General features: G+C 44.3%; 1 protein-coding gene across 3 annotated transcripts; it reads left to right on the top strand.

Annotated features, from left to right (window-relative positions):
- Positions 1–7,812: 7,812 nt before the first annotated feature.
- MFNG (MFNG O-fucosylpeptide 3-beta-N-acetylglucosaminyltransferase) lies at positions 7,813–34,238 on the top strand. 3 transcript variants are annotated; one of them, XM_033162918.1, is made up of 8 exons: positions 7,813–8,053; positions 15,384–15,432; positions 22,264–22,366; positions 23,119–23,272; positions 23,579–23,664; positions 31,671–31,836; positions 33,518–33,603; positions 34,102–34,238. In XM_033162918.1, exons 1-8 carry the CDS (start codon positions 7,955–7,957, stop codon positions 34,166–34,168), a joined length of 810 nt encoding a protein of 269 aa, XP_033018809.1. In that variant the 5' UTR covers positions 7,813–7,954; the 3' UTR covers positions 34,169–34,238. The 3 variants fall into 3 exon arrangements, with proteins under 3 accessions (XP_033018809.1, XP_033018808.1, XP_033018810.1); XM_033162917.1 differs by lacking the exon at positions 7,813–8,053 and adding an exon at positions 10,755–11,138; XM_033162919.1 differs by lacking the exons at positions 7,813–8,053; positions 15,384–15,432 and adding an exon at positions 17,111–17,168.
- The last annotated feature ends 27,600 nt before the right edge of the window (positions 34,239–61,838 follow it).

Genomic DNA, 61,838 nt, shown 5'->3' with positions numbered 1-61,838 from the left:
CTGCCTTCAAGTGTCTTCTAAAAGTCAGATAGTTGTTTATTTCCTTGACATCTGATGGGAGGGCATTCCACAGGGCGGGTGCCACTACTGAGAAGGCCCTTTGCCTGGTTCCCTGTAACTTGGCTTCTCGCAGGGAGGGAACCGCCAGAAGCTGTCGGAGCTGGACCTCAGTGTCCAGGCTGAACGATAGGGGTGGAAACGCTCCTTCAGGTATACTGGGCCAAGGCCATTTAGGGCTTTAAAGGTCAGCACCAACACTTTGAATTGTGCTCAGAATTGTGCACAATTCTTGAATTGTGTCTCTTTGCAGTTCACTTGCTGCCTCTTGTGTGGCTAAAGGCACAAACTCTGTAAGTAGGAATCTGCCTTATACCAAGTCTGCAGTATTGTCTGCACTGACTGGTGGTGGTTCTATAGAGTTTCAGGCAGGGGTCACTTCCAGCCTTACCTGGAGAAGCTGAAGATTGAACCTGGGATCTTCTGCTTGCAAAGCAGATACTTTACCAGTGACCCATGGCCCCTTCTAGGGAAAGAGTGGCTGTCGTTTCAGTTCCTGGGAAACTTCCTGTTCCTCTTTGATTCATTCCCCCTCAGTCCCCAGGTTGTCAGCAGAGAAACAGCTGTAGTGCTTTGTCAGAAACAAAGGGCCTGGCTCCACAAGGGCCTCCAGAAACTCAGCTGTTGCACTTACTCAACAGAAGCTGTCTTCACTTAAATCTCATGAGCTGGGGTTGCCAACAGGGTGTCCTCCAACTAGAGCTCCCATCATCCCTGACCATTGGCTGTTCTGCCCTGGACTGATGGGGAGTTGGAGTCCAATAACACCATGTTGGCTGCCAGTTGATGTAGGATGACATGCTAAGATCACTTGATTTTGAACTCTTCCATCTTATCCCTTCCCCATGGACATTGGGCCAAGAATGGGGTGGAGCGGAAGAGGGTGAAGCACAGGAAATGAAATGCACGGAGGGGAGAGTTAAGAGCTACCATGCAGAAGTCAGCCCCAGCTGGCTTTTGGTACATAATGGAGCTCTTGGCTTACCTTCTGAGTTGTGTTCTGGAAAGGATGTGACTTTGAGAGAGAGGGAGGAGGTGGTCTGCTCCCAGAGCTTGTCTTCTGTTGCTTCTAGGGGCCCACTGACATTTGCAAGATGCCACAAAAGTATGGCAAGGGTTTGTAAAGGAGGGCTGTGGAAAGTTGGTATATAGCAGCTCCTTAGACTCTTCCTGAGTCAAACCATTGGCCCTTTTAGCTCAATGCTGTCTACACTGGCTGGCAGTGGCTCTCCAAGCTTCACCAGCACCTTGTTCCTGGCCTGAAGAAACTCAGACATTTTTTAATTTTATTTTTTGCAGCCATATCCCACTGTAGGAGTCACACCCCACACTGCTTCTCTTCCCTGTGTTTGTTTCGGAACCTGTTTCTGACGCCCACAATTTCTTCTGGGGGCCCACTTGCGGTGGCTATTTCTGCATTTGTACTTTACCAGTTCCTTTTGCGCCAGCGGCCTGGTTCCCTGTGTGGGTAGAGCTGGGTTAAAGGAGTCTTGGGTAAATATTAACCCTGCAAGTTAATTTGGCCTGCCGCAGAGCAAGGGCAGCTACAGGCTGGTTAGCAGAGCAATGCCATTTGCCTCCTCAGGCAGCTATTCTAAGGGTAGTAAATACCTTGTAGAAGTCATGTAAAGAGTCATTAATGCACCCGCATTTGGGCAGGTGCAAAGGGGTGTGTGTGTTCTGTAAAGCTATAAAACAAAAGGAGGAGGTTATTTCTCAAGAGCATCAACAAAAACACCACCAAAAGATGAAAAACGGCAGCAAGGATAAGATAAGCATTAACACAGTCCTATGCATGACTTGTTGTAAGGCATCTTTCTATATTCCTAATCATAATTCATCTCAGTTACAGGCCATCACAGTTTCTCCGAATTCTCGATTTAGACTCGAACCCAATGATATGGGTGTTCTGAGAACAGGGATTAGATTTATGTTTGGACTGCGGACTGTGACTTTCTAACACTCTTGTACAGACGGGCTTTTCAGGCTTATAGCCAGTCTGTTTCATAGGTTCAAGAACTCTGATATATTGGGATACAAATTGGAGAGGAAGGAGGAAAACGTTGCTTGCCTGCTGCTAGTGTTGGACACATCTGACCTTGGCTGTTTTGGATTCCCTCATTTTCAACGCCTTGGTTGGCAGATTGAGAGGAGCACTTATTTTTTTATTTTGTTCATTTGTTTAAAATATAAATATCCCTCTTTTTTTTAATTAGGTGGCTAAGAAATAGTAGTACAAATAAAAACGTCGGTAAAAACATTTCAGCGTTGAGTAAAAATGCAGGCTGGATAAGGAACAAATGAACCTATTGGATTATAAAACAAATCCTTTAAAAGCCCAGTGGAAAAGGAAACATCTTTTAAAAGTCGGCAGGATTGGACTGTGGGAAAACTAGTGCCGGAATGTCAGGAATATAGAAGAAAGGGTCTAGCTTTTTCCAACTGAGCTTAGCACCTGTAGCAAAGGGGCTTTATGTGTGTCCTCTTCCGCAGCTGTTGAAGGGTAGGGAGGCTCCTGCAGTGCCCCCAGGTATTATAGAGCCTTTTCAAGTCAAAAGCCAACATGTTGAATAGGTAACTTGTGCAACTGATCAGGCTGAACACACTCACATGTGTCATTCACCTTGTGAGGAGTCGGGCTCTGACATGCTGCACAAATTGGCCCTGCCAGACAGTCTCCAAGGGTTGCTCCATGAAAAGTGCCTCCTGGCAGCCCATCCTTAAAGACACAGAAACATGAATGATGGTAGCCAGAGCCTTAGTGGGCGGGTTGGAAGGATATTAACTGAAGCTGTGCGAGAGAGAGAGGAGGCCAGATGATTTTGTGCCGGGAGAGTAATATAATAATAATTTATTAAGCACCTAAACAACTAGGTGCTGCACAATCAATGAAAAACAATACAACAAATGGCTCTGCCAACAGGCTTAGTGTCTGTAAATCAAATGTAGGGCAGACATGGTAAATTATCGTCAGAGTAACACTGATAGCAGACTTGAGCAGGCTGCTGGCCTCAAGCCAGTCTCAAAGCAGAATAACAGCTGCAAATTCCCACTGGAGGCAGCAGGGACACCCCACCATTTTGTCTGGGTCCAAATCTTAGGAGGGTTGAGGGCTACCATGTATGGTTATCTACATCACTCTGGGAGTCTCCTGTCACACTGGGCGCTCCAGGGACCTGTCAATGTTTCTCTTTAGCTGCTTTGGGTCAGAAAACTGCATGCGAAACAAATGAGGGGACGAAGTGACTCCCCTGCAAAGAAAGGTTGCGGCATTCGAGACAATTTAGTTAGCAGAAAAGGAAGTAAGAGATGACACAATAAAATTATGAATGGCATGGAGAAATCGGTGGAGGAACATATTCCTTATTTATTTATTTGGCTTTTCAAATTAAAATTTTACAGAGATATATCAAACATAAATCATAAAAACAAGATTCCAAGGAATCTCCTGGACTTCCATTCTCCCATAGTAAACATTTCCTGCCTCATCTTTTATGATGATCCAAATCTTTTAAATCTCCATTGTGTCCAGAATTCACCCTTAAACTACAAGTGATATTCCAATCCTACTAACAATTTTAACTGTCTTTAAGATAAGTTATAAATTTTCCCCATTCCTTATTAAAATTTTGGTCTTCCTGATTTCTGACTTTTCCGCTCATTTTACCCATTTCAGCATCGTCCATCAACTTCATTCTTCTGTGATAGGAACTTTATCTTCTTTCCATCTCTGGGCCAATAACATCTGTGCAGCCATCAGCAGCCTATGGGAACATCACTAGCAGGGTTATCTGAAGATTTGTAAGATGAAATTACTACCTATTCAGGATGAGTAATGTACCGGTAATAACTTAGGTAATGATGTAACAAGAATAGGAAAAACGAAATAAAAAATAAAAAAATCCTTCCAGTAGCACCTAGAGACCAACTAAGTTAGTTCTTGATATGAGCTTTCGTGTGCATGCACACTTCTTCAGATACCAAAAGAATAACAAAAGAATAGGAAAGGAAGTGAAATGCAAAGATGCAAAATTTAAGTTTGTAAACCATTAGGCGGGAGGGAGGGAGGGAGGGAAGTCGTTAGGCTCAGTTGAGCCAAAGAGATTTAATAAGAAGATACGATGTTACGCAATGTGATTATATGTAAAACTAATAAAATTATTATATAAAAAAATGACATCTGTGCAGCCATGGTATGCGACCATGGCAAATTTTCTTCTCATATAACACTAGAACCTGTGGACATCCAACGAAGTTGAATGTTAAGAGCATTCAGGAAAATGCTTCTTCACACAGTGCATAGTCAGACTATGGAACTCACTGCTACAGGAGGCAGTGATGCCACCAACTTGGACGGCTTCAAAGGAGGACTGGACAGATTATTGGAGAAGGCTATCAATGGGTACTAGCCATGATGGCTGTGCTCCACTTCCACAGACGGAGGGAGTAATGCTTTTGAGTACCAGTTGCCGACAACCGCAGGAGGGGAGAGTGCTATTGTGTTTGAGCCCTGCTTGTGGGTTTCCCACAGGCGTCTGGTTGGCCACTTTGAGAACACCGGTTCTTCCCATGCTCTCATGTCAGTTGAACGCCTCCAAGGATTTGCTTCTCTGGGGTTGCCAGTTTGACCCATGCATAGTGCTGGAGCTTCGCAAATGTGAAGTTTATCAGGCCACGGCGGTTCCAACGAGTGCCTATCACCTTCGCATCTCGGGGCCTAAGGCACGTTGTTCCCAATAAGTCAGTGAAAGAACATGCTGATGTTCAAAGGGAATATAAAATAATATATACATTTATATATTAAAATACCAGGGGAGCACCAAAGAAATGGAAAGCTGCCTGGAGTTCTTTGAAAAATCTGTGGCAGATAGAATACTGTGCCTTTCTGAAGAGCTCAGCTATGGCTAAAACGAAAGGGTTCAAGTATTCTTTCACTATACATTTTAGTTATTAATTTTATATCCCATTCTTCCTTACAAAAGAAGCCCAGGACATCTGTGATAATGCAATGCAATTACAAATATTTTAAAAAACATTTTAAAACAAATTAAACGTCTAAAAAACACATAACTCTCACAGCCAGTAATTTCAAGGTTGCCAAGAACAGTGTTTTTCAGCTATCAAATGCCTGGGTCAACAGAAATATCTTAAATGCATCCTAAAAGTTAATAATGAGGGCATTTCAGAAATGGGGATCTGCCGAGAAGGTCCTGCCATGGGTCAAATGGGCTGTATCCTGCAATTATGGGGTACTCTGCTGGGACTTTGCTGGGACTATGCTGATTATGGGGTACTCTGCTGGGACTTTGGATGGGGGGGAGGGGTTGGAAATAGGAGCAGTGTATAATCTTTGAACAACAGCAACAAAAGAGAAAATAAAATCCTATTGGAGAAAAAGTAAACACTGTCAGGAATATGATGTGGAGTGAGCCTGGGACTAGGAGTCGGGACCAAACAGAAATCAAGATCAAAGAGCCAACCAGGACCAACAAAACTGGGTTTGCCACAGTTCATGCAGCCTCTGTCAGACAAGCAAATCACTGCTGAGACAGGAATATGTTTTACACTCCTTCCTGTCCAGGAGAAGGCAATCTGAAAGGCTGTTCTTCAATGAAAGGCTTCAGTTACGCATTTCACCACACGGGGCAGTGGTCAGCAGTTCCTAACACCGTTCCCAAAATGCTGAATTCTGCAACCTATATAAATTATGCAAATAGAGCAGATTTGCATAATTTCACTTGTTTTGCACAATTGTTTATCATCTATTATGTTTATTCTTTTGAATAATTTATTCCGTCTGCGGTGTTTTGTTTTTCAAAAATAGAATTAATCAAGGGAAGAGGAAAAAATATTGGCCAGACAAGCTAATGCTCCATTTTCAACCACTGGACATCTTATTCATCTGCTCCTTTGACTTCCAAGAGTTCAGCAGACTTCGTCTAACACTTTCAAATATACATTCAAAGCAATAAGACCTAGATACCTGCTCCCCCCCCAAAAAAAATGTAAGCTAAGACCTTCAGGAAGCTGCATGAGCCACCTACAAACAATTTTTGGTGCACTTGTGTATTTCTGTGGAACTGTTAGCATCCACAAAGCTGTTAAATATGGGTCTCCTAGATGAAGGAATCGGATTGGATGGTTAACTCCATCTGCAACTGAACTTGGGGAGGGGTAGCTCGGCTTGGTGTATGCAGCAGTACTCACTTAAGCAGCTATTGATTGCTGAATCGTAAAAGTGACTGCAAGTAACAGCACTACATTATGAGCACTGGGAGTACGTTGGGAAATATAGCTTCATAAGCTGGAAGGTGGCCACGTGTCCTGTCTTAAAGAGGACAGTCCTCTGTTTGAAGGGCTGCCCGAGTCCAGCCCGTCTGGTTTAAAGAAAAAGAAGAAGAAGAAAGAAGAGAGGCAGGGGCCTCGAAGATGCTCTTCCAGTTTGCAATTGGACAGCAGACTGAACAGGCACACAGGTTATGCAGGCATTCCTCATCCCGTTAAGATGTATTTCCATTTAAATCATAGTAACCCTACATTTCCATTTCTTCATATGAAATAGCATATGCAGATCCGAGTCCTCTGAGTGGGCGTGGATGGAGTGTGGTAGGCAAGGGGCCACCCCAGTGTGGCCTGGCTTGGCCTCCTCTCTGTGGGCTTCGGGGGGGGCTGTCCTGCCAAGGGCCGCATCGGCCAGCCAGGCTCCACCCTGCGCAGGTGGGCAGGCAGGCAGCACAGTGTGGGCTCTGGTGGGGGGGGTCACTCCGGTGGTGTCTGCAGTGAAGTCTGGGCTGACATGGCGGACTCCGTTCACCCTCCTTGCCCCGCCCCTGCCTGGCACACACACCTGGGGCACCGGCAAACCAACCTACGCCACTGAGTAGACGATCCTTGTGGTCCCTTCCAACTCTATGATTCTAAGAATTGGGGTTCCTTACGGAATATTCTGTCACTGATTGTTATGCTGTATAGTTTATTTTATTTCAGATTGTGTTTTTAGCATTTGTATTTAAAAGTTTTTGTGTGTGTGATTGCTGTTAGCCACCCTGGGCTCTTGTGGGAGCAAGAATGGTGTGTCCGGAAATAATAATAATAATAATAATAATAATCACAATCATAATCCAATTTGTATTCTCTAGCAAAAACCTAGTAATTAAAACAACAACCCTGTTGCCAACAGCCTGTCTGTGATATCTGAATGACCCATTTTCATAATTTAGAATCCCCCATCCGGCCATCTCAAAGCACCCTAAGGCAAGAATCTCACAAGATGTGAGCTAACGCACCATCCCAACAGGTGGTCTGGGGGAACACGGACCAGAATTGATAGATTGGTAAGCTTGCATGGCTGGGCACTATTGCAGCTGGGGAAGCTGGAAGGGATTTGAAAGCTGGAAGGGAATCTAAAAATCTAGGACAAAAAGACTAGATGTGCATATCTTCCCTTCAAGATGCCATTGATAATATTCTAAAAGGCAACATGTTTTAATTAGGTCACTGCTCATCAAAGCATGTAACAAAGAGAAGAATGTGCATAAAATCCAGAGCAGCACGATCTACTTGGAATGAATGACTGTCCCTTATGGGAAGGTCTTTAGGAACAGAGATGTGGGTGGGGGGAAGGGGGAAATTATCAGTTTCACTTCTCAAAAGTAGGGAGCAGGTCAGCTTCCAGCAGCCAGCCTATAAAGGCAAGCATGTAAAAATAGAAATGTACAGTGTGTGTGTGTGTGTGTGTGCACGCAAATGTGTCTGAGTTTAACTCACATGAGCATTTTTTCATTCCTTGCCAAACTAGGATCGCCAGATGCTCTGGTTTTCTGTTCCTTATTGCAGGAAAATCATTCACAGCAGCAGAAAATGTGGCCGGTGAACAGCTCCTGTATTGTTATTCAAAATGCTACAAATTCCACAAAGCGCAGACCATATGACTCTTTTTTTAAAATCGTGGTCCTGGCAGCCTACTGCAAAGGATCCTTATCGGCTGAAACTACCTGTGAGTATTGAAAGCAGCAAGCCCTTGGACTCTGCATTTGCAGCATCAGCAGTGAGTCAAAGATGGTTTGGCAATCTTCAGACTCCAGGTTTAATGGCCTTGGCATCCCTCCATCTGTGGATGGCAGAGTGCATCGCTGCACGTAAGAACCATCCTCATCATGAATTTAAAGCATTCTTGCACCCCCACCCCCACCCCCCGAATCCTGGGTCAAAGATCTTTCTCTCCATGGTTGCGGTTTGGCTGTGGAGTCAGGGAAGTCTCCATCCCAATGCACAAACATGGCCCTTTGCCTGATATGTTCCAGTACCTTTCACAGAAGACCATCGAAACATGCTAGTAGCAGGGCTTCTTTTCAGCTGAAACTCACCAGAACTCAGTTCTGGCACCTCTCAGGTGGGCGCTATTGCCATGATAAGAGAACAAGGGGGGCATTCCTGGTGAGTTCTTCTGGCACCTCTTTTTCTAGAAAAGTAGCACTGACTAGTAGCATCTATTCTCAAACCAAGAATTGTGCTCTGACCCAGCATCCCCTTCCATCGCTATTGCACACTGTAGAAGACTGAAACAAAAACGAAATACATTAGAGCTAGTTTGCTACATTTCAAGAGGCAAGTTTGCTACCTTGACTCTTGTTTGTAAGAACTAAGCCTTCCTTCTCCCCCTAGATGTTTTTAATGTATGCCTAAGCATGGATGCGGGGTAAGGGGGGAGAGACAGACGTTTGCAAAGATTATCATACAGCTGTTCTTGCCAGGGATAGCAGTGGCTGCATGCACACCGTGTATTTAATTTGAAAATTGCTTAATTTGGTTGTGTACTTTTTGATGTTTTTATTGTTCATGACTACTTTTGTTATGTTTGTAAATATGTACTTTTTCATGTTGAAACCTGCCTTGTGCATGGTTTTAGCTATGAAAATGTGGCATGCAAATAAAATGATGTATGTATGTATACAAACTGCGGGAGGCAGTGGAGGATAGGGGTGCCTGGCGTGCTCTGGTCCGTGGGGTCATGAAGAGTCGGACACGACTGAACGACTGAACAACAACAAAAATGTATATATTTAAAGCATATCGCTTTTTCCAATGAATCCTGGGAATGGTCGTTTACACCTCAGCGAGCTACAGTTCACAGCACCCTTAAACTACAGGTCCCAGGATTTTCTGAGAGAAAGCCATGTACTCAAAATGTGCCTTATAAGTACAATGTGCAGTGCTGGATTTACGCATAAGCTAAACAAGCTATAGCTTGGGGCCCCACTCTCTTGGCCCCCCCCCAAAAAAAAATTTAAAGGAAAAAACCTGGATGTACATTTCCAAAATATAAGATAAAAAACAAATAAAATAAAACCTACATACAGCAACAGTGTTTTGTGTTGCGTAGGCTCCTATGATGTAAGTAATGGGCCCCGCCTGCTAGCCTGCTCCCTAAAATCACATATAAAGGACCCCATTACCTTCAGTAGCTTAGGGCCTCATCAAACCTAAATCCTGCCCTGACAATGTGCACCCCTTGTGTTGCTGCCCCTTAATATTTGAGATGTACCAGGAATTATTCCTGATATTTAAACTAACATATTCTGGTTTCTGTCCTCTCAAGCAAACTCAGCCCAGCTCTGTAATGCAAAGAGCAAAGGAATTGCTCCTTTTTACCCCCTTAATTGCTTGCAACCCACAGGTTATCAGGTGTGAAGGGAAACTAATTTCCACCAGGTGATCTTGGCTTGCGCACCCTTATTTACTAGTGAGCCAGCCTGAGAAATCAATGTTTGCAATATGCGTGCCATTTCCTTTACTGAGAAGATAAATCCTCCATTGGGAAGGGGGTGCTTTTCACTGCCTGACAAAGCCGGTCAAAAGGGCAGCAGCTGGGAGGGCAGGCAGGCGGCTGTTCAGATGGGAAGATTTCCCCGGAGACACACGGGACCTGCCTAGCCATGAACCCATAAAAGCCGTGTACCCATAAAAGGGACTGGGCGGAGTTTGCCTCCTTGCAGCCAAAAAATGGAGCTGGGAGAGGGAGGGCAGCAGACAGCTGGTGGGACTGGAGAAAGGCAGTTTCCTTTGCAGCCCTGGCTCTAGCCTGTAATTGCTGGGAGACAAAAAGGAGGCAATCAAAAAAAGGAAAAACCTGCCTTGCCTTTTAGGTTAGAAGCTCTGTGTTCTAGCTGGGAAAGAGAGGCTATTATTTGGGCATCTTCGCTCTGGAAAAGTGGGCACTTTCTTCCCTGCCCTTGGGATGGGCATTTGTCCACAGAGTCTTGACTTGACAGCTGAAGCTCATCCTGTGTGACTTCAGATGGTACCCAGCCTTTTTGGTTAACTAGGCTCAGGTGACAGGGGTCCTCCTCTTACCTCCTACCTAAAAGCCTCTGTCACCTGCCCTCTTTGATATCTGGAAAATCAGGTCTCCCTAGATCCCATGCCTCTGCCCTCCAGGCTTCCTCATCCCTTGAGGTGTGAGTGGGGGAGAAAAGAGTGAGGCAGACCTCTTTGGTAATTTCTGCTTTCCTGGAGAGCCACATAATCTCGCTCACTGGCCCCTGACTCTTGCATTCCCAGGGTATTTATTTGACAGGCCTTGGCCTATCTCCTTGATCTATGCCATTCTCAGCTTTGTGGGAAAGCACACAGGCTAGAGCAGGATTTGCACTTCAAGCACTGGCACAGGAAGAGGGGCTTTGAACCTTGCTCATCTCCTCCCTGCCAGATCGAAAGCCATGGGCCGGCGTCTCCTCCAGGCCTCCTCTGGAGTTGTTCTCTTTCTCGTGAGCATGGTGCTCCTTTCCACGAGGCGTTACGGCATCCAGGAAGCGGTTGGCAACCAGAGACTTTCAGGAGGGATATCTGGCAGATGGGCATGGAGGGAGATGATGCTGGCGGGTGTGGCAGACTGGAGAAACAGGAGGGAGACTGAGCATGGAAAACAACTCCAGGGCCACGATGACGGTATGGCACATTCTGCTGCTGGGAGAAGCCTCTTGCTGGAAGAGCTTTTTATCGCTGTCAAGACAACCCAGAAGTTCCACCAGTCCAGGATGGGATTGCTGCTGGAGACCTGGATCTCCCGGGTCAAAGGACAGGTTGGTACGAGGGTGAGAGGGAGGGTTGAATGGACCCCTGACACCAGAATGCCTAAGGGAATAACCTGTGTGTGATTCTCATATGCACTCAAGCACACGCATTGCCTAGAACCAAACGATGCCTTAAGCCAGGACTGGTCATTTGGAAGCCTCAGGGCTGGAAACGTCCCCAGATGTGATTTGATTTAGCCCCAAGCCCTGGTGTTGCCTGCCTTTAATCAAAGCATAGTAAAAAAGAAAAAAAATAAGAAAAGTGCCTGCTGTTGCACTTACAAAAAAAGAGTATGTTTTTACAATGAAGCTGCCTTATACCAGATTCTAGTCTTTCCACCGTCCATTATGCTGATGGCCATCTGTCTCATCCATCATTTTATTTTACCCAAGAAAAGTAACACCAGTGAGAACTTCAAAGCAAGCCGAAGGAGCAAGCCGCATAGATTTGGAGGAGACTGATAATGGGGGAGGGAGGAATGCAGAGCAGAGCATGGCAGTGTTTTTCCCTCTCTGCTAAGCTTCACTTCTCTAGTTCACTGTTGGGGGGTGACTGAGGATGATGTGCCCTGTTCTGTAGGGCTGTGCACTGGACACAGCCAAATCCTGAGTCCTGAATCGAATCAGGCTAGTTTGGATCAACACATATTGGGTTGAGGTAGCCCCTGGTCACTCTGGGTTGGATCAGGTCCAGCTGAAGCAATCTGGGGCTGTCAAAAGGGCTGCAGGATCTGGTGGTGGCAAGAGGGTGGGAAGGAGATATCTATTGGGTTTTAAACCTTAAATGGACACTGTGCAAGGTCCTCAGATTGGTTCAGAGTCTGGTGCCGAGTTGAGTTGGTCTCAGGTTGGACTGGTGCCTCTTCAAAGTGCCCAACTGAGCCCCAAATTGGATCAGGGAGAGGCATGCACAGCCCAACTGTTCTAATTATGCTTATTTTGTGTGGGAAAGATGGTCCCTGCACTAGCTCCCCAATGCCTCAGGGCTTTTTAAGCTGCCTTAGGAAGCTGCCTTAAGCTTGCTTAGGAGCTTCTCCACATGTTAAAGGTGTATTGGCAAAACATATTTGGCGAGGCAGATTTCATACTGTTTTCACTCATGAGGAAGGTGGAATTGGTTGACTCTGAGGCAGACAAAGGATTGCATTCTTGTAATGTGTGAAACAGGCCTAGGAATTCATACATTCGTTTCTGTATGAGTATATACTGTGCTTTTTTTCTTTAAAAATTTGTTTAGGGGTACTTTCATTTTCCTACTCATATTGAAATACTGCCCCTCAATGAGGCCAAACTTAGATTCACAAAATGTTTAGGGGTATGCATACCCCTGCGTCCCCCAGAAAAAAAGCACTGAGTATTTATATCTCTGTCACACACATACACAAAGCAAAACGTTGAGGACCTTGCAAAATGTACGCCGATAGTTTGCCATCACACCAGCACCGAATGCTCGTTCAGGGGCGGACAGTTCTGGTTGACATATCATTTAGAAATTCACGTCTCCAATTGGTGATTTAAGAAGCGAATGTGCCATTTTCAGCCCTGCTATATTCCCAGCAAATGTGTTTTTCCTCCCCTCCCTCGTATTTTTTGTTGCGGTTGCTCCTTTTCTTTATCACTGTCCCTCAGCTCCTTCATTCTTCCAGAGACAAGAGTCCCACAATAAAACCCAGGCTGGATTTGTGAAAAGGCCTCGCCACCGCCAGGCCCAGGGGAGTCCCACGTGCCTGGGCGACTGTCTGAATGACTTTGCCCATATTTCAGTACATAATGCAAGTACACTGTTTAACCAGCCTGCAGGCAGCTGGTGGGGAGATTGTTTAAGGCTTGTGTCTCTCTCTTTCAGTCCCCTTGGCTTCTTGAAAGCCCATTTTCCGCTTGAGAGGAGGTATTCTTTGCTGGACGCGATCCCCACTCTGCCCTTGGGATGGAAGAACATGCCACATGATGTTGTCGGGAGGGCCTGGGAGGGACTGCGGGGAAGAGGAGGAGGAGGAGGAGAGTAGGGAAAACAGCAGAGAGCTTATAGGTCTTTTACACACGAACAGATGTTCTTTTCTGAATTCAACTTTCCTTTCACTACAAAGCTTCTGTTTAATCTGCTGTCAGATATCTTGCAAACATCACAGCAGGATTCTCGGGGGACAAACCTGAGCCTATTTGATGGTCACCCCTTGGGCTCATGAGTTACTTAGGGACGCTGGATCAGACCAGGTTCTCTAGCCCCAGGCTGGTGACTAAAAGCTCAGTGTGAGCTGGCTCAGCACAATGAAACCTATATATTGAAAGCATCTGTTCTACAACAATGACTCATACCTATATCAGATATTATTGGGGCTCCAGAGCCCTAGCAGAACCCCCTGGTGCTACAGTAGGCGCTTGCACATTGCCCCCCCCCCAGGAAATACACCCCCTCTCCAAAATAGGCCAAAAGAGAACATACATTTGCAAAAACAAAACAAAAACCCACCCAAGCAAATTTATATCCATAGATAAAAATCTAGAAGGACTATAAGTTAAATTGAGCAAGGAATACTGCTATGAGTATGTGCATGCCTGTTTGGTTTGCTGTATAGTTTCCAACTGTTTCCCCCCCTCACTCATTTGTTATTGAATTTTAATAAGGACAAACAGGTGACAGGAAAAAAGAAATGAAGGGAAAAATAAATACAGTTAAGTTGTCACAATTGCCAATAAAGAAATGCAGGAAAAAGTCAGTGCAATAATAAAACGTATCAAAAGGAAAAGGATGCGTAGCCTATAATTGCAATGAGTTCTGCAGTTTAAATCAAAACAATTAGAAATTTTAATTCAAAAAAGAAGATAAAAAGTATTCTATTGAAACACCCGCATAAACCTGTGGTATCTGACACTCCTATGCTTGTATATAAAATAGAATTAGACCAAATGGCAAAGCTGTGATCACTTGGGAAGCCTGGATGCTTTTAGGTTACGCAATATTTTTTCAATAAGAGTGATTTGTCAAGTCTTGGAATAACAATAGTCTAGATTACTGAGATCAAAAGTTCTGCAAACTTGGCTGTTGTGGCTCTGACTGCTTTCAAAGGATGCAAAATCAGTTCTTTGTTGTTTAAGTCTTGATCCGAATCTGCAAACAGATTCAAAAGAAAAGACAAGGGGCGGGGTGAATTGTTTGTCCAGTTATCAATGGATTCTCAGAAAATACTTCTATCCAGAACCCATTTACCTTGAGGCAGTACCATCACACATGTCAGTAGGTTCCAGTACTCTGGCACCCCATCTGGCATAAGGGGGAAAGACATCTATATGGGGCCTTGAACCAGAGCAGTTACCAGTCTTCTTCTATCTGCACTCCACAGGCACTAACTCCTACTCTCCCCTGTGGTGGTTCTTTAGCTTTAAACTCCACTTGAACTGGACCGCCCTCCAAAAAGAGAGCTCCTTCAAATAGAGGGCTATCCTTTGATAGCCTTTCAAACAGAGGACTGACCTCAGTAAAGTAGGCCACACTAATAGAGGCTGGTGCCTGCCCTGGCCAAACGTCATGCTGATCTGGGGCACTGTGGAAAATTGAAAATGGCTGTCCACAACTACTGTCAGATAAACATGCATCCAAGGAATTGCCAGAGAAGACACTTTGCTGAAATCCCTTTCATAACTGAAGCTGGCCATGATCTATCTATGTTGTATTTGTTTTAAAACCAATTTCTCAATGGGTGAGGTACTCAACACCAAAACACTTGCTGGGGTGTGGGTGGGGTGCATGCCATTCTACAAAGATGTTAGTGACCTGTTCCACTGAATGATCAACACCTTCTCAAAACCACAACATGCAGGGTCCTTTGGGAAACACCAGCTTCAGATCCATCTGAATTTTTTCAGCACAGAACAAACAAGCATTCAAAGACCGGATTTCAAAAGATTATCAGCTAATCAATCAGCAACGGGAAGCATGAACCAATCTCTCTCTCTGCAAAGAAGCTGGGTCAAATACTTACTTTCCATCATCATATAGCACTTAAAAAAAAATATCAGAACTTGTTACAACCTCTATTTTGCCGCATCTCTGTGAGATGGGGGCATTATTATTCCATTTGTACAGATAAAACACTTTCTGAGTGTTCAAAGCATTTCACATTCATTACTTCAGTAATAATCTCATATGACGCATAGCCACGGTGGAGAGAGTTATGTGGCTTGTCACTGGATGGCAGGTATGGAACTCAGCACATTTTAGGCACTGGAATAACCCTTCTCTCTTCTTTTCCTCAGACATATGTCTTCACTGATAAAGAAGATGATGAGCTACGGGAAAAACTGGGTAATCCGGCCTTTAGTGTTGAGCAAGATCTGGTAACTGACTTCTGTAAACTGTGTGTCAGGAACGCTTGGGTAATAGCATCTTTACATGGCTGACCGTGGGAAAGGGTTATAGCTCAGCCACAGGGCACATGCCTTGCATGCAGAAGTCCCAGGTTCAATCTCTGGCATCTCTGAAGGAGGTCTGGGGAAAACATTTGGTGTGTGTGTGTTTGTTGCAGCTGCTCCTCCCATCATTTCTGGGTTGAATCGAATGATTTATTTATTTCCTGGTATTGCGCGCATATGCAGTTGTGTGTGAGATGATCGCATGAATGGGGGGGGCACCTATATTGTAATAGATGGGGTAACTCAATCTTGACTCAGGGCTCATACATACATCTACTTGTTCCGTGCTGCCTAGACATGGGCCTGAGTGGTTTTGTCTTTGTCCCGCTGCTCCCTCCTGCAAAAGTCACTCTTTAGTGCTAAATCGGAACAAACAGCAATGTATGGGAAACCCGATTGCTATTTGTTCTGATTCAGCCCTAAACTGCAAGTTTTCTCTGGGAAAAGTGGCATTGCAAGAGGAAAACTGCTTGGACCCATGCATTCTAGGCACAGGAGAAGTGAAAATGTGGACAAGCCCTAAGACTGGGGAGACCCAGGTTCAAGTCCCTGCTCAGCCATAGAACTCACTAGGAGACCCGATGAGGGGCAGTCAGTTTGACTGTCTGTTGGACTATGCTCAATCTGTGCTCACTTGGTACACTATTAACAGTGATCTCCTTCCAAGGGAAACCAAACAATGCATATTTCCTTAATCTGAGCAGCATTGGACAGATTGGCCTACCTCTGTAAAGGTTTCCCAGACATTAAAGGGCATTGTTATTGTTGTATTCCACCCTTCATTCAAAGATCACAGGGCAGCTCACAACATAAAATAATAATAATAATAATAATAATAATAATAATAATAATAATAATAATAATATAATACAAATCAATATAACTGAGTCTATTCTGGGCCTATTCTGAGTATGACTTAAGGCTGTCTGGTCCAAGTCTGGTGTAAAGATAAAGAACCCTGAGAAGGAAGAGCCATATCAACCATCAGCACCTGGAGAACAGACTGAGCAAGCACACAGGTAACCTGGACATAGTCTTCTCCACTTTGGTGAGATGTGCTCTATTTCTATTTAAATTATACTACTTATTTCTAAATTTGCATGTGTACAGTATACATATCTGCACATTTAATGCAAATTGTCACCTCTTCTCCCCCCCCCATGTGTTTCCTCTTTATTGGTGATGCAGAAATCTCCACCCCAGGCTTACTTCTGCGTAGACATGCGTAGACTCGCTCTGGCATCACCAGTTCCAATCCAAATCTGCTTAATTGCCAAGGTCCTCAAGGTCAAATACAGCTATGCTTGGCTCTTCAGCTATCAAGTAATTAGTAATTTCATTTACCGCAGCTTGTGCAGTTCTCCAGAAACACTGAATTAATGGGCAGAGCCAAAAAATGACATAAAATCTGCAGGTATTGAACTGCAACACCAGCTAACAATCTGTTTTTGGTAAATACAACAAACAGAGCAATCCAAACCCCCAATCTATCCACTGGAATAAGTTTTAGAGGAGTTGGAGTGGAGGTATCTCTTCTACACCCTGCCTTCACTTGACTTTGCTGACCTGCTCCAATGGCAGGGAAGACCCAGCAGTGAGGAACAGCTCAGTGAACCACCCAAATGGCAAGTAAGTAGAAGCTACCATCTGTGGTATCTCTGCTACCAGTAGCATTTCAGGGGAAGGGCTGGACTGGGTCTATACAGGATCTGCTGGATCCTGAGCTGGTCCTACTGCTGTCATGTGTTGACAGCATGCTGGATCTGGGCCTTCTCTTATTTCTTTCTTATTAATAGCTTTTAAATACAAAAAACCAGCATGGATCATACAGGTTTTGATACAAAGGAACTAAGGAAAACTGGGTAAGCACAGGGTTATTTATGGATGATATAGAAGCATGTAGCTTGTATACGAAATCCATCTATAAGCAATATGAAAATACGTAGATTTGACCTAGACAGGAAGGAAAAATCATAGATAAGCAGGAAGAGTAGTTACACATAATTTCAAATAAAGTCCAAATATTTGGTACATAGTTTTTATGAGGCTCATGCGACATATAATTTAAAAATGGCCACAAACAGTTGCAAAATCTCCTGGATTGCCCTCGCCTCATTGTACTTTCAAATTTTATGTTAATTTTTCAGAAACTGCAATAAAGTGTTTATATATATATATATATATATATATATATATATATATATATATATATATATATATAAACTGGGCAATACTATCTACTGATTATGGAAGATCTGGGCCTTTTTGCTGCACCAGCCTGAGAGCTGGTGGAGCAAGGTGCCATTTTTCTGCCCCACTCCCCCCGCCCAGCTGTTGTGAGTAGTGGGGCAGTGGATGTTGTGGTGGCTGTGCTGCCCCATGAAGCCCTGTCTCTATTGGCCAAGGGTTTGGATTACTCTATGTGATGTTAACTAGGTGTACCACTGCTATTGGGTGGGGTTCACCGAATGAGTCCTGTCATCAGAAGCTACATGCAAGGATTTGAACTCGAGCAACAGGGTCCCGCCCTCCTCCCATGCCCCAGGCCCCCCTAATTGGGGTCAAAAGAACCCCAAGAAGAGCACACAGGAGGAGGGGAAGGAAGATCATTCCATCTGGAAAGCTGAAATAAAATCAGAAGACGGTGACCTTGAATTCCCCCCAAAGTTTTTTTTAAAAATAGGTTGATATTCAACGCTATTTCTACTCAGAGTATACTCACTGAAGTTAACGGACATGAGTAATGTAGGTTCATTAATTGCACTTGGTCTCATCTGAATAGGGCTTAGCTGAATACCACTCGTAGATTTTAAACTGTCAGATTGCAATATTGGAAGCACAGCATTTATTATTATTTTTGCACCATAAATCCATTGTAGTTGTTCTTTCGTTGCCGCCATTTTCTCTCCAGATGAGGCTTCTGTTAAGGATCTCCTAACTCATTTCCCCAGCTCTCAGAACCTCAATATCATTTTGCTGAGAAAATGAGATCCTTTCCCTGACTAGCGCTATCATTGCTAATGTGATTACTATGCAGAAGGTAATTGGCAACTGTTGTCAGCACCCCCTTGGGTAGTGCCTGGGAGGAGAATAATGACCATCATTGAACTCCCCTACCAATGCCATTATCTGACTTGGCTTGATGAGCACTCCCTCGCCTGGTTTTGCTTATCAATAATCTTACTAGGTATTCAACAATAAAATGTGGGTTTTTGTTTTTTTAAAAAAAGAAGTTAATACAACTTTGAACTACTGATTCTACTTCGCTCTGTGCTTTCTAGATAGTGAAACAGGAAGGAAGGAAGTCCCTTCACTTTACAATTCCAGCTCAGGCATGCTAAGCCAATGCCTGCAAGCTACTGTGCACAGCTGCCTTTTCAGCTCCTACTTAGGGGTGAAATTGGCAGAATGTCTGATAAACTATTGGGGAAAGCAGTTGCCCAAATGCATTGTGGGTCTGAGATCTGGGGCATGGGTAAACAAGCTTCACTGGAACTGCTACAAATAGTTTTGTTTTGTTTTTAAATCTAGAACTATCCACATCAGTCCTGCAGAGAGCAGAAGAGACCTGTATCTTCTACGAAATCAAGAGTTGGTAAAGGGAGTGATTCAGTCTTGGTGCACAACTAGGGGGTTACGGACAGATCTGTCAGGACAGAACATGGCAGTATTCAACACCTGTAGAGCAGGGTGGGGGATCTGTGGCCTTCCAGAAGTTGGTAGATTACAAGTCTCATCAGCTCTGTTGGCTGGAGCCGATGGGAACTGGAGTTCAACAGTATCCGGAAGGCCACAGTTTCCGCACCCCTCCTGCATTTATTTATTTCAGTAATACTGCCTAATGCAGTAGTTTTGACGTGTTGTACGATGAAGTCACAAAGGAGATAAAAAGGATGAAATCAGTAAAATTAACCACACAATCAGAAAAGTTTACTTAAAATGCCTGCTTGAAAAAAAGAAAAGTCATAAATCTGATATCAGGAATCACAAGACAGAGAAACCAGTAGGAGAACACTTCAATCTCCCAGGACATTCTATAAAAGATCTCAAAGTAGCTGTCTTAATACAAAGAAATTTCAGAAATAGACTGGAAAGAGAAGTGGCTGAATTGCAACCTGGAGAAACCTGGTCTGAACAAAGACATTGGATTCTTATCTCATTATACATAACAAAGCTATCTTTAACCATCTCACCCCTTGCGGTTCCCTGCAAGACTAATTGCAGCCGTTAAGAGTCGTCAACAGGTTTTCCACACCTATCAGCTGATCACCCATTCCCACCACCCTTCTGAGTAATACCCCTCCCCACTCCCTCACTATATTTAAGGATCTGGTGACTTCTGTTTCAGCGTATCTGAAGAAGTGTGCATGCACACGAAAGCTCATACCAAGAACAAACTCAGTTGGTCTCTAAGGTGCTACTGGAAAGAATTTTCTATTTTGTTTCGACTATGGCAGACCAACACGGCTACCCACCTGTAACTTAAGTTTAGTAGTGAGGCAGGCCTGCTTGATCTCAGTCAGGAGGGAAGTCCACAGAGTTGGGTCCATGATGCTCAAGGCATGGTTGCTGGTCATTGCGAGCTGTGCGACTGACCGGTGGATGACCACTAACAGCAACTCTGCTCCCGACCTCCGTGATCAGGCAGGGACATTAGGAATCATGCAGTCCAATCACGCTGGACCCAAGTTCTTAAGGGCCTTGCAAATTAAGAACCTTGAAATTGGACTCATACCATATGGGCAGCCAATGCATGCTTTTAATCGCCAGAGTTATTTGCTGGTGGTAGTCTGTCCTCTCACAAGTAGTCTAGCTCCAGCATTTTGCACTGGTTGGAGCTTCCAGACCAGCCCCAAGTGTAGCCCCACAAAGAGTGTACAGCGGTAATAGTCTTCACATTCCCAATGCATGAATTAGGATCCCTGTCCAAGAATGGCTGTAGTTTCTGTACAAGGCACTGCTAGCCATGCTCTCTGAGCTTCCAGTGACAAAGATGCATCCAGTAGACTCCCAAACTATGAATCTTTTATTTCAAAGGGAGTCCAACCCCACCCAGAGCAGGTAACTGGGCAATGTTTGTCTTACCCTGTATCTCAATTTATGGGGTGTCTAATTCAAGATATACCAGCATTCTTACTTCTCAATGAGCATGGTTGTTGTATCTAGTTTTATTATTTGGTGCAGCAGCTAAGAAAATTTGAGCAAATATCTTGAAGGAAATACCAGTGAATTGCAAAGGTGATTCACTTGAGTAAGCTAAGTCAAGCGTAATCACTAAGAGCCTTTATTAAGGATTTATTTTAGCAATGCCTTTTACATTAAATGAGAATTGGGAAGCTCAATTGGTCATGGTTTTTTGCCTTCCAGACATTTTACTTTTTTTTAAAAAAAGCTACTGTTTGCAATGGCCTGTGGCTTCAAGCAATAAACACTGACTGAGTTCCTGACTGCCTCTCACTAAAATGGTGACTCTTTGGAGCCAGCAGACTTAAAACAGTCATTGTAGCAAGCCTCCCTCCGTTCGCTGTGTACTCATGCTTATTTAAAACCATGGTGAGCTTTCCCCTCATCTAGGCTATTCCCACTCCACACTCTAAATCATGGGTTGCTAACAGGATCTTGCCCCTGAGCCCCTAACTGCTGATATGAGGTTTGAAAGAAGTCTTTTGTTGCGCACACTCGTGTGTGCATTGTTGTAGTGCATGTGCAGCTCCAGTGCATGTTTGGTGCAACAGTTTCCCTCGTCTGCAAATGTGCCCAAAGGCTTGAAAATGCCAAGGAGCCCAGCTGGATTATTACAATGTGCCCTAAATGGGGCTGCCCTTGAAGACGACTCAGAAACTTCAACTAGTCTAAAATGGAGCAGCCAGATTACTGGCTGGGGTTCCCTTTAGAATTTCTGTACCCCTTGTTTTAAAACAGCTTCATTGGTTGCCAGTTCATTCTGGGGGTGCAACTCAAGGTGCTCACGTTAGTATTTAGAGCCCCAAGACCCCAAATATCTGAAATAACACCTCCTTCCCTACAAACACTCTTAGGTGTTAAGAGACTGTCAGAGGCAGCCAACTTGGAAGTGCTGGGGCAGCGGCGGCGGCGGCAGCAGCAGCAAGAAAGGACATTTTCTGTAGCAGCCCCTAAGTTGTGGAACTTCCTCTCTGGCACCTTCACTATACAGTTTTCAATGAATGTTGAAGATGCACCTCTTTATGCTGGCATTTGATGCTTGAGATGTATACTTTTAGGACCCACCCTATTCTTGTGTCTGTGAGTTCTTTTAAACTGTTTTAAACATTTCATTTTAAATTGTCGTGATGTGCCCTGGGACCTTAGGGTGAAACGTGGGTTAATGAAGATAATATACAAACTGGCTTATTGTATTTACATCATCCCCACCCCTGCACAATGACCCTGTGAGGTAGATAGCTGAGAGAAAGTGATGGGCTGAATGTCACCCAGGGAGCCTTCATGGCTGAGTGGGGATTTGAACCTAGGTCTCCTTCAGTGCTCTTCCAGCACTCTGGTCACTTCGCTGAACTGCTGCAGAGCATTGCTGTGGTACGGAAGACTTGGAGATGTACTGCACAAAAATGCCCTTTGCACTGGGGAAAGGTCTCCCATCTTTGTCTTGTTGAGGGTGTAAGCTTGTCTGTGTTTGAAGTTTTTGTAAATAAATCAAAATAGGTCCAGGAACCCATCCAGAAAGCATTTCTCCTTTTCCCATTAGGTGATCACGTGATCATCACAAACTGCTCTGCAGAGTACAGCCATCCAGCACTTTCTTGCAAAATGGCGGCAGAGTTTGATGCCTTTTTGGTTAGCGGCCTAAGGTGAGCAAATGTACTTGAGTTGGGAGATGTGACACGGGAGTCCATTTCTGTCCAAGCTTAGTGAGATTATTTATTGACATATGAATGGTGTCAATAAAAGTAAACACTTGTTCTCCATAGTTGGCTTTTTGTGGTCTAGTTATCCAAAGATCCATTCAAACTGTAGTTTGCCTCTGCAAAATTGTCCTAGGAGGGAGCCACTATTTGGAGCCATCTGAGATCACTCAGGAAATGCAAACGGCATTTAGCATAGGTAGCATAAGGAGTCAACTCCCTCTGATCAACATGCACTACAGAACAATTGCCTGCTTGCTCCAGGTGGTGAATGCCAAGGTTAGTAAATTAAACTGTGTACGACAATGACTCAGTGACAGAAGTGCAGTTATACCAACCATGAATCAAGTGGAGCCTAGATTTAATTGGTGGGATAAATGCCAAAAAACTGTTCAACAGCTAACTGCAACAGGGTAGTCTGTTCCATTAGGGCAAATGGGACACCACCCAAGCAACCCAGTCTGCGCTCAGCCAACCACCAACTGCTTGTCTTCTTTCTTACAATTCATGTGAGTGTGTGCTTGTGTGCCTGTGCCTCTTGGCTGTGGCTCCACTCACTGTTGTTCTCCCTGCCTTCCACCCTACCAGTCCCAATGGGCAGCAACCGCCATTGTTATGAAATCAAGTTGAAATTATATTCACCTCTTGAATCCACCGGCTGTGCATTTCTCCTTCTCCTTCTCCTTCTCCTTCTCCAGCTGGTTTTGCCACCTTGATGACGACAACTACCTGAACCCACAAGCTCTGCTCAAGCTCTTGTCTTCTTATTCTCTGGACCAAGATGTGTATATTGGGAAGCCCAGCTTGAACAGGCCAATTCGTGCCTCAGAAGCTTCGCCTAACAATCAGACAGTAAGTCCAACCCCTTTACTTCAGGAATAAACAGCAGGTTGGCTGGGAATTCCAACGGCAGCTAGGTGAGCTTCTGCACCTCAAACAACAACCTGTGGTTTATCACAGTTACAATTGCTTTGAGGGGAGAGAAGAATGCATACCAGGTTGATCTCAGGAGCAAATGTTGGGTTCCTATCATAAATTTCAACAAAACATTGAATCTCATCTGCATTCCACACTTAGCCTATAAGGGAAGGGACTGCATAGCGCAGTGGTAGAGCATGTATGCTGAATACCCAACATCTCCATTTTTCCTCCTTTCAGAAATCAGTGTATTTTTGGTTTGCTACTGGAGGTGCTGGATTCTGTATCAGCAGGAAGCTGGCCCGAAAGATGGCTCCCTGGGCAAGGTGAGCAGTGACCCCTAAAAGATGTTGTATGAATGTCTCTCATTTCACATCTTCCTGCAATGGCTGGAGTGGGGAACCTGTGGCCCTCCGGATGTTGTTGGACTCCAGCACCCATCACCTCCAGCCAGAATGGCCAGCGGTCAGGGACAATGGGAGTTGTAGTTAAACAACTTCTAGGAGACTACCGGTTCCCCATCCCTGTGCAATGCTGTGACCGCTGCCCCAAATCGCATCTTTGTGGCCAGCGCTGTCTGCAGATGTGAGATCAATTTCCCAAGTGGTGAGTTTCGGGTTGGTTTCTCATGTTTCATTTATTAATTTGATTGCCACCCTTTATCACATGTGATCCCATGGCACTCTCCAAGCATGTGCATGAAAACGATAAAAACACAATAGAACAAATTAAACCCAAACTTAAAGCAAACCATATCATACAAGTTACAGGTGGGTAGCCGTGTTGGTCTGCCATAGTCGAAACAAAATAGAAAATTCTTTCCAGTAGCACCTTAGAGACCAACTGAGTTTGTTCTTGGTATGAGCTTTCGTGTGCATACACACTTCTTCAGATACACGAAAGCTCATACCAAGAACAAACTCAGTTGGTCTCTAAGGTGCTACTGGAAAGAATTTTCTATTTCATATCATACAAGTGGGCCTCCCCCAATTAAAACTTCAGCCTGTGGTGCAAAGCTTTCAGAGGTGGCAACAAACATACCTCTGAGGAAAGGGAATTCCACAATTGGGGTGCCAACCATAGAGAAGGCAAGCATCAGGTCTGCCAAGCATCATGGATCTATGTGCAAATTCAGACATTACTGAAGGCATGCAGACCGTGACCATGACAAGGCAGTGATCATGAAGTGTTGAGAACCTTTGAATCTGTTGTGAACAGGGTTGTTCTAAAGTCCTTAAAAGACTCAGGGGACAGTCCTGTAATTCAGATTTGCATAAAGTTTGCATCTGCTAATTTATATGTATGGAGGCACATTGAGCCAACTGTCTGAGGGAAAGCTGCTCTGCAAGTGAAGTTTTAACAATTAACCCCCTGAGCCATCCCTTAACAATGCTCCTGAATGGGAGGTTAATAGATGTAAATGAAGATGGAACATTTGCTGAAATGTGTCCCTGCACCCACTGTATCTTTCAAAGGCATTTGTATGTGCACACTGTAGGGATCAGACAGTCCTTAAGGTACTTTGGACCCACACTGCTTAGGGCCTTGTGAATTAACACAAGAACCTTGAACCTGGCCCTGTGGCAAATCAGCAACCAGTGCGGGTCTCTCGGTAGTGGAGTAACAGGCTGTTGGTAGTCTGTCCCTGTGAGCAGGTTGGCTGCTGTCTTCTGTACTCGTTGCTGCTGCCAGACCAGATACAAGGGCAGCCCCACATAAAGTGTCTTACAGTAATCGCATCTTGAGGCTACCAATGCATGGGTGACTGTGGTCAGGCTGTCATAGTCCACGAATGGTCGCAAGTGGCATACCAGCCAGAACTTACAAAAGCACTCCTGGACTCAGAGGTCACTTGGGCCTCTAGGGATAGTGGTGGATCAATGAGTACCCCCAGACTAAACATCAGGAAGAACTTTCTGTCAGTAAGAGCTGTTAGGCAGTGGAATGGTCTCCCTCAGGAGACTGTGGACTCTCCTTCCTTGAAGGTTTTTAAGCAGAGGTTGGATGGCCTTCTGTCATGGATGCTTCAGCTGAGATTCCACCATTGCAGGGGGATGAACCTTGGGGTCCCTTCCAGCTCTACAATTCTATGATTCTATGACTGTTACAACAGGAATGACATGTTTTGGGCCTTTGGCAAGCTCTTAGAACTCTCCAGTGGTTAAAAAAAAGAAGGAAACTGATTTGGAAACAGGTGCAGACTTTCTAAACGGCAAATGAATATGCATGACGTTGGTCAGCCAAAGGTGATGGCAACCTTTGTTAGAAAACCGTATGTGTAGGGAAGAAGTCATTTGGTATAGAGCAGGGATGGGGCACATGTGGACCTATAAGTTGTTGTTAAACTCCAGCTTCCATTAACCCCAGCTGGCATGGCCAGCGGTCAGGTATGATGGAAATTATAACCCAATAATGATCTGGAGAGCCAAGGGTTCCCTTCTCAGCCCCTGATGCAGAGTGATATTAATGCACATGGGTCAATCTCCATTGCAATTTGAAGGGTGTGTTATTAGTAGTATTAGTATTACTACTTTTTGATCTCAAAGCACAATGTTTACATAAGATGAAGAAAAATTGACAAAATATATATGACACGAAAGCAGGGAATATACCAAGGAGAAATAAAAACAGCTGTTTCAGCAATAAATTAGTTACAAAAACAAAACATATGGTTGAACATTATCATTAAATTTTTCATTCCAGTAATGAATAAACAATGCCCAGTGTTCTACAAACTTGTTATCTAACTGGCATCTTTCCCAAACCCTTATATAATATGTCAGTTCAGTCATTTTGGCTATTTGCCCAATCTTTTCCTCACAGCCGTTAAACTTGGAAACGGTTGCCCTTTTCCTCTTAGTTGCCAAATTAATCCTGATTGTGCACAAAAGGTTAATAATAAATTCAAGATCACGTGTCCCAACCTTTCTAGGTATATCACAAAAGAGAGAGTCATTTGTGAATCAAATGGTAATTTGAAATCTATAACATCTTTTACTATCCTAAATTACTGCTTGCCTGCCAATATATTTGTATTTTGGGGCAACATGACCAATTATGAATAAAATCAGCTGGAGCGGAATCATCCCACTAGAAATCTAAAACACACAGACACACATACACACCCTAAAGTAGCTCAAAAAGGATCTGGTTGCATGGATCCTTAATTTTGTATACATTTTCTTTCAAGTTCACACAGAATTATTTTGAAGCAACATTGTCCCAAAGCTAATTCCATGCATTTTCTATGAATGTTTGAATCTTTCCCCTATTTTCTTTGGCACCACTGAATTTTGTTGCAATTAACATCCAACACTGATCATGGCCCGACTGCACTAGCTACCAATTTGTTTCTGGGCCCAATTCAAAGTGCTGGTTTTGATCTATAAAGCCTTAAACGGCTCTGGACCACAATACCTCAAGGACCAACTCTCCTTGCCTCTCCCCATATGAACCAACCCATACCTCATGATCAACATTTGAACCCTTCTTCGTTTGCCTCCTCCATATGAGGTCCAGAGGGTGGCAACACGAGAACGGGCCTTTTCTGCAGTGGCTCCCCATTTGTGGAATGCTCTCCTCAGGGAGGCTTGCCTGGCACCTTCATTACATTTCTTTAGGTGCCAGGCGAATTAAACTATCTATAGCTTTTTAAACTGTGTCTGTGAGGGTATTGTTTTTGTTAGTTACTATGGCATGTATTTTTGCTTTCTATATGGTAAACCACCCTTTGATCCTTGGATGTTGAGCAGTATAGAAATATTCATCATCATCATCATATTTGACCAAATATTTGTTTTTGGTCTCAGTAGGAGATATTTATCTTTCCCACTGCAGACAAACTAAGAGTCTTGCACACCCTATGCCTGATATCTACACTAGAAGACAATGTCAGAGGGTCAAGGCCCTTTCATGTTGCCCTTTGCTATGGCTCACTGGCATGCATGCTAAAGAGGAAGTCCTTCAGGAAGTCCTCCCCAGTGACCACTAAAGGAAAAACAGAAGATAACGATGTCCAGGTCAGGCACTCAAGGCTTCTCTTGCCATGTATTTCCTCCCATAAACTGGTTTGATGGCTTGCCCCTCTAAAATGCTGTGTGCTTAACAAATACCATATCTGAAAATCCTGGGGTGAGGAAAGCCAGAAGATCTCACACTAGATGTTCTTTTTTTGTGGCAGTGTATTTCCATTATAGACAATTCTTCCTAATTAAATTATACCACTTCAGCAATTTAAAATTTCCTAACAGTCCTAAATCAGGCAGGACCTTATAAATATTGAACAGATGCTAATGGTGAGACATTTGATTCAGTTTAGGTTTGTAAATCTTCCATGTCTCCCATACAACTAATATGTACTAAAGGACAGCATATTTTCTTTAAAATCTACTCTGTCTTATGGCATAATATAATAAATAGTTCAGGGGAAGGGAATTTTTACATCCTAGTGTCCCAATTCTGTGCTTTTATCAGTACCAAACATTCCCTTGCTGCTGCTAAGGGTGATGAAAGGTAGCAAAGAAAAAGATTTGATACAGCTAATTGCCTGCTCCCAACTCCTACTGTATATTGCGAAGATTCATGCCAGTTTCGCTCTCATTTTTTGCCTCTAGCCCAAATGAACTTAGTAATATATTGTTGCCAGGTCTTCAGTTTACAGTTATCAGTATAGATAGGAAGAACCATAAATAATGGTTTGACAAAATTATTATCTTTACTGTACAGATTGTTCCAAACCATTAAATCTTTAAATTAGCCCGTAACAGAAACTTCTGCATTTCCTTAATCACGTTAAAAGAATTATCCTCAAACAACCTATTCAAGGAATCGGAAGACTATATTCCAGGTATTTAATGTCATAGGTTTCCCAGGAAATTTCAGAAAGCAGGTGTGCTTCAACTTTCATTTGTTTTTCTGTGTTTAATACCAGAATTTTGGATTTAAACCCCCCGAACTTATAACAAGATACTTCATTGAAAGAAGTAGCAGGCAAAGTCATTGTAATTAATTTTCATTACTCTAGTAAAGTCCATCCAGTCCAGTCCATAGGACTTATTAATTTTAGCATTTTTCATCACTTTCCCCCTAGTAAATAATGACTTCTGGTTCTATTGCATTTTCAGGAATGAAATACTTTACTTAAAATATCATATATATTGTCTAGATGACTATGAGCACAAGCCTAACCAAGCCTATTAAGAAGTAAGTCTTACTGAAGCAAATGGGGCTTTCTCCCAGCTAAGTTGCGTTGGGACTGCAGCCTCAACAGATGCTTCAGATATGTTTCACATACAGTCTCTCCATTTTTGCAAGACGAGGAGTCATTTCTTTTGCTACTTTGATTGCCAGGATTTTTGCCAGCCTTTCTTAAATTCCGTACAGCCAATCTTCCAATCTCTGCCTACAATCATCTCACCCTCAACAATTTTTTGCAGGCATTGAAATAGCCCTGGATTCCCTCCCTCTCCTTTGTATCAACAATTAGATATATAAATACATCCTAAGGTGCTGTTTTGATCTACTACATATGTGCCTTTCACAAATTGTCTATTCTCATATGCAAAATAATATATTTTCTTATCTTTTTTAAAAAGACCAATTTGACATGTATTTTTAACAATTGCTACTCTCCTTTTTGAATAAAATAGGCTGCAAAAACAGCTTCTAACTTTCATGTTAATTGGTTATGAACAGCAATGGGGACAGATTTAGGCACTTTGTAGATTTTTTATTTCCAAAATATGGGGGGAAAGACATTATTATTTCTTTGTCCCAGCAGCCCCCAGGGCCACTGAAAATCTATTTTGTGTCTAGCAGAAACTAATCCCTGGGGTCCACCAAGACAAAGGGCAGGTTATAAACAAACAAACAAACAAACAAATTAAGGCCGCAATCTTAACCTATCAGCTTGCTATAAGTCTTATTGAATTCAGTTTCTGAATAAAGAGTATATAGCAGGGTTGGGGAACCTGCAGCCCTTCAGATGTTTCTGGACTTTTCCCTGTCCATTGGCCATGTTGGCTGGGGCTGATGGGAGTTGGAGTCCAACAACAATTGGAGGGTCACCTTTTCCCCAACTCTGAAATAATAACACTTCATGCAGCCAATGAACTGAAATGTGGGCCTTCACTGGTTCTGATTTGAAAGAGAGGTAGAGCTGGGTATCATCCGCATACTGATGAACACCCAGCCCAAACCCCCTGATGACCTCTCCCAGCAGCTGCATATAGATGTTGAAAAGCTTAGGGGGGAGAGGACAGAACCCTGAGGTACCCCACAAGTGAGAGCCCCCACACCACTTTCTGAACACGGCCCAGGAGGAAGGAGCGGAACCACTGTATAACAGTGCCCCCAGTTCCCAACCTCTCTAGACGGTCCAGAAGGATGTTATGGTCAATGGTCAATGTTGTCAAAAGCTGCTGATAGATTCAGCAGAACTAGGAAACAGCTCTCACCTTTGTCCCTAGCCCACCGGAGATCATCGACCAGTGAGACCATGGCAGTTTCTGTCCCACGATGAGATCTGAATCCCGACTGGAAGGGATCTAAATGGTCCGCTTCTTCCTGGCCATGCCAGGACTTGTCCTCCTTACTCTCCCTCATCCCATTTTGCTGTACAACCAGCCTGAGACATTCTGGAGAAGTCAAAACTTTGCTTACTATTTGTGATATTTTAGTTACTCCCAATAAATGTATTACCCCACAGTAGTTTTCAGCACAGCTACTTCTCTCTCTCTCTCTCTCTCTCTCTCTCTCTCTCTCTCTCTCTGCATTCAGTTACCATCTCTCCCACTTCTAAATATGGATTTCTTGCAGGAAAAAAAACCCAGCAGCTTCCCTTCTCTTTTTGAAGTTTTAAACCAAATAATGAACTCATTAATTTTCATATTATACAGGAAGTGGGCCAGGAAAAGGAAGCTGTCCTGTTGAGGAACTTATTAGCACATTTGTCTCCTTTACACAGAGTATTGATTCAGACATCTGATTTGCAGGCAAACGGGGTTCAAAAGCAATAGGGTGGATTTGTTGAGCATGCATTCTAAGAGTGAAAAGACAGCTGAATCTAGAGGCTTGGCCATTGACTGGTTGCAGTTTAGAGGACTACAAAGCTAGCATAGTTCATTGGCTTTCCCCAACCTGGTGCCCTCCGCATGTTGGTGGGCTATGTAGCTTTGCAAGAGTTCCCCCCTAATGGATTGATGTATGCATAAATACAAGGGAAGCCTTTTTAATCCCAGAGAACAACTCTTAAGAACCTGAGCTAGAAGCTTCCTCCTGTTTGATTCTTCGAGCAAACATCGATGGGCCAAAACTAGCAGATGTACAAGAATTGAATGAAGCTTGACCTTGAAGTCATGATGGCTATATATTACTGCCAGGAATGTAGGCACATCATCATCATCATCATCATCATCATTATTACTGAGCCAGACATTGGTCTATCTAGCTAGGTATTGTCTATACTGCCTGGCAGTAGCCACTCAGGATTTTCGATGGGGGTTTCTCCCAATCCTACCTGGAGATGCTGGGGATTGAACCTGGAACCCTCTGCATGAAAAGCAGTGCTCTACCTGGGGAAAATTGCAGTCAAATCCGACAGTGCATATTCTTGTTACTTGAAACAAAATAGGAAATTCTTTCCAGTAGCACCTTAGAGACCAACTGAGTTTGTTCTTGGTATGCGCTTTCGTGTGCATGCACACTTCTTCAGATACGACTATGGCAGACCAACACGGCTACCCACCTGTAACTGGAACTCTTGTTACTTGGTAAGCTTAGGAGCCAATGACCCCAGAGCTGTATTGCTGATAGGCAGAGACTCAGACCATAGAAATGTAATTGGTAGAGAGGGCTCTGTGTGGTGTCATTTCCGCCTCCTCTCTTGAGTGGGAAGAATCAAAGAAGTATTTCCTATTCCTTCCCTCTCTCTCTTCGACCAGCCATGCAGGAGGACGTCTGACTGTTCCAGGGGCTGGCAGGGCTTTGAAGAATGTGTGGTGGAGGTAGGGGACCAAAAGAGTGACCTGTTCTCATCTAGTACATTCAAGAAATCCAATAACAGAGTTATGCACAATTGCACACAATTATCATCGTGCGATGCTAATTAAAAATAGTATTTAAACCCAATAAAATGGCTATGATTGTAGTGGCATACAACCTGAGGCCACAATTACACAGATGTTTATGTATGTGTACCACCTCTCAGCCTTACCTGCCCACCATGATGTAATTCACATTCCCTGGGGAAACACGGGTCTTCCACCATCCCCACTGTCAGATTCCTTTCCTTAATTTTATGAAATGAATGTATCTGGCCTGCTTTATTTTCCAGTGGCAACAACTTCCTGATCACATCTGAGCTCATCCACCTCCCAGACGACTGCACTGTGGGGTATATCATTGAACGTAAGCTAGCCGGTCACTTGGTCCCTAGTGACCTGTTCCACTCTCACCTGGAGAACTTGCACGTCATCCAGGGTCCCCAACTTACTAAGCAGGTGAGATGATGCAGGAAACACCATCTTGCCCTTGTTGGAGAGAGTGGGCACTTTCCAAATGAACTGTTTTTGAATGACAGTTCAGATGCATGAAATTGACCCTCCACTATGCATTTGTTGCCCAGAATCCAATCATCTCCTCTTGAAGTTGCACATCGGTCGCCATGATATAGCATTTTCTCAGTCGAATTGGGATGTGTTGTATTTTGTACCTGGGGGTAACATAATTCTTTCCCCAGATGAACTCATCCATTGCTGCTGAGATTGCTGGGGCCAGCCTTACACTTTTCGCTACCGCCTGTGGCATGATATCTCCCCATCCATTATGTGTGACCAGATAGCCTGCTATTGTCTTTGAATGGGGATTTGCAAGACTATCAAAATGCGGCTGGGGTTGTCTGGATAAGAGGGAGAGAGAGAGAGAGAGAGAGAGAGAGAGAGAGAGAGAAGGAGAGTCAGGAGAAGGAGAGAGGAGCAGGCAGGAAAGCAGTCATTCACATCATCTCCTCAGTAATTGTGACACTGATTGAATCAATCATGCATTATTTAGAGGAGGCTTTCCTGACAAATGCTTCCCCAGACACTTCTCTGCAATAATAGGCAAGGGGATGGAAAAGCAATTAACTAGCCAATAAAACTTCTGCCAGTCAAAGTCCAAGAAAAGGCAACTCCTCCACTCCAGAATAGAAGTCCTAGTGCCAATAACTTGCCCCTTTCTCCCCTGAGGGCAGTGTGACCCAACCAGCAGAATCACAGAGCGAAACTCTTGCTGGACTGTACCATTTTAGAAAGTAGAGGGTAGGCCACATGTTTTAGGGGTGGGGAATTTGTAGCCCTCCAGATGTTGTTGGACTCCAGCTCCCATCAGTCCCCTTCAGCACGGCCAATGGTCAAGGGTGAAGGGTGAAGGGAGGAACACTTAGCAGCCAATGAAAAGGCTTGGTAAGTTACAAATGTATAAACTGCTTCATAGCATGAAGCCATTGAAGCATTGTAGAAGATAGAAAATAACATTAAAAATGCAAGCTTTAAAAACAATGAAATAATTGCAACAAACTCTGAAAGCAACGAAACAAAACAAAACAACATGACACTAGGCACCTGTCTAATTTTGGCAGGTGATTGATTCCAGAGGGCTGGAGCTGCGACACTAAAAGCCCAGTTTCTAGTACAAGCTAAGCACACACTCTCTCAGCAGTGCCCCATTATACCTGGCATAGTAGTTTCTATGTTGTTGTTTTTAAAAACCCAACACCAACAGCATGGGAGTGGGGATGGCGGCAGAGAGGTTTCATCTTGAAGTGGTACATCCCAACTAGAACTGCCCTCATGTGATTCTGCTGGTTATGTACTTCAGCTCTTCAATCTGATCCCTTGCATGGCAATTGCTTGAAGGCAGAAGAGATTTGAAGAGCCTGGGAAAATATGGCTAAACCTGTGTTCCCAACAAGTATGGGGAACCTGGAGAAAATAGAGGTTACTAGAAACTACTCAGGCATTGTAATTTGGCTTTGAATAGTTTTCAGGTAGCAGAATGCATGTGTGTGTAATAAATCTGAGAGGGCAGGAGACTCGTACAGCTGAGAGGTATCTTTGGCTGTGATGCGTAAAAGGAGTTTGTTGCCCACAGGGCATGTATATTCCTAAGTCATCTCTCTTCCTTTCTGGTATTTCCTTGTAGGTCACTCTCAGCTATGGCATTTTTGAGAAGAAACTCAATGCTATTGAGCTGTCTGGTCCTTTTTCTCCACAAGATGACCCTTCCAGGTATCTCCCATGAGAGCAGATCGTTCACAACATGCTGGCAATGTTAAGAGGGCTTGAAGGACAAGGGTAAAAAGCCTGAATAGAGCCGAACTGGGGGTACCAGCAGAGCTTTGGGTAGGGACAATGATGATGTGGAGCAGAAGCCTGCAGTCCTACGGCCAGAGCTGAGCCGAGCATTTCTGCTGCTCATGTTTTGCTCTCTTTTATCACCCTTGAAGCTCAGCCTTTATTGCAAAATCTGGAACCAAAGCCAAACATTCAAGGTTATTCAGCCCCAAGGGGATGGGCAGGGCGTACTTTGGCTGAGGCGCCTATTAAATCTACACAGGATTAGAGGGTGAGAAGCATCCATCTAGACATTTCGCTGCAGTGCAGTGTGAGAGCATCTGGTGTTGGATGGGGCACTGGGGAGCATGTGCTCCTCGCACGCAGCCCTTTCCCCATCTGCAGCAAGAGCCGTCTCTTTACATCCCTTCTCTCTCCCCCCCTCCTTTTTAGGTTCCGATCGCTTCACTGCCTTCTTTATCCAGACACTTCCTGGTGCCCACAGCCAGTCATCCTGTGAAAACTGCTCAGAAGGTCTCACCGTGAATGGTGAAGAAGAACATGAGAAGAGCCCTGCTGGACCAGGTCAAAGGTCTACCTACCTAGCCCAGCCTTCTGTTCTCACAGTGGCCAACCAGATGCCCAGGGGCTGGCCACAAGCAGGACATCAGTGCAACAGTACTCTACCACTCCTGATCGCCATCAACTGATGGAGATGCATGAGGCAGTTCACAGCCATCAAGGCTAGGAGCTCTTGATAGCCTCACCCGTCACAAATTTGTTTATTCCCCCTGTAAAGCTGTCGACTATTCCAAATCCCTGTTCAACAGAGACCACAGTAGCTGTGTGTTGACTTAGCTGAGGACTTTATTGATTACTGAAGGAAGAGCTGAGGCAAGAGGGGAGATACGTTAAAGTGTGTGGCAAGAGGATGGATTGAGAGCTGCTCTTCCAAGTTATGTCAAATGGGGTAGTAGACTGCAAATGTGATTGCCCTTGGGCCAACTCACATAACATCTGCTGTGAATCATATCTCCTTACATGCCACATGTACACTTTCATGTGGGACTCAGTTCATATGCCTTGCCTATGCTATCGCTTTTCATTTTGATGGACATATCACACTGATGCCTTGGTTCATCATGTGGCTCTACATGTGGCTGAAGATATGTTGGAATACGCAAGCCTGGTATTTTTTCCTTAAAGTGTCACATCACTGCTTTTGAACTTTGGGTTCACAGATGTTGCCAGACTACAAATACCTTCATCCATGGCCATTGGCCGAGCTGGCTGTGGTTTGTGGGGACCCAAGGTTCAAGAACACTGTTCTGTATGGTTTAGGGTCTTGTCAGATTAGCATTCTACCCTGTCATTGACAGTAGCAGACAGCATCAGTTGTGTCACTGCTGCCTACTGGGATGGACAGGTGAGGCAGTGGGGAGATTGGGGCAGTGCAGATGCACCAGCAGGTGTGCCAGATTGGGTCTGCCAGAACATTTGCACTGCATGGACTTTGCTGCCAACTTGCCCCTCCTCCTCTGCCTCTCAGGAAGCAGCAATGATGTGACTGATGGGTGGTTACCACCCCACCACCCTGTCTCCTGCTGGTCATTGAGATAACCATCAGAGACTTCTCTGGGTGTACAAATTGCAAAGATTGATAACAGTCAAAGAAAACCCCAAGAGCAAAAAAAGTTGTGAACCATGTCTCTTGTGCAGTTGGCCTCTATTTTTGTTTTCCTCCAGGTGACCTAAGGCAGATTGTGACTAGAGAGAGTCTCTGGGGCCATAAGGCCAGTGGAAGAGCTTCTGCTTTACATGCATAAGGTCCCAGGATCAATCCCCAACATCTCCAGGAGGTCCTGAGAAAGATTTCTGGCTGAATCCATGGAGCATCACTGTCGACTCACTATATTGCAGTGCCCCACCCCATGGAGACTCACCTGCCATTCTGGTACCCAGCTTTGTCTTCCTAGGCTTCGCCAGACATTGCATGTCAAGGACCCGATCCCTCCCCCGGTGAAATAAGACACAAGACACCATATGTAAGGTTCAAATGGGAAATAAACGGCCACAACTTTATTGGTTACGGATGTTGAGCGGTATTGGCTTAGGCATTGGATCAGCCGACTATATCAGACTCCAGTACGTCGTGCTGGCAGTCCGGGAAGGGTTAACCACAGATGGATGAGCCCCTGCTGCTGCACATCAGCTAGGGACTCACCCTGCGATCACCGGCCTGGGGCGTGCCTGGGGCCCTCACCTTCCACGGCTCCGGACAGTGGCCACGCCCCACCGAACTCCTTTATTGAAGTACCCTTCAGCCCTTTGGGGGGAGGTGATGGCCAGTCCTCCCCCCCCCACCTTTCCAACCTACCCTAAGATCCAATGCCTAACCGCCAGACCAAAGTTGTGATGAATTGCTACGAGGTAGGCGAAAAACGACCAGGCGGAGCCAATTTGCCAAGTGGGAAAATTCCTACCAGGCCCCTCAACGGCGACCAACCGTAGTCCATAGCAGCATCAAATCCTGCCTAAACTACTACCCAAACTTAAGGGAGGGTGGGCCGGGAAAACGCAACGAAGGGAGCAGGAAGCAAGAGGCCGAGCCCTGGGAGCGTCCTGCTTAAGTGCAGCAGGCACGCCCAAAGCCGCCGCGCCAGTTGGCCGGCTGCCTGGGCACCGCGCCCAGGGCTCGGCCAATCTGTGCCAGGGGATGACCCCATCCCCTGAGCACGTGCAGGGCTCGTGTTACCTGCCTGCAACCCCCCCTCCTTCTTATGGGCGGAAGGGGCATTGTAAGGCACTGAGAAAGTTTTGTTTTTATCTGCTGTGTTTTTACTCTTTTTTATCTTTCATTGCCTGTTCAAATATTATTGCATTTAATGTTTGATTGTATTGTTCTGTTTTTATTGCGAGTCACTCTGGGAATGCACACTTGTTGAAGGTATCAGATGAACAAAATTAATCAATACATAAAATGCCCAAGAATGACTCTCTACCCACTGAAATCTGAAAAGGCACCATTAGCTGTATCTGCAGTAGCAGAGTGTAACGGGAGGCACTTTTGTTTCTCTATCAACCAAGGCAGCCTTCTCAGTTATGTCCATATGTGCCCAACATGGCACAATTCAAGGCTCTGGCCTTGACCTATAAAGACACAAGGATGTATGAAAAGCCTGATGGATCAGGCTAAAGTCTGAGTATCCTTCAGAAGTCCTGAACTGGGGTGGTAATAATAATACTGGTAGCAACAATAATTACTTTTAATTCAGTACTTTGCATGGGGTAGGGTTAGGCTGAGAGATGGTGACTGGCCAAAATGAGCATTATCACTCTGCCAGAATTTGAACTTGAATTCCAGCTTGACACCCTAATGACTTAACCACACTAGTGCCATTTGGATTTTGAACATCAGGCACCAGATTGTTTTGGGCCAGCTCTGCCTCTTTGTGAATCAAATCTGTTGATTTTATTAAACCACTTTCTAGGGATCTGGAACTTTGGCATTTCCTACCAACTTCTCAAGCAGCAGATTTTTTAAAGGGCTGCCCTTACTCTAACATTTTACGTGACTCTACACCTTAACATTTTGTCTCTAAGGAGCCTGTTCTTTCATCTGAGAAGTTTCTGGCGACAATCCTGGCCTCGTAACTTCCAGCTATTCCTCCCTCTGAGTACACAGAGGCATGTGAATCAAATAACAGGGCACTGATCAAAAGCCCTGGAAAAATGAAGCCTGCACTTCAATGAAATGTGAATCAGCGTGCGTTCTGAAGCTCTTGGTGTGAAATGAACCTTTTAAATAAATAAAATAAATTTGAGTGAATGGATGGTGGAGAATTCATTATTTATTTTTTGATCAGGACAGAAACTTAGCACCTTTTTGCGGAATAATCCACAGTCTGTAAAAGGAGGTCCCTGTCTTTGGTCTGTCCAATGCTTTGAGCTCCAAAACTTTAAGAAGAACCATTCCATCTCAAGAACGGAAAAGAAGGATAAGAAGTGCTTTCTTCTGGGAGTACTCATGAGTATGCAGTACCAGCAACTATTTCCCCCCTAAAAGACATGCACTGAGGATAAGGAGATCAATGACCGCCAACCTGCCCACAGTGGAAGTCCCTATGCACAAGAATGCAAGGAACAAGACAACCCCAATCATCATATAAAAAATTGTAGGTGTAATATACCACACAAACAAACATGCCAATTGCTATGAAATACCAGTAATACTCAATTTCAGCTAAATGTAGCCTTTCTCAAATTTGTATAATTTGTATAATTTGAGAAGAATTATTTTTGTGTTGAGCTTTAAGGCAGCATATCTCCTTGAAGTTCAACATGAAAAGAATCTTACCCGAGGGAGTAGGACTGGGTTAGGCAAACTCAATAAAAGACTGTATTTAGGGCTTGTCTACACTGAAGCAAAATGTGGATTTGCACCTGCCTGTCTCCCCATTAATGTAGGTGGGGGTGCATCTGCATGTCTTCCTTATCTCAGTGTTGTCCTGGACCTGGGATGGGGATGATGCTGGGATGGGGGAGGGCATCATGTGGATGCCCCATCATTAATGGGGAGGGGGGTTCAGATAGGGGCAAATCAGTGTTTTGCAATGGTGCAGTCAGCTTTTAGTTGAAATGGGACTATTACTGGTGTTCCATTGGCATGGTTATGTATTGTTTCTATGTCAAATTGCAACAATGAGAATTGAATACACATTTTTGTAAAGTTTTGGGTTTGTTTTTGTTTGTGCGGCGGCTAACCATGACGACTATGTTCTGTGCCTCTGAATGCCAGTTGGTGGGAATCACAAGTGAAGCGAGTGCTGTTGTGCTCAGGTCCTGCTTGCTGGCTTCCCACAGGCATCTATCTATAGGATGATGTTGGATGAGATGGCCCTTTGGCCTGATCCAGCGGGGTGCTAGTATTTGTACTGTATTTGTTGGAAAATGTATTTTGCAAAGTATAAAGTGTACTGGGGAAAAGAAACCTATGTAATGGAACAGCTACAAAATATTGTAACTCTGAACAAGGTCACAGAAACTCTGGATCATTGCCTTTAAAAGTGTGTGTGTGTTAGACAGTGAGGGGTGGAAGTTGAGGGTTGGCTGGTTGTATTGTTGTGTTGCCGTTGTTTTGCTAATTGAGAATATGGGAATGTGAAGGCTTCAAGCAGATGCTGTCCAGAGGAGTTTGTGAGGACAGGCAAGCCATGAACGAAGAACCTATGCACTGCTATGAAGGAGTTTTGAAAGCAAAAGGACTAAACCCTCTCTTGGGCTCAAGGAAGAGAAATGCATTGCAGTGAAATTAATATATATGAAGAACGCAAATGGCTCAATTATTGCCATCCTGATATGTAAAGATTCATCTTCAAGTCCTGTGGGTGGAGTCTACTTCATCACTGAGGTTTGAGGGTGAAACTGCTGCATCACTCTGAATAACTAAAAAAAAAATAGATAACCAGGGCTCATGGAACCCATGTAGTCAAATGCACCCTGAGTACTTGGGTGGGGGAGTAAAAACTGAACATTTCTGTTTTCAACACGTTTCCCCAAATGGTTAAGATATTTCAAAACCAGCTAGAGAGCACAATTGGGGATAACTGTCTAAACTTATTTCCATTAAGAAGGATTTGGGGATGTTGTACTTGGATCATAAGCAGAATAAGACTTAGAAATACAACGTTTGGTTATGATGTTTCGGAGAGACCTGTCAGGAGTAACCATGGACCAATGGTACCAAGTAGTGTGGGAAACAGCCCTACTAGAAAAACTAACCAGTAAGCTGAAACTGACACAGGGACAAACAGAAGAAAACGCCTTCACCCCGGTATGGCTCCCCATCATCACACACACAGCCCAACAAAACAATGACAAAAATCTACCGAAAGCATGCAAATCAATATGGCTAACCTGATCAAAAACACTCACCCACCCCACTCACACAGGAAACCAAAGACCACCACAGCCAACCACAAATGAACAATCACCCTACGCCAACCCCAACCTCTCTCACCACCAAAGGATCACAAGCGAACAACAGAGAACCTGTACAAACAATGTTGACACCAACCCCTACATATATTAAGTAAAATAGAAACACTGTCACCCCACCCCACCCCACCCACCTCCCCCTTTTCTTTCTAATGTCTCAACAAACGAAACTGACGTGTAAAAATGTTACATGGAAAAAATACGAGAGAGACATTGCACCTTTGTAAATCAAGAAAATCTTTAATAAAAAATACTTTAAAAAAGAGAGAAATACAATGTTTGCTGTGAATAAGGACCAAAAAACTATTCTGAAGTGCTTGATTGTAGCAAAGCCTGAGAAGAGGGTATAAAATGCCTGTAATGCATGAGGTAGGAGGGAGGGAGAGAGAAAAAAATATCTGGGCTTAGAAAATTACTTGGCTTTGAAAAAGAAAATTAAATGGGGAATATAACATTCACCAGGTTTTAAAATGCTACCATAAAGATGATGTAGAACACCCGGTTGTCCACTGAGGGAAAGATAAGATCAAATTAATTGGAAGTACCAGCACTGTAGACCAGATTGGTTGTCTTGGGTTATTCCGTGCATATAGAATTTGCTGCAGAATATGGTAGCCTGTTCAGAATCCTAAGTATCTATCTATCTATGAAATATGCCAAATCATCCCATGGCTATCTTCCAGCATGACCAAGAGGTAGGGGGGGACTATGAAGATTGGGGGTTGGGGAGTAAGTTAGCAGCAGTTGCAGCAGTAGATTCATGCCAATACATGAGGAGATGAATAAAGAGAGGTTACAAAAGAAGCCAAAAGACTCTTTCATAGCCGCCAAGACAATGACTTGTCGGAGGTCATTTTTGCACCTCTTGCTCTGGGTAATGAATGAGACACCAGATTCTACCTTTGTTTCTCTGAGTGGAACAGAGGTCATGTTTGTGGGCTAGGGCTCACATGCCTCTTCTTTCCCTCCACAGCCGCTGAAGCACCCCCTGGCCACCAAGATTATGGCAGGGTGCCAATTACGCTCTCAGGGCATGATTTCCAAGCATGTGGCATAGCAGCTGTGTTCAAGCTAAAGGCAATGACCCTGGACACAGTCATCCCTTCCATAGGGAATAAAGCTGGGGATTGAGGCCACGAGAGGGAAGTGCTCTCAGGGCCAGCCTCAGAATCACCTAACCACAATGAGAACTTGTGGCATCACCCCCTGAAGTGGCCTGAAGACATTGTATAGCCCTCCTCTGACTCAGAAGCCCTCAGCTCAGAAGCCCTAGAGCAGGGCAGTCCAACACATGGCGTAGGGGCCGCATGCAGGTGGCACTGTGGTCTAAACTACTGAGCCACTTGGGCTTGCTGATCAGAATGTCGGCGGTTCAAATCCCCAGTACAGAGTGAGCTCCCGGTGCTCTGTCCCAGCTTCTGCCAACCTAGCGGTTCAAAAGCATACCAGTGCAAGTAGATAAACAGATACCATTGTGGTGGGAAGGTAAACGGCATTTCCATGCACTCTGGTTTCCATCACGGTGTTCCATTGCACCAGAAGCGGTTTAGTCATGCTGGCCATATGACTTGGAAAGCTGTCTGGCCAAATGCCGGCTCCCTCGGCCTGAAAGTGAGGTGAGCACTGCAACTCCATAGTCGCCTTTGACTGAGCTTAACTGTCTGGGGGTCCTTTACCTTTATCTTACCATGGAGGGTTTTGAGCAGAGGTCAGAAGAATGTTGGGGTGTTTGCCTCATAGGGTTGTGGAAGGTCGCTTGAGGCCTAATGGGGAGCAAGGGAGAAAGGATGGAGTTGCTTGAGGAAGCAGGAGGATGGTGAAGTTAAAACAAATGAAGGTCATGTGTCAGGATATAAGGATGGAGAGATAAAGTGGGCAGGCAAGGACATGGAGGGTTTTGAAGATGATGTGATGTAATAAATAAAGAATGATGTCTTGGGTGTCTGTTGTTATATAGCCTTAAGTCAACAAACTAGATGTGGGAAAGCCAGATTAGTGTCCTGCTATTTTGTACAGAAGGGGCTCTTTACAGATTTGCTTCATATCGCCAGGAAACCTATGGACAGATGCTCAATATTAAAAATATACACGTTTGCTTAATAAAAGGATTATAAAGGTAATGTGAATATTATCAGGCTACAGAAACATGTACATGAAAGAATGTGATTCCTAAAATACAAGAACAACACAGCCTACAATTACAGAAATGCCAAGGTTCTCGAACTTTACTTAATTATATCCGTTATAAATTCTCTTTGCAAAAACAACAAAACAGGTTTATTATGAACACACTCCCCGAAGGATTTTAAAGTCTTTGGGTAGGTACAGATTTAAGTACAGGTAGCAGAAACAAATTAATTTACCTTTAGGCCAGTTGGCCAGCCTTCAAAAAAAGGGAATTTCAAGAATATTTAGGAGTTCAAACCCCAGGCCTTATCCTTGCAGTAAAAGTACCAAGTCATTTTAGTTTTAAAGATGAATATTGTTATGGGAAGTGTATTCTTATAATGCAGGGGGGGATGCAAGAGATCTTTACGGTTGCAAGTCATCTATAGCAAAAATGCTTCAATGCTCCATCGGAGAGGTTTTTAATCTTCACTTTGAGGGTTGAGATCTGACTGGCCCCTCTGTTGCTCATAAGCACATAGCCTGTGGATTCCATCAGTATCCAACAGATGGTGATAACTTCTTATGAACTTCCATTAAGAATTCTCTGGGAGCTATATGTGAAGTTCCATTTAGGACATGCAACAAAATGTTGCTGCATGGACTGCTGCTGTTCAGGCATCCAACCACCCAGCCAGCCACTGAATAATCTCAGCCACATTTTTATACACCCCCACCCCCTCCTCATTTGACTGTTTTCTACACTAGAAAGCCCCTTGTTTCTACGGGGGAGTTCCTACAGCCGCTTGGTATTTTTTGAACCCATTTCTTGCCTGCCTAGGTTTTGTTGGCCTCTGTCAATCTTCTTCACTTGTGTGTTCCCTTCTGCACTTTCAGGTGCAAGTCCCTGCAGGCCAAGTTTATATTTTCAAAACTGGATTGTGGTTATAAATAAGCAGAGTCTCTTTAAAGCTGTTCCTGTCGCAGCCCCGCTCCCCTGCAAGTGACAGGAGGGAGGGGAAATCTCCTGCAAAAAACTAATTTATTTCCATGTTTGAGATGATGCGTTATTAATTACTGACCTGAGATCTGTTGAGCTGCTGATCTCTGATGTTTAAATTGCTTCCCAGGATTTAACAAGGTCACGGAAGTTAGTCAAATATTTAGACTGAACACAGTAAAACATCATTTTGTGCCTCTTCAACCAGATGCTTGTTATTTAACAAACTCTCTGGGCAAATTAAGTTGAATGTCTTGTTCATGACTTCTTACAACTTGCCTCTATTTCTGCTGGAACACTGACATCTCTGTGGCAATAGACCTTGGGAAAGGAGAAGCATGTGTCTGCATTAACTCTTCTGGCTACATCCAAGGTCCAGCAGCATTCACCTTTTCTTGCAGCAGTAAAACACGATCCTCCTCATCCCACCAGATGTTGCAGCTTTTATGCTGAGCGGCCATTGTTTAATCCGCCAAGGCCCAATGGGGTCTTCACCACTCACCTCTTTCAATAATGTTGGCTAGCTCAGTTCCTCCTGTAACTGGCGATGAGCTCGGACACACTGGAACCTTTGTCCCCATGAAACGTAATGTCTGAATCTGACACTGCTGAGCTAGGTGGGCCGCAGCATAAGGCAGAAGCAGAACACCCTACCTTCCAACATTCCTGAGAAGGAAATTGTGAAATTGTGGGTCTTTTGGTGCCATGCTGCAGCTCGAGTCAGCTCGCCACCCCCCGCCACAGCCCCTACCTGGCAGCAGCATGCTCCCTTCCCTCCCCGCTCGCTTCATCTGCCCACTCCACACCTCATGCTGGTATGGCAGAAGCAGCAGCTATGGCTGTGGCAGAGAGGGGCCAGCAAGGGCGTTGCGCATGTCTGCCGCAGGAACTGCCTCTCCTGTGCACGAGGATTCCGCTTCACGAGGGTTCCACTGCAAGCACAAGTGCTGGGTGCAAATGGTGGCTCATTCTCCTCCTGTGCTGTCAGGCTTTGGGGAATTCCATCCCTCCCCCAGTGGCAGCAAAGAGAAGAGAAAAACAAGGAAGAATTCTTACTAATGAGTTTATTCAATCATCACAGTGAGAGACAAAGAAATGCAGTCTGCTCCCCATTAATGGCATTGCTCCAACTGAGCTCCTCCCCCTCCCTTCCTAGTAACAGCACTTCCCCATATAGTAGCCGCCAGGGGCTAATTGTCTCTAAGTCCGTTGCTCTTGCACCCTTAATGAATGCCGTGGTTCTGGGAGAAGAGGGATCAGAACTACTCTCCAGTGATAACATGTCAGCTGGCTGCTCTGTCTCTGCCTTCTCTTCTCCCAACACCTCCCAACTCTTCTGTTTTCCTGTCTCTGAGCTGTGACCTTCCTCAAACCACTGCTGCAATTCAATACCACCTTCCTCTTCTCTGGGAAGTTCAGGGGGGCAGTCTCCACCATTCCTCCTCAAGCTCGTCCCCTTCAGTCAAGGTGGGTAGCCGTGTTGGTCTGCCATAGTCAAAACAAAATCGAAAATTCTTTCTAGTAGCACCTTAGAGACCAACTGAGTTTGTTCCTGGTATGAGCTTTCGTGTGCATGCACACTTCTTCAGATACACTGAAACAGAAGTCACCAGATCCTTAAATATAGTGGGGGAGTGGGGAGGGGTATTACTCAGAAGGGTGGTGGGAATGGGTGATAGGCTGATAAGTGTGGAAAACCTGTTGACGACTCTAAACGGCTGCAATTAGTCTTGCAGGGAAGGGGTGAGATGGCTAAAGATGGCTTTGTTATGTATAATGAGATAAGAATCCAATGTCTTTGTTCAAACCAGGTTTCTCCATGGTTTTAAGTTTGGTGATTAGTTGCAATTCAGCCACTTCTCTTTCCAGTCTATTTCTGAAATCTCTTTGTATTAAGACAGCTACTTTGAGATCTTTTATAGAATGTCCTGGGAGATTGAAGTGTTCTCCTACTGGTTTCTCTGTCTTGTGATTCCTGATATCAGATTTATGTCCATTTATCCTTTGGCGTAGGGTTTGGCCTGTTTGTCCAATATAGAGAGCTGAAGGGCACTGTTGGCATTTGATAGCATACACAATGTTGGAAGATGAGCAATTAAATAGTCCTGAGATGGTGTGTTTGATGTTGTTGGGACCAGTAATGGTGTTATCCGGGTTTATGTGGCAGCAAAGTTGGCATCTGGGTTTATTGCAGGCTCTGGTACCAGTGTCCATGTTGAGTCCTGTTTTTGTATTATTGTGGGTGAGGAGCTGTTTGAGATTGGGTGGCTGTTTGTATGCGATGAAGGGTCTTCCTCCCAGAGCTTGAGAAAGAGAACTGTCATTGTCTAGGAGAGGTTGTAGATCTCTGATGATGCGTTGTACTGTTTTAACTTGGGAGCTGTATGTGATGACTAGTGGTGTTCTGTTATTTTCTTTTTTGGGTCTGTCTTGCAGCAAGTTCTCTCTGGGTATCAGTCTGGCTCTGTCGATCTGTTGTTTAACTTCATCAGGTGGATATTTTAGTTCTAAAAAGGTTTGCTGTAGATCTCTTAGGTGAGAGTCTCTGTCTGTAGAGTTGGAACAGATGCGGCTTACCCACAACAACTTCAAATTTGGTGAGGACCTGTTCCTTCAGATCAACGGCACAGCAATGGGCACCCGCATGGCCCCACAGTATGCCAACATCTTCATGGCAGATTTAGAACAACGTTTCCTAAACTCCTACCCACTCAAACCTCTCTTGTACCTGCGTTACATTGATGATATTTTTATTATCTGGACACATGGTCAACAGACCCTGGACACCTTCCACAAGACATTCAATGACTTTCACCCCACCATCAACCTAACTATGAACCAATCTATGGAAGAAATACACTTTTTGGACACTACTATAAAAATACAGGATGGACACATAGACACCACCTTATACCGCAAACCAACTGACCGACAAACATATCTACATGCTTCTAGCTACCATCCCAAACATACCAAACAATCCATTGTATATAGCCAGGCCCTACGTTACAGCCGCATCTGTTCCAACTCTACAGACAGAGACTCTCACCTAAGAGATCTACAGCAAACCTTTTTAGAACTAAAATATCCACCTGATGAAGTTAAACAACAGATCGACAGAGCCAGACTGATACCCAGAGAGAACTTGCTGCAAGACAGACCCAAAAAAGAAAATAACAGAACACCACTAGTCATCACATACAGCTCCCAAGTTAAAACAGTACAACGCATCATCAGAGATCTACAACCTCTCCTAGACAATGACAGTTCTCTTTCTCAAGCTCTGGGAGGAAGACCCTTCATCGCATACAAACAGCTACCCAATCTCAAACAGCTCCTCACCCACAATAATACAAAAACAGGACTCAACATGGACACTGGTACCAGAGCCTGCAATAAACCCAGATGCCAACTTTGCTGCCACATAAACCCGGATAACACCATTACTGGTCCCAACAACATCAAACACACCATCTCAGGACTATTTAATTGCTCATCTTCCAACATTGTGTATGCTATCAAATGCCAACAGTGCCCTTCAGCTCTCTATATTGGACAAACAGGCCAAACCCTACGCCAAAGGATAAATGGACATAAATCTGATATCAGGAATCACAAGACAGAGAAACCAGTAGGAGAACACTTCAATCTCCCAGGACATTCTATAAAAGATCTCAAAGTAGCTGTCTTAATACAAAGAGATTTCAGAAATAGACTGGAAAGAGAAGTGGCTGAATTGCAACTAATCACCAAACTTAAAACCATGGAGAAACCTGGTTTGAACAAAGACATTGGATTCTTATCTCATTATACATAACAAAGCCATCTTTAGCCATCTCACCCCTTCCCTGCAAGACTAATTGCAGCCGTTTAGAGTCGTCAACAGGTTTTCCACACTTATCAGCCTATCACCCATTCCCACCACCCTTCTGAGTAATACCCCTCCCCACTCCCCCACTATATTTAAGGATCTGGTGACTTCTGTTTCAGTGTATCTGAAGAAGTGTGCATGCACACGAAAGCTCATACCAGGAACAAACTCAGTTGGTCTCTAAGGTGCTACTAGAAAGAATTTTCGATTTTGTTTTGCCCTTCAGTCAAGTCCCTGACATGTGCTCGGTGGTGGCGGTGCTGGAGAGGGAAAACAGGACATTCTGGGATCAAATCAGAAGCCGGGATTGGCTTCTGTAATTCTGGGACTGACGTGGGGAAATCGAGACACATATGCCAGAACTTTGAAAGAAGGGTCATTGTCTGCTGGTACCAGGTTCAACCTGCAGCACTTCCAGGGAGAACTGCAAAAGACTCCCTGCCTGAAGAGCTGCTGCCGGACAATGCAGGCAATGCTGAGTTGGTGGATCGGTTCCGAGGCAGCCTCCTTTGTTTCTATGTTGTTTGCTGGTCAGGAAATAACAGCTCCCTTCTTCAGGTTAGATGAAGGTAGGTCCACTTTCACAAACCTCTCCTGTATGAAAGCAGCAGGGAAAAGGATGAAAAAGAGAGAGGTCTGGCCAGACACGGGGGCCAGAAAATGCTTCCATGCTCCGCTCTCCTTTGGCACATCGAGTTGGATTCCTTCTTTCCTTCCTCGTGGGCTGGGTTACTCGTTTGGGCCTGCACTCTGCCTGATTTATGATGTGTTTCTCTTGCTCTGGGGAGCAATTGCGCATGCTGGAGCTGTCATTATTTACATTCCCCTTCTCAGCAATGGCTGTGTGTCTCGCAGCAGGGAAGGGATGGCTGTGCTCGATAAAGCACGTACGCCTTGCGCTGTATCGACACCCATCAGCTTAGCTCTGTTATTGCCACAGCTCCCGCGAGGAGCACCATAACCGGCGCACAAAGATGGATCGCCCAGTCCAAGAGCAAGCCAAGCAGAGGCGGGAAACGCTCCAATCCGTGTGATTTGGTTCTTTCCCCAAATGGAAAGATGGGGTTCTGTTCACCCAGGAGATGCTTGATAGGACCATTACCCCGGGTTTCTCTCCATGCCCCATCAATCCCATCATCTCAGTGGGAAACTTACACCCCAAGCTTAGAGGCTCTATTTTGCATTGGTGAAATACCTCTTTCTTTCACACTGAAACCTCCCTTCCCTGCCCTCAAGGACTTCAGGTTGGTGTACATGGGGAGTGTCCCATGTTACCAGATAACAACCATCTGAGTAGGGTCAATGCTTCTTTACACCTTTGCAAATTTAGCTCCACTTTCTGAGGCATAGATTGCCTCTGTTGACTCTGTTCACATAAACAGGTGCCTCTGCCTCTGCACAAGCCTTGCAAATAAGCTCACAGAAGTTGCTAGCCTGCAAAGTATTATTATTTTACTAGCCTGCTAAGAGGCTAGTAGCTTGGTGGAGAGGAAGCCCCTCTATAGCCAACATGGAAACAAGCTACTAGCCTTTTAGCAGGCTGATGTAAAAGGAATATAGGAACATCTAGCTCAGTATTGTCCACATTGCCTGGTAGTGGCTCTCCAGGGTTTGAGGAAGGAGTTTCTTGCAGCCCTACCAGGAGACATCAGCAATTGAACCTGGGACCTGAAGGCAGATGCTCCAGCATTGAGCTACAGCCGTTTCCCATAGGGAGAAAAGAGAGAGAGAAAATACTTTTATGAAGTGGACTTGTGGAAGATGGATGGAGTGTTTCATCTCTCTTCAGCCAGCCTGGTGCATTTCTGGGCTGATCATTGAGGAAGGCACTTTCCTTCATTTGCAGTTAGCATGGATCTATCCCCCCCCCTCCAACAGTCCACTCACTCACTCACTCACTCACTCACCTTTCATGGAATTCCGAAGAATCTCATGAACTTCCCTTTGTGGTTCCTTATATTAACCTTTTCCTCTTGGATCTTATCTATTAATCTGAATCTTTTAAATCTCCATTACTGTATACCCAAAATCCAACATTAAACTACAAGTGTTATTCCAAACCTACTAATAATTTTAATTCTTTACAATGGTTTTTAAAGGTAAATTATATATTTTCCCCATTCCTTATTAAAATTTTGGTCTTCCCGGTTTCTGATTCTTCCGGTCATTTTTGCCAATTTGGCATAGTCCATCAACTTAATCTGCCATTCTTCTCTGGTAGGGACTTAAAACCAGAGATTAATATAGACCTTATGGGAGGGAGCATGACGTGGACATGGTATAAGGCAGCTTCTTCTACACCTAAGGTAGGTCATTGGTCCATCCAGCTAGCCCAGTAACTATCTACACTGACAAGCAGTGGACTTTGAGGGCATCTTTCTCAGTCCTACAAGGAGATTCTAAGAACTGAATCTGGGACCTTTCCTATGTAATGCAAAAGCTCTGACACCGAGCTGTATGCGAAACACAGCACAAACGATTTTTAAAATATATATGTATATTCCAGACTTCAAAGTCCGAACTGAAAGTCCCCCACTCCTTTGAAAGGAGCAAGTTCAAAATGAAATTGTTTTAAAAGTTTATTGTGGATTTCTGCTTTTGTGCTCTCATTTAAGATTTTGCTGGCAAAATTAGTTGAGTCACATTTGCAGGGCGATGACTACACACATGCCATTTAAAGCAAGGGCCTGCAATCTTCCATTGTTGGACTCTCAACTCCCATCTGCCCCTGCCAGCATGGCCAACAGCCAGGGGTGATGGATGTTGTTGTATTCCAGCAATATCTGTCCCCCTGCACCTCATTGTCAAAGGTTTCCATCCTTGGTATGAAGTCAAATCCCCCTCCAACATACCCTACGACAAAGAAAACTAAAAGTGAATTTAAAAAAATTAAAGTGTGAATGTTCAATTGATCCTTGATAGAAGCATATCAAATTCTGCATTTGGATTTGGTGGGTTTAAACTGGGGTGTTTTTAAGAGAGGGTTAGACAGATTCATGAAGGATAAGGCTATCAATGGCTACTAATCTGACAGATATGTTCTACCTTTGCTGGAAGATGCAGGTGGTTTCATTCTGTTCCATTCATGTCCTGCTTGCAGGCTTCCCATAGGCATCTGGTTAGTCCTGTGAGAACAGGATCCTGGACTAAGTGGACCACTGGCCTGATCCAGCAGGCTCTTCTTCTTAATTCTTAACTTTTGCTTCCATTTTGCTTAGATCCAATTCCCTGGGCGACGCTTAAGCCCTATGATAATGGAGGCAGAGAGGCTGCTACTCTGTTCTCCTCCTATCTCTGTAATCAGTGTACCAGCAGCTTCATCTGCAGCAATTAGCAGGTGATAATAGTTAACCCCATGCCTTGAAATGCTTTGCCTACCAACTTCTCCAGATCAAGCTGTTCTCAAAGGGACAGGAGTTGCCTGGCCGTTTTGGCAACAGCCCAAGAACTAAGCTGTATCCTTTTAGATGCAGAAAAAAGCACAATTCATCAGGACAGGGGAAAGTGGAGGGTGGGGTGTAGACCACCACCGCTGCTGGCAAGCCAGCGTAGGTGATATTCCAGAGCCAAAGCCTCCTCCCAATTGTCTTAATGCTCAGTTTAGCATTAGAGAGCACGTCTGTTTTTAGAAACAGCAGCAGATTCCAGCATTGAACTGACTTTCTGAAGCAAACCACTCGCCATCTGCTCTATTGTCCTGGAGTAGCAGCTGAGGGGGGGGGGGGAGGATAATGCGGAAGTGAGAGCACATAAGGAGAAAGGGAGGGGGAGATGGAAAGGTGGAAGAAGAGAAGGATAAAATATGGGGGGGGATCCAAAGTGATTTTAAGAGAGGAGGAGAGGACAAGAGAAAGATGGAACACAGGAGCTTTGTTTGGAATGGTGGTCATTCAGCAATGACATAACAATGAGCTGATTGCTCTGAGCTTTTCGGGTCATCCTTAGTGTGTTCTCTGAAAATCCAGGACCTAAGAGAAGGGGAGTTGCAAAGAGAGGAGAGAAGTTCCTTCCACCCTGATTTCCTTAAATGATTCCAGAGGACTTGCAATAAATAATAAATAATAATAATAATAGAAAACGTATTTTAAAATGTACACCAGCACACAATGCAATCTTACATGCAGTTCCGTTGTGAACAACAAAGCATCAGTAGTGTAGTGGCAAATTCAGAAGGACAGAGTCCTTTCATGATGATACAATAATCTTATAATTATACAATAATAATAATTAGGGATGCTTTGCAATGATCAATGCATCAACAACCCCAGCACCACCAGGGCAAGCCCTACCATGACACAGACTGAAGCAACTGCCTCAGGCAGCAGATGCTAGGCAACAGCAGCAGCCCCAGCTGCTCTTCCTGAACTCCACAGCTTCATTTACCCCGATTGCCACACAGCCTGTCCTGACCCCCTTAACCTGGTGGTTGCTATCCTGTCATCAGTGTTACAGGCAGATTCAACTTATAGTCCAGTCTGCTTCGGCTTGTAGAATGGAGAGGGGATGCCATTTTCCCCCTTTACCTTAAACAACAGAACGTCTTAAGCAAGCCCTGGCCAGCATGGATGTTTTTCAGGGATGCTGGGAGTTATAGTTCAGCAACATCTGGAGGACTGCAGGCTCCCCCCCCTTCATTGCAAAGGGTAGTGATGGGGAACCAAAGGCTGGGGCTGAATGCAGCCCTCCAAGGCTTTCTACCTGGCCCTCGAGACTCTCGAATCCACACCCCCAACTGGCCCTGTCTTGCCCCCTCCTCGAGTGTTTTTGCCTAGCTAGAATATGCCTTGAATTCTGATGATGCCTCTTCCTTCCCTGCATGGAAGATAGAGAGGAACATGTCTAGGAACTTGCAGACTGCACAAAGGAAACATTTCCTTTCCTTGCTGTGCTCGCTTTTGCCTTGGTCCCTGTCCAGCACAGGCATGAGCTCCCAGAAAGTTACGTATAAGAGAATGCAGCCTTCAAGCGGAAAAGGTTTCCCCACCCCAGAAGGGCGGATGCATAGCTGACGGCCCAGTGCAGACAACTGCAGTATGCCGGAGAGTCAGCAGAAAGAGATTATTGCTATACCTGGGGCAGTGCCCTGAGCGAGTCCTCGGGGTCACAGCAGCCATTCTTGACCTGGCTCATAAAGTTGGCATGAGATCCTGCTTACAAAACAAACAGGGAATGGAGGCCTGCCCAAAAGCCTTGTTTCCTTCTCCCCACCCTCTGCTTCTCTCTCTCTCTCTGGCTTGTACTGAATACTGCAGGCCACAGATTGAGCTCCAGGCTTGGCAGCAGAGTACATAACAGCAACATTGTCCTCCTGTGTTGCTCAAGAGGGAGGCAGGCCGGCTTTAATCAAAAGGTAAATAACAGCCAGGATCCTCTGACCCTTAATCCAATTTCTTAGAATGAGGAAACATCTTTCTAGCTCAGCCACGTGGCCCCTCGTCCACTAGAGGGGAACGGCTGCCAATGCAATAGAGTCCTTTCTGCAGCCAGCTATCCATCAGAGGCGAATCGCACAGAGCCAAGATGGAAAAGCTCTGGGTCAGACAGTCAACATGCAGGGCTCTTCACAGCTGTCGGTTTGTCTGCAGATCTAATTTTAAAATTGTCCCAAAGCAATCTTTCACATGACTCAGGAGACATTTCCATAGCTCAACAGTTCCTCTGTTAGGAACAAGTTCTTGAGATCCAGCCTCCTAAAGTGATTTTCCGTTATTCCATGTTGGGAAGGGAGATCCTTTTTACACACAGATATTCCATGTTTGTGCCTGCTGTTTAGGCAATCATGATTGCGCTCTCTCTCTCTCTCTCTCTCTCTCTCTCTAAATGTATATGCAGTGATTGCATACCCTCCAACATATCTTGATGAAAATAGGGACATCCCATTCCATAACGATGATTTTACTATTTATACCCCACACATCTTACTGGGTTGCCCCAACCACTCTGGGCAGCTTCCAACATATATAGAAACATAATAAAACATTAAACATTAAATAAACTTCCCTATACAGGATTGACTTCAGGTGGCTTGGGGATCAGAGAACTCCATACATTTCTCCAATGAAAATAGGGACATCCTAAGGAAAAGCGGGACATTCTGGGATCAATTCAGAAACTGGGACAGCTTCTCTAAATCAGGGACGTCCCTGGAAAATAGGGACACTTGGAGGGTCTGTGATTGTGGTGAAAGGCACATTTATCACACATATGTATCACTGTACATATGTATCACTGTACATATGTCGTTTGTACACTGTACCTTATTGTTGTAATACAGTGGTACCTCAGGTTAAGTACTTAATTCGTTCTGGGAGTCTGTTCTTAACCTGAAACTGTTCTTAACCTGAAGCACCACTTTAGCTAATGGGGCCTCCCACTGCCGCTGCGCCACCAGAGCACAATTTCTGTTCTTATCCTGAAGCAAAGCTCTTAACCTGAAGCGTTATTTCTGGGTTAGCGGAGTATGTAACCTGAAGCGTATGTAACCTGAGGTACCACTGTATACAGATACCTGGGAAGGAGATTCATCACAATGGGAAGCCAAAACAAAGCAAAAACTGAGACTGCATCAGGGCTGGCAATAGCCTTCATAACTTTAGAGGGTGACATTTGATTGGTGGGTCTACTGCCACATTGTTGGGTGCCACCATCTTATATGAACAACTGAAGGTGCTTTCTATTGAGTCAGATCTTTGGTCCTTCTAGCCCAGAAATAGGGATCCTGTGGCCCTCCAAGTGATGATGGCTGAGGTTCCCTTTCCCTAATCTAACTAAAGTGGCAGCTCTCCAAAGTCTCACATTCCTGATATTTAAAACCAGCAACACAACTAAAAATGCAGGTGGTTGAGCCTAAGAGCGTACCTTTCTTCTGATACACACATTTTGCCTCATATAACACATTGTTGCAAGCCATTTTCTGGGAAGGAAAAAAACCCTTTTATGATATTTTCATGAGTATATGCATTTTTAGGCACACTTCTCAACCAATTTTTGGGTTGGCGAACTGTATTACAAAATTCAGAGATGTACACATTTTAAAGGATCAGTGCATTTGGGTTCATTGATGGTTTTGGGAAGTGCAAAAGGTTCCAGAGCAAATTTCTCCCTAGACTTTGTGCACAGCAAAGCAAACTACCGACCAATGGATGTTCTCTTTCCATAAAACTATAGGTTGTTTTTATTTTATTTTATTGTTTGCTTGGGGAGCCCAGTCACTCAATGAATGTGCTACCTGGCTGTAATAAAACCTCTAAGCTGTTTACAAGGAATATTAAAATTATCAATAAAAACAGTTAAGCATTTAAAGATATTTCTGTCTCTCCCTCTCTTTCACACACACACACACACACACACACACACACACACACACAGAGAGAGAGAGAGAGAGAGAGAGAGACTTATAGTGTGCATCAATAACTTTTTAAAAATCTTTCTCCTTGTAAATTTCTCAGACTCCCAGAGCCCTACTCTTTCAGGCAGAAAAGGTTAAAAAAAAAATCTTTCTCGCTCTTCAGCTGCGTATACACCATAAATTTAAAGCACGTGGTTCCCCCCCCCCCGCCAAGAAGCCTGGGAACTGTAGCTTACCCATCACAGAGCTACAATTCCCAGCCACCTTAACAAATTAATTTCAGAACCCAGCTGCCTGGCTCATCACAATTATCAAATTCAGGATGTTAAGGGGGGTGAGGAGAGGGAGAAACGAGAAGGAGAAATGGAGAGATATAGAGAGAAATGCCTTGGCTTTTCTCAGTGGATACATGGGTTGATCAACCAATTATGCTATTTCAAGAGTTAAATAAAAATAAAGGATTAGATAAAGCTGCACCCAAAGTAAAAAAAGAAAGTAACACAAAGAGAGCATGTAGCACTCCACATGCTTAAAAGCACGTCTTCATTGTCAATATGCACATATTTACAATCTACGACATTTGTTGCAATAATGTTTGTTTTCAGTTTCTTGCAACTCTGAATCTAACATATTTCTCTCAGTTAGAATGGTAAATTATTTTAACTGAATTGCCTGTTTGGACCAAACTATCCAATGGTGTCTTAATACATTTCCTCCTGGGATATAGATATAGATATAGGAAATATATATATGAGAGAGAGAGAGAGAGAGATAGGAAGCAACGTCAGGACCAATGTTGCCAGTTGTGTGAGCTCCACAGATATAGAGCTGTTAGCATGGGTGTGGGTTGGTGGGTCATGTGATATTGTCTCTTAAGCACTTATGCAGGGCATAAGATCATGGAAATAGCTTTCAAGAGCATGCTCTGCTTTAATGAAATGCAAAGCAGATGGTCTACTACTGAGCGGTGGCCCTTGCTTCACAACTTGTGAAACTGTTATCTACTGCACAACTGCAGCTCTCTGCAAAGGGGAGAAAAGAGGTCTGTTGTCAGGGTGCTCCAAATGCCAGTCACTCTCTACCTATCCAATCCCATTGCCTCAGTTTTCCCATAACAGAGAAATCAGATACCACGTACCATAGCTTTGGAAGTACCTTTATCCACTCCACCCAAAATAACAGGGTGGAAGAGAGTGATAAATCCCCCCACAGGCACTGTAGACTATTTATGAGTTTACTCTAGGTAAAGGACCCCTGGATGGTTAAGTCCAGTCAAAGGCGACTATGGGGTTGTGGCGCTCATCTCACTTTCATCCCGAGGGAGCCAGCATTTGTCCACAGCTTTACGGGTCATGTGGCCAGCATGACTTCTGGCGCAAGGGAACACCGTGACGGAAACCAGAGCCCATGGAAATGCTGTTTACCTTCCTGCTGCAGTGGTACCTATTTATCTACTTGCACTGGTGTGCTTTCAAACTGCTAGGTTGGCAGAAGCTGGGACAGAGCAACGGGAACTCACTCTGTTGTGGGGATTCGAACTGCCAACCTTCCAATCAGCAAGCCCAAGAGGCTCAGTGTAGAGTTTACTCTACACAAGTATGGTACAAAATGGTTTCTCCAACACCATGGATGAGTGATCTCTAAAGCTCTGCCCTTGCTTTTGCTTTCTCTTGGCATGAAACTCTTTAGATAATTTGAGTCTCTCTCCAGCAAAAAGCGCCTTTGCTTTCCCTCAAAAGCAGAGATTTTGTTTTATGGCCTTTCTCCCTCCTCCTTCATCTTAAGAATAAATGCTCCACACTTTTTATGGGTCTAAATACAGCAACTCTCAAGCTGCAGCTTAGATTTGGGTTATTTTTTGCAGATAAATCCTCTTTTTCCATTAGATTTGACATCCGACAACCACTCTAGGCCCCCTCCTTCTTTCTACTTGTAACTTTCCTCTTTTCTGATTTTGTTTTTTAGAGGATGTATTTCCTTCTCCTGCCATTTCCCATTACCTGCATCTGTTTTACTTCTCTCCAGATTTCACTCTCCCATTGCTTTTTCTAGTCTGTTTTGCTGGGTTATCGGTCACTCATTCCACCATATTTGTTCCTTAGGGCCAGCCCCACCATTAGGCAGAGTGAGGTAAATGCCTCAGGCAGCAGATGCTGGAGGGGGTTGGGAGGAAGTGGCAGCCCCTTCAGCAATTTCCCTCAGTTGGAGTACAGCCCTGTGTGACACAATGACTGATCCTGCACCCACTAAGGTAGCCTGCTGCCCATGGCTGCAATGGTGGATGCTGTCCCATTTCTAGATTAAAATGTCACAGCCAGACTATACATGGGAATTGGGCCTGGGGGGGGGCAGGGGGAGAGAGATATTTTATAATCTGCCTCAAGCAGCAAAATGTCTTGGGCCAGTCCTGGTTCCTCTATGCTCATGTCTACTGCAGCACCTCTCTTCTCCATTCAGCCCTATTTATTTCCCCTTCTCTCTGTTTCCACTCCTGTCCTTCAACCCCTTCAGTTGACAATCTCTAAAGGTGTGTGTGTGTGTGTGTGTATGAGAGAGAGAGAGAGAAAGCACACTGTGTTTTTGCCCTAGAGTGCTGCACACTGAGATCAGGCACATTACTCCCAGTGGGGCCTCCTTTCATTTACCATGACATTTATACAACTGATGGAGCTTGGAAGAGTTTGCAGAGGCATTAACCATTTTTTCCCAGGCCAGTTTCTGGCATCTCTATCAGTCGAATGTCACCTTTTAAGAACGGAGCTGGTTCATCATTCTTAGACAGAGGTGCTTAATACCTGAAGGAGGCAGGCCCCACAAAAAGCCCATGGACAGATTACCTGACTTCGCATTATGGTTGTTTTGTTTTTTTAAATACTGTTGCTAATCTTCATCACACTCCTTTGCATTAAAGGAAGTTTTAAACTTAAAGTCAAAGATTGTCATGCAGCCAGAAATGGTATGGTTGAGAGGAAGAGGTGAACCAAGGTTCCCAAATCCTGTTGCCAGCCACAGACCTAAATATTATTAATTGTGAGCCCATCTTCCCATAGCCTGCCACTGGCTGCCTCTTCCAGCACAAATGTTCTTCTCTGGAGTTGGGTGAGCTCTGTTTAGGGAACAGCCACCACACGTTCCCTTGAATTTCTCAGATCTGCCATTAAAGCCATGTTTTGTGCAGCTGAGACTCTCCAATAACTGGACCCCAGAGTTCTGCTATGTCAGGATTATTGATTCCCTCCTTGTGTGCACATTTAAAGCTAAGCTTATTGCCTGATGGTTCACTGTATGCTTACAGGCCAATCCTATACAGCAGGGACATCCAACTCCCAAGACACGGTGATCTACTCACAGTATTAAAAAAAAAATGGCAGTGATCTACCCATTGTCATTGGTGGATGGACCAGAGTTGTTGAGCTTCTTTTAGGAAGCCCAAGTTGTTGAGCTTTTCTTTTTCTCTTTTTTTTGGGGGGGGGGGGCTTGTAATGCTTAGGGGGTCCAAAGATCAACCAGGATCGACCAGGGGCACCCCGTGATCGACCGGTAGATCGCGATTGACCTATTGGACATGCCTGCTCTACAGTTAGCAGAGTTCAAGCCCCCTGAATTTTTTAATAGGCAATTAAATCTGCCCATTCTAGTGTTGAATTCAATGGGAGTTACTCCCAGGGAAGTGGAATTTAGAACTGCAGCCTTAGTGTGCCAACAGTGATATGTGGATTCTAATAATAGTTTGAAAAAGACTACCCAAGATGCTTATCAGCATTAGGAGTTTCTGTTTGAATTGGGAAAGGAAGAGTAGCCTTATTCTGAAGCACCCTTTGATTTTAAATGCCAGTATTGCAAAGAGTCAAAAACCATCATTAGGAAAACACTAGCAACCAACAACAACACTGGGTTAGGCTTGTTGAAGAGCTGTATCCCTGGTGAGAGCTGTTCTTTATAGGACACTATAAAGCTAGCGCTCATCTATTTTTACCAAACATTTCATAACCTGTGTTATTCATCACATAGGCCAATAAAGCCTGAGAAGATACAACAAAGCTTCCAATGTAGCCCGAGACTCTAGGGTGTTCAATATTTGATTTTGGTTTGGCTCATATCTTCTTAAAAGTTAAATAAATCCAATTTTGTTTCCTGACTTCTTTTCTCCCCTTACTTTACAGCTGGAGGCAAGGAAGAAAGGCAGGTCAGTTTCTCTCCTTTCTCAAGTTACTGGCTTGTCAATTTCATTTTCTGGTTCACCTGAACTACCCGGTAGCAGAAAGCTGCTTTGTTAAGGCTGTCCCAAAGGTTGCTAGGAAATACCCCCCCCCCCTCTAAACAAGGTTTCTCACAGAAAATGGGTTTTTATTTACTCACTTTAAAGCCCTGGAAACATTCCTGCTGATTTTCTTCTCTTTACAAAATTCTGGGCTTAAATGAACCTGATATATTCGTTTAGTACCAGTAGGGAATAATGTTTGGGGTGGAGGGTGGGGAGAGGTTGTGTTTGTTTGTTTGTTTCCTTCAGTGTGTTTATTCTATGGGAGTTAGTGGAAATTCTCAGTGCTTCTTATTTCTCATAATGACCAATTTCTCACTTACCTTCCATAAATGTGGAGGGCAAGACCCACTCTCTGTATGAGTGACTGGAGGTGGTTGGAGGATGGATGGCGGCTAAGAGATTGAGGTTGAATCCCTGCAAGATGGGGGGACAGAGGGTGGGCTGGTGTGGGGGACTCGCTGGTCCTGAATGGGCTAACTTGCCCCTGAAGGACCAGGTGTTCAGCCTGGGAGTAATTTTGGACTCGCAGCTGTCCATGGAGGCACAGGTCAATTCTGTGTCCAGGGCAGCTGTCTACCAGCTCCATTTGGTATGCAGGCTGAGACCCTACCTGCCCTCAGACTCACCAGAGTGGTGCATGCTCTGGTTATCTCCCACTTGGACTACTGAAACGTGCTCTACGTGAGGCTACCTTTGAAGGTGACCCAGAAACTACAACTAATCCAGAATGCGGTAGCCCAGACACTGAGGTCCAGCGCCAATGGTCTTCTGGCAGTTCCGTCACTCCGAGAAGTAAGGTTACAGGGAACCAGGCAGAGGGCCTTCTCGGTAGTGGCGTCCCCCCTGTGGAATGCCCTCCCACCAGATGTCAAGGAAATAAACAACTACAGTGGTACCTCTGTCAGGGTTGTCAGATTGTAAGAACACTGCTAGGATCCTTACCTGCATACTGGCTGCCAAACCCCACAGTGTCAATCATAAATGCAAATGTTGTGCTCAAAAGCAAAAGCAGACCCCCCATTATCTGTGGAAACAGAAAACATCTATCTTTACATCCTTTAAAATACGCCACCATTGGCTGAGTGGGACACCAGGTGAGCTGTTTTGCACTGGCTGCAAAAAACAAAACCAACCAACCAAACAAACAAACAAACAGGGTACCATATAAGAGTATTTACAAGGGATGTGACAAAGCATTAGCTACCAAAGGATGAAGGTGAAGTAGAGAAGGTTTTGGCCCCAAAGAAGTATTGCAGATATTAATGTTGCACTGCTTGAAGCAACTGGATGGATTAAAAACTGAGTCCTTTTGGAATAAAAACATTGTCAAGGCCCATCAATTTAATTCAAATCTTTACTTTCAGAACTTCCTTCCAAAACAAAACAAAGGCATCAAAGATACGTCAAAAATATCCGCACAATATCAGACTCACCATCTTAGAAATAGCGATAATTAATAATTGGAGCTGACAAACATAGTTCTCTCACACACAGGTTCCATGGCCTGCATTCTAGCCTCCATTAGCCTTAGACTGTTTACCTGGAGAGCTTCATTCACATCCTCACTCCACGGAGCTTTGGGAACAACAACAGCAAAACCCCTCAAAGGCAACTTCCTTCAAAATGGCGATTTGTCCAAAAAGTAACGCATTCAGTTTAAGAGCAGAGAACATCCCACAGTTAATTATCAACTCAGTTAAAGCCTGGAGACCACTGCTTGCTCTTCATTTAGTTTCAATGTAATCTTCCCTTGTTAAACCTTTTCACCAATACACAGGCCTTCCCATTTCAGTGTCAATTAAACTAATCATACTTAACACGAAGAAGGTGTTTTAATATGATTTGGCAGATTAAGTATGGAATATAATTTGTAAACGTTGCCCGTCATTTAAGTGGTTAATAAACATCCCTAGAGTGTCTGGATTTCTCCCCATTTTTCAAACAGTACACTACCAGCTTCCAACTGCATATTTTGTGTCCAACTGCACACTAAAAAAATAAATAAATCCCGGCTCTCTGCCATAAATGCTGGGGTGCAAGTTCAGATTAAATCAGCTCTCAACTGAAACTGAGCTCTGCTAGCAAAGATTCAAGCAAACCTACTGATGGTTGTTTCTTTTGTAATTTGTTACAGTTATAGTATGTCATTATATGAATATTCTTCTGTATCCAAGCACTCAGGTACTAATTGGAGTGCTTAATTTTGAGATTAATTTTGTGTGCATGTATTATTCTTTGTGTAATTTCTTTATGTAGGTGGATGCCTGGGTTGTCTGGGAAGAAGATTTTGAGTTAATACTCACTTTGCTGCCATTGGCACAGATTGCATAATTTCATCTTAGAAATTGGAGATAGCACCACCCTTACGGGATTGGTATAAACGGATAAGAACATTAGCTCTTTTAACTAAAATTACATAAAGAGGATTAAAGATGAAACATCATCAGATACATTTATGGAAAAATGGATTTATCTGTAATACATTAGAATACTAACTTCCAAAACAATGTTTATCCATGTACATCATTTTCTTTTCTTTCTTTTTTTGTAAGAAACATTCCATTTTATCATGATATTAAATTTAATAGCAAGATGATGGTGATGATAACAGTAATTTAATTTTGGAGCCTCAACCTCTAAAGCCCCGATGCAGCTGGAATTAGTTATGATGTTGCATTGAAACAAATGAAACAAATCAAGACATTTATGATCAACTTATGTCTTGTTGCTTTCTATGGGATATAAAGGTAAAGGTAAAGGACCCCGGACAGTTAAGTCCAGTCGCAGATGACTCTGGGGTTGTGGCGCTCATTTTGCTTTACAGACCGAGGGAGCTGGCATTTGTCCGCAGACAGATTTTTGGGTCATGTGGCCAGCATGACTAAGCCGCTTCTGGCGAAACCAGAGCAGCGCACGGAAACGCCGTTTACCTTCCCACTGGAACGGTACCTAATTTATCTACTTGCACTTTTTGGCATGCTTTTGAACTGCTAGGTTGGCAGGAGCTGGGACCGAGTGACGGGAGCTCACCCCGTTGCGGGGATGCGAACCACTGACCTTCTGATTGGCAAGCCCAGGAAGATCAGTGGTTTAGACCACAGCACCACCCGCGTCTCTATGGGATATTTGTTGTTGTTGTTTAGTTGTTTAGTCATGTCCGACTCTTTGTGACCCCATGGACCAGAGCACGCCAGGCACTCGTGTCTTCCACTGCCTCCCGCAGTTTGGTCAGACTCATGTTAGTAGCTTCGAGAACACTGTCCAACCATCTTGTCCTCTGTCGTCCCTTTCTCCTTGTGCCCTCCATCTTTCCCAACATCAGGGTCTTTTGTAGAGATATAGTAACAACTAATTTTTGTGGATCACTTATTTGCTTACAAAACCCATTTACTGTGAACGTCACAGTGAAAACATTATCCCCATTTTACAGACTGAATAATGTCACTTCCCCCGTCCCCACTACATTATACAACATTCATGGCTTTGGGGGATCATTATCCAGCTTCAATAAGCTATAACTGAAGAATCAGATCAAAAAAACTTATCAAACATGCCTCTCAGTTTTAGCACCAAATAGGTTCTTTGCTCTCCCAGCTGTTCTAGT

The sequence above is a fragment of the Lacerta agilis genome, chromosome 10 (assembly GCF_009819535.1).
Source record: "Lacerta agilis isolate rLacAgi1 chromosome 10, rLacAgi1.pri, whole genome shotgun sequence".
NCBI classification, from domain to species: domain Eukaryota; kingdom Metazoa; phylum Chordata; class Lepidosauria; order Squamata; family Lacertidae; genus Lacerta; species Lacerta agilis.
The sequence above is the reverse complement of the archived record's forward strand: the minus strand, read 5'-3'. Positions and strand labels throughout refer to the sequence as shown.

Excerpts from the sequence above, each read along its gene's own strand:
- MFNG (XM_033162917.1), top strand. The coding sequence starts at position 10,776 with ATGGGCCGGCGTCTCCTCCAGGCCTCCTCTGGAGTTGTTCTCTTTCTC. Across the intron at positions 31,837-33,517 it reads GTCCCCAACTTACTAAGCAG|GTCACTCTCAGCTATGGCAT; the intron begins GTGAGATGATGC and ends ATTTCCTTGTAG. Across the intron at positions 33,604-34,101 it reads CCACAAGATGACCCTTCCAG|GTTCCGATCGCTTCACTGCC; the intron begins GTATCTCCCATG and ends CCTCCTTTTTAG.